The 72,089-nt window shown below is 41.1% G+C and overlaps 1 protein-coding gene and 2 long non-coding RNA genes across 4 annotated transcripts; 1 reads left to right on the top strand and 2 right to left on the bottom strand.

Moving 5' to 3' along the window:
- Positions 1 to 587: 587 nt before the first annotated feature.
- On the bottom strand, positions 588 to 5,779 carry SPRY2 (sprouty RTK signaling antagonist 2). Its single transcript, XM_055542767.1, has 2 exons — positions 5,277 to 5,779; positions 588 to 2,405 (listed from the first exon to the last, which is right to left on the bottom strand). The coding sequence occupies exon 2, from the start codon at positions 2,352 to 2,354 to the stop codon at positions 1,407 to 1,409; it is 948 nt and encodes a 315-aa protein (XP_055398742.1). The 5' UTR covers positions 2,355 to 2,405; positions 5,277 to 5,779; the 3' UTR covers positions 588 to 1,406.
- Positions 5,780 to 7,575: 1,796 nt separating this feature from the next.
- Positions 7,576 to 36,648, top strand: LOC129624602 (uncharacterized). Of its 2 annotated transcripts, none has more exons than XR_008701055.1 (3): positions 7,576 to 7,822; positions 24,415 to 24,498; positions 34,905 to 35,329. It is a non-coding gene; the product is annotated as an uncharacterized LOC129624602 (long non-coding RNA). The 2 variants fall into 2 exon arrangements; XR_008701054.1 differs by lacking the exon at positions 34,905 to 35,329 and adding an exon at positions 36,484 to 36,648 and having other exon boundaries at positions 7,586 to 7,822.
- A 19,777-nt stretch (positions 36,649 to 56,425) lies between these two features.
- LOC129624603 (uncharacterized) lies at positions 56,426 to 59,230 on the bottom strand. The gene is made up of 4 exons (XR_008701056.1): positions 58,844 to 59,230; positions 58,296 to 58,512; positions 57,713 to 57,903; positions 56,426 to 56,823 (listed from the first exon to the last, which is right to left on the bottom strand). It is a non-coding gene; the product is annotated as an uncharacterized LOC129624603 (long non-coding RNA).
- Between the last annotated feature and the right edge of the window lie 12,859 nt (positions 59,231 to 72,089).

Raw genomic sequence — 72,089 nt, forward strand, 5'->3', positions numbered from 1 at the left:
TGAATCAAAACAAGTTATATTTTCCATGTCTTTTTCTTGTATCATGGCGATAAGCCCAATAGTCTAAAACCAGAGACTAGGAAAAACACGGCCAGTTAAGTCAAGAAAACATTTTGCCTCTATTATAAGCATTCATCTGTGTATACTGCATGCCTGACACATAGAGACCAGTCAATAAATGTTGAACCAAATTCATTTCTCTGGTCTTAAATCAGCCTTGACATTCATTCTTAATAACTTTATATAAAAAAAAAGTCTAATGGTTCATCTTTTAGGTAAGTCTCCTGAATGAATTACTTAAGATTTTTTTTTAAACCTGCAAAGCAAAGGCAAGTCTGCAAATCAGCAAAACAACAGGAGCCAAAATGAGCCCTCCTATGATTAATACTGTTAAGTGAGTCAAGTGCTCAATTATTTCTCCTGATTGCTAGAATTATCCCTGAAAATCACCAAATCTCCACTTTAAAGCAGCAAGCATAAGATAAGTGAAACTATATCTGTCACTGAAATGCTATTTCTAAAATGGTTTCTTTTTCACTTCAAAAAAAAAAAAAACCAAAGAAAATGTAAAATAAGACAATACAGCTCAGTTTAATTTCAAACGTTAATATATTTTCTATTTTATATTGAACATATGCATCTGTAACCCCTCATTGGCAGCAACTATCACATCCTCATAAAAGGGGCAAAATCTGTAAGATGCCTCTTAAAATAAATATTCTTCTTTATAAAATAATAAAACTTCAAATAAATATTCTTTACACTAAACAATATGTTGAAAAAAATTAGAAAATAAAGGTTGAATTTTACTGTAACTGTACAATATACATGAAGTCCAAAGGGAAATCAGAGTCTTACAATAAAGGCTTTCTGTAAGGCAAAATACAATCTAAAAACATACTGATTGATTCACATTCTTCCGAATGTACAACATATTAGTATAATATTTTGTGAATGTGCCGTATAGTACGGCACAACTTGTTTTTCACAGTTGCAAATATTATTGTATATACAAAAATATAGCACATTATCTCTGGAGAAAACAACAGGGGTGGGGGAAGGGAGAGGGACAGTCATCTGCTAATTTACAAATTTTGCAAGTACTATTCACAAACAAAAACTTCACCTAGAGTGTCTATTGCTTTAGCTTATGCAACATGTAGGTCACCAACGTCTGTATCCCATACTCTGAGCTCCACTAGCTGAGTTCTAACAAGCATATCAATTAAAATGGCACATGGATGAAAAAAGCATTTCACTGCAAACAGCACAGGATATCCCAACCCTCTATCAACAGTGCCAAGATTCTAGCTGTTTAGTTGGTTGCATATGTGTGTATTTAAAAAAAAAAAAGGAGGGGCAGAGGGAAATAATCCTTAAGACTGCAATCTTCCTGATTCATGATGCTATGTTGGTTTTTCAAAGTTCCTGGGTGGGACAGTGGGAACTTTGCAGCAAACGGTGTTTGAATTTTTACAGCGGCACCCAGGCCTGTTCACCCGGTCATAACACCCCTGGCACAATTTAAGGCAACCCTTGGCTGGCAGGTAACACCATAAGCAAGGCAGAAAGAGGGACATGACGCCCATGGCTGACCAACGTGTACAACAGTGAGACTGGCTACAAGAGCACGGGTTGTCCGCACAGTTGTCCTCGTCGTCATTGGAACAGTGATAGAAGAGACCCTTCACACAGCACACGCAGGTCCCGTAGTCGATCACGTTCTGGGCCGAGCAAAGGCACTGCTTGTCGCAGATCCAGTCTGACGGCAGAGGCCTCGGGTAGGTGCACTCCTTGCACTTGCACTTGCCGCAGTCCTCACACTTGTAGGCGTGCAGCCCTACATCTTCCTTGCTCAGTGGCTTCAGCTCACCTGGCTTGAGCTCCGATTTGGGCTGCACTCGGATGATCCTGTCTGCCAGAGGCCCCGAGGAGAAGGAGGATCCTAGGAGCCTCTGTTCGGAGGAACTGCTGCTAGTACTTGTCCTCGTGCTGCTGCGAGAGCCCGAGCTGACTGTGCTGATGGAGCGGGCCAGAGAGGCCCTGGCCGAAGGGTGGGCCGGCGGGTGCTGGGGCCGGGAGGGCTGGCGGGGCTCGGGCAGCCCGTGGAGTCTTTCGTGTTTGTGCTGGGCCGTGGGGCGAGGAGCAGGCTTGAGCCCAGCTCTGGGGAGCACAGTGGGCCCCTCCGTGTACTCATTCGTGTTCCGGATGGCTCTGATCTGATCCAGAGACAGCACGTGTACCTGCTGGGGGAGGGCGTCCCTGGGGTCGGGCTCCCCACGCTGCCGGCCACTGTCACGGGGTGCCTGCAGCAATGGCTGCGACCCGCTGCCACTCTGAGCTCTGGCCTCCATCAGGTCTGGGAAGTGTAGTCACTCCAGCAGGCTGAGAACACATCTGAATTCCTGCGGAAACCAAGAGGAAGGAGACGGTTTACACTCCAGAATACTACCCACTCTCCACCCACCTGGCTTAACTCTTCACTCCCCACATCCCCTGGAGAAACAGACTGAAAATGGAGTGGCTGTGGAACATATTAGGACAGCCATCTTATCCACGCCTGTACCCAAAAGTAAAAATTACAGCTAGGTATCCACTGTTCTTTAATCCTGTGAAGTGTAGTGACACCAAACTGATCTTTGCTTCAATCACATGAGTAAGGATTCCTTACTCGTATAAGCAAAAAATCTGCAAGGTTCAGGTTCCCTGTAAAAACTGCAGGAAAGTACTCTTGGAACATAACTCATACTGACATTTTCAAAAGCTGAATACCTTTTCAAATTGTGAAATAGGTTTCAACTTATCATGGTCATTTTTGCCTGGAACTTCAATAGATACAGCCTAGAAATTCTTGGTTCCTACTTTACATCTGCTTTTACATTAAACAGCTTGAACTATTCTGTGACTTTACAAAATCCCACAGGATGAAATGACATGCAAAAAAAAGGGTAAATACTTCTCTTCCCCAGGAATATATAGTTTATACAACAATCATGCCTTATCATTAACTATATAATAGCACGAAGTTATAGAATTGAAAACACATCAATTTAAATCCTGTTAGGTGCCAGGAATACAATAGAGCAAACTTACACCTCTAGCAACAAAAGACAGGAACTTATTTTCAACTTCCCAACAACTTGAGAATCACATATTTTACAATCTGAAAGCCTCGGAGAAAATCTTAAATTCTGCAGCTAAAAGACTCGTTTTCCTTGTTTTAGAAATGAATCATGTCAAAATCTTAACTGCTTTTGCCCATTTCCCAAAACCTAATAATTGAAAACATACACTGATTGGTGATAACAGGAAGTGATTTAAAAATTCAAGTGTCACATCGCAAATCTATCAATCCTGACAAGTAACCGCTTAAATTGCCATCCCTCTGTTAAATTTCAAAACGACCATCCTCTTTGTCAACCCAGTCTACAATGACCAAAAACGCGCAAAAGTGGACCTTCATCCAGTCTGACTTTTTAGAAAACAGACACAGGCAGGTGACACACGCCTTCCAATTCGGAAAAAGGCAGAGTTGGAAACCGGATCTCAGCTCCAACAGAAAGGCAGACAAGACAGCGCTGTTCTTAGTTTATCGGCTCTATCTGCGCCCCAACGCCGTCCCCAGCAGGTGGGACTCTGTCGGAGCCCCGAGGGACTTTTCTCCGGGAGGACAGACGCAGCCCAGCGGCCAAGCTGGCCCCCTGCGCACAATCCCAGGACGGACAGACAGGCGGGGGCGGGGGTGGGGGGGAAGGGGCGGGGGCGCCTAGCAAAGGAACATGCCCTGGAACGCTGGAGGAACCCCTCCCTGCCTTCCCAGATAGAAATCTCTCCCACCCCGAAGAACTGGCTCCCAGGTCCAAGAGGGAGCCGCTTCACCCTCAGGCGGAGGTCACACAGCCCATCGCAGGACGTTCCGGCCAAGGCCCTCGAACGCAGGGCACTGGTTTCCAACCCCGACTCCGCGAGGAAAAAAGTCCTGCCTGAGACACAGAGCCGGGTCATCTAACCCTGGCACACTCGGCGACGCCACACTGCGCTGACCTGAGCGTGCAATGTGCACGCGCCTGTATATTAAAAATATACATCTGTATGCAGACATGTATTCAAGTCTCAGAAAAATTGCTTTAAAAATTAAGAACATTTTCCAGCGCCTTACGCCGAGCATGCAAGACCCAGGTCCCTAAGCTGGACACTTGCCGCTATGCTTGCAGTGCAAAGTAGCATCTTTTGGGGGGTAAGGAGGTTTGCTAAAGTTATTTCCGCTGATCCCTCTTCCCCTTCGCAGCACCCCCCACCCCCGCCACCGCTTTTAAACCCCCCATTAAGAACTGTGTGTGATCAGACTAAGGATGAGGGAGAAAGGACTTCAGCACAAGGGTGGGGCAATCCAACACAGAAACCGCATTGTAAAAACGCACAAGGTTCCGAATTAAAAAAACAGCAGCAACCACACACAAAAAGTGGATCAGTCCATCAAAGTAAAGGAAAAAAAAAAACAAAACCCAAACCTAGTCTCTTTTGCCACCTATTTTCAGGTAATGGAAAACGATCGCGACCGCTTGATGACTTTCTTCCTGTGCTGGGTCAGCCCAATCGTCCAAAAAAAAAAAAGCGTGACCCAGGCCGACCGCAGCGAACGGAAAAAAGAGAAAGCTGCACTTCTGAACCGCGGAGACGCGGCGCCAGGCAGGGCGACGCTCCCACCCTCTGCGTGCTCGCCGCAGTCCACGCCGAGCTGAGGCGGGGGCGCCCTCCACTCGCCACCCTGTCCTCTTTTTTTCCACCCGCGAGGCAGCGACCCGCACTCCCTCGGTACCCCGGCGCCCCTGCCTCGGGACTGCCTCTCCCGGGACCTGCCTTCCCCGGAGAGAACAGGTTCGAAGTGCGGGCGCCTTCAGCGGCGCCCTGGAAAACACAAAGTGCTTCCCTGCCTCTCCCGCTCTCAGCGCCCAGTTCGCGGTCAGTGCGCCGCCGTAAGCCGGCCGCCACCCCGAGACCCCCAGCGCGGGTGCGCTGGGTCGTGGGGCCGGGGACACGGCACCCCGCGCGCACTTCAACCGCCTCCCCCCCCCCCCCCCCCCGCGCCGCCGAGGCAGGCCGAGGCCGATCCGCGGGCAGTTCCCGGGCTCCCCACGGAAAACCTGCGGGGTGAGAGAAAGGGAGGCCCGAGGAGAGCCGGACCCCACTGCCGGTCCAGCTGCACCTACTCCATGTTGCCCACAACGCGCCGGCCGCGGCGCCAGGAGGGGAAGAGCCGGCCAAACGCGCCTCACCGTGATCGCGGCTTTGCACCAACCCCTCTCCGTTGGATTCTCTTCTTTCCGAGATGTGCAAATAAATCCAGCCCTGATGCAAACTTTTTGCCTCTCCTTCCTTCCAAACTCTGCTTCAGTCTAACTTCTGAGCGATTGGCTGGACGAGAAAAGGAAAGGAAAAAAATCCGGAGCCAAGTCCTAGCCGAAGAACAGGAGTTCGGGGCTGGAGGCGACCCCCCTTCTAGAAGCGCACGCGGAGTATTTCCTTTTTTTTTTTTTCCCCCTTTTTTCTCAATGAACTGGAGGCCGAAGCGCCAACGGCGAGTCTCCTCTCCCGGCAGATGAGCGAATGAGAAAAGAAAACGGCCTTCGCGAGGACCTAAAAGCCAGATGGCCAAGTCGTGCGGCCGCGGCCGCGTCCGAGTGGAGGCAGCGCGGGGGCGCGCGGGGCGGCGGGACGGGCCGAGCCGGGCCGGGCGGGCGCGGGGGCCTGGGCGCTGCGCGCTCCGCCGGCCCCTCTTCTCCGCTCGCGCTGCGGCGCGCAGCTCTCGGCGGTGCAGACTGGGCGTTGTGGAGGCGCGGCGGCGAGGCCGAGGCGGGGGCGGTGGGTGCGAAAGAGGAGGAGGAGGAGGAGGAGGAGGAGGAGGAGGGTCTGGGGCCCGGCCGGGGGGGGCTCGCCGTTGGCTTGCGCCCTCGCCTTTCCGGAGGAGGCAGGGAGCTCTGCGGCGGCCGCGGCAGCAGTAAATGGCGTCATGTGGATCCCAAGCGGAACAGAGCAGTTGTTGTCCCAGAGGATATATCGCATCCGGTCCCAGCTCATTGGCTCCGCGGGGCTACATTCACTCACACTCCAGCGCCCGCCAGCGCTCCGAGCCGCAGGAGGCATTCAAAAGGGCAACCGCGCCGCCCCGCGCGTACCCGGGCCGGTCCTGCCGCCCGGGCCGCCGTCACGCGCGGTGCCCGCGGGGCCGGGCTGGGCACGGCGGGGTCAGTTGATCTAGTTTCAAGGAAACACTGACCTTAAAGTTTTCCCCAGAGGCCAGGAGGACGAACCTTGAGCTCGGTGGATTTAGGGAACTTTCTCCCCGCCACTAGGAGAAGGGAATGAACGTTTCAGACTAATCCCGGCCAGGCTATGTTAGCACTAAAAACCAGTTGCGGGTTTTGAGACTTTCTTCGGAATCCATTACAAGACAGGCTCTCCCCTTTTCTATTCCCCCTCGAGGGGGCGACGGGGAGAGAAGCAGGGGGAGGGGTAGGGGAGCGGGAAGTGAGGTGGGAGGGCTATTGGTTTATCCTTTGTCTACTGGATTAACCCGATTATACACCAGGCACCGGGACAAACCGCCACCCCCACCTCCGAGCGGGGTACAAGAGGGGCGGAATGCAGATTCGGGTTTCAAGTACCTTCTGCTCTGGCCGGGATTTGCTTTTGATGGTGTCAATTGTAGCTTTTCGGTTTAATATTAGATGCTGTTCTAACAGAGGGAGTGAGGTACAGATGGAAGATTTGTGAAGATCTTTCTTACCGTTTTGTTTCACGCAATTGCTGATGGAAATGCTACAGTCTAGGCCTTTAAAAATTTTAGTTAACTCAATCCTACACACGTAAACGATTACTAAGGGCCACATCACAGGCTTCTGAAATGGGAGGGGGCTCGCTGTTCCACTGCAGATTTCCTCCTCACCTAGAAGAATCATCTTTCATTTCCTACTCTCCTTGTCACGTAGAACATTCCCCAGTAAGATTCTATTGTCCATTTTGAAGGTGATCTATTTTCCCACTTACAAAAAGAAATGTATAGATAGAAAATGCATACATATGCACTGCTCTAACTGCCGATCGTTTACGAAGAAACGTGCAGGGACGTGGGAGCTCCAATGGAAATTAACACCCCCCCCTCCAACACACTCTTAATATTGGATTCTGAATGATTTACAGAATGATTTTACTTTACAGGGAAGTACGGTCAGAACTCCCGAATAGCACCTGCGACCTCGCGGTCCTGGGGTTAGAGTTCTTGAAACTGCTAGGAAAACGTGATGCTCGATTTCCCGGGTCTGGTTCCAGCCCACCTCGGTTCACAACCGCCCTGGCGCTCGCCGCCCTGTCCCGAGCCCTCGTCTGCGGATGTCCCGGGGGTGTTCCCGGCCACGCTTTCTCCCCTGCCTTCTTCATGTTTCTCTAGGGCTCCTCGCCCCGGGTTTGGAACCAGAGGTGGCAGGGGAAGTGGCCTGCGTTATTTCCGGACGCTGGCCTCCTGTCCCCCCCACCCCTCGGGTGCGGGTGGACCGGGCTAAGTCCGCCTGCTCCGCGGCGTCCCCGGGACAACGGGGCCTCCCCTAGCCCCGGCCGCTCCCCCGACGCCCGGGTCCTCAGGTCCTCCGAGCCTCCGAGCGGACGCAGGCGCCGCTGCGCTCCAGGCCCGTCAGGCCACCAGGGGGCGCCCGGCGTGGGGTTGGGGTTGCTTTCTTCAACGCGACTCCACGAGGGCAGCCGGGGTTGCCTTCCAAAATGTACCTTGGTCCGGCCGGTTCACAAAGAATAAAAAGACGTTTTTCATGTAAGTGCAACAGCAGGTGCCTTTCCCTACCCTGTCAGCGGACACATTCCGTTTGAATGAGAATGAGGGGCCCAGGTGCCGAAGAACCCCAGCTTTTCCCGAGGGGGACGGAGTTGGCGGCCAAAGCCAGGGTGTGCGAGGCTGGCGGGAACTCGCTGCCTCAGTCTGGCCAACAAGTCTCAGGCCGAACAGGTGAAAGAAACCCGACGGCTGCTTCTTAGGGGATACTTGTGTCAGGCTGTGTTTCCAGCACTGCAGGAGCTCTGCGAAAACACGCTGTTCGGGCTGAAAGCATAAAGTGGAATTTAAGTTAGAAGCTTCTGGCTGTTTAGAACACCTTCTGTGTTTACAGAGCCAATAGGGAAGAATCTAGGAATTTATCTTTAATGAACTGGAAGGAATTCTGTGTAATCTAGCTCACCCAACATCCGGTTTGCAAGCTGGGAAAACATTTAACCTATACCTTAAGCGCAATCTAAAAATGAGAATCTGTTGGGTTCTTTCTAATTTACTCCTTACTATTTTTTAAATTATTATTCATTGTTGCTACTTTCCGCACGTGGTGTATAAAGCACTATCTTGTGCCTCCAAGATTACTTAGTTGTGATCTCCAAGAGGAAGTATGTTTCTGTGTGTGTGTGCGTGCATGTGGGTGCATGCACGCCTAGTGAAGTGTTTGGTGTAGGTATTATGTGTCCTAAAATTGATTTCATGTTATATGCCAAAATTATAACGGGTTAATTTGGGGAGATACTTTAGAGTTTTGAAAGAATGTTATGTAAAACTTCACAATGGAGTCCATTTTCAAATGTGTTGTGGAGAGTTCGAGAGGTAACCCTAATATGTGAACAGGTGTTCCTGCTTGACTGATGTTGAAAAATGCCCAATCCTTGGAAACACCTGCTACACCAACACTTACCTCTAAGTTCTCTGGAGGCACAAAGTAACAGGTGCTCTTAATCGCAGTCATTGAACAGTGGGATCTTATTTCTGCCTTTTAATTTTCTGTGTTCATTTCTTTGGACTTCCTTTTTTTAACTATCACTTGCTGACTCAATCGCTTCTGTAGTGTCCAACTCTTTTCAACCCTATGGCCTGTAGCCTGACAGGCTCCTATGTCCATGGGGTTCTCCAGACAAGAATACTGGAGTGGGTTGCCATTTCCTTCTCCAGGGGATCTTCCTGCCACAGGGATCAAACCCCAGTCTCCTGCATCTCCTGCATTGCAGGTGGATTCTTTACCCCTGAGCCACCTGGAAAGTCCTTTATTAACTCTAAGTACCTTCAGTTTATTTTTTTTTTAAATGAGGCAGTGTATAAACAGGTGTGAATTTTGCCTCCCCCAGTCTTCCATAGACAGTGTAGACTGCTTATTTACCAGGAGGTCTGTTGGACAAGTTAAGTCAGATATTTCCAAGGTTGCACTCACTCATCTTAAGTTTCTGGTTTATATCGTAGTAACAGAAGAATGTAGTTTTTTTTTTTTTTTTTTTTTTTTTTTTTAAGATTTTAAAACATGTTTAATATGAAAACCTCTAAGTACAGAAGTTCAGAGGATAGTAGAAATCACCCACATCACATTCCAAATGGCTTGTGGCTGTTGGAGAAGCTCCTTCAAATGAGTTAAGACTCCAGGACAGACGGCTGAGAGTTCTCAGGGGCCAAGAGTTGCCTGATGCACATCGTTATTTTTTACAGTTTTAACATTTCAGGACTTCAGGGATGATGAACACTTTCTGAGCTCGGTCACTGAAGGGAATCATGCTAAACCTGACTGTGTGACGGCAGCGGGAGGCCCCCTTAGGCACACACGTGTGTGGCAAGTCTGACCAGAGCTGAAAAGACCCAGCCATGCTCCCTCCCCCCACGGCTGACTGCATCCAGTCTCTTTTCACTGCTGCTGCTGCTAAGTCGCTTCAGTCGTGTCCGACTCTGTGCGACCCCACTGACGGCAGCCCACCAGGCTCCCAACTGGGATTCTCCAGGCAAGAACACTGGAGTGGGTTGCCATTTCCTTCTCCAAGAATGTAGTTTTAAACAACTCTAGTTCCAGTTTTTTTATGAGATTGACTGAACCACTTGGCTTTACTGGTTTAGATCCAGTTTTGATAACCAACTGTATCTTGCAGTGATATGCTGTGTTTTTTGAGACAAAGAAGAACATTGATTTATTTAGTTTTTAGTTTTATAACCAAGGTGAATTATCTATGTATTCCTATTTAAAGATGGCCCAGTTGTGTATACTGCTTCCAAGAGTAAAAATTGAGTATCTCAATTGCCTTAATAAATTTATGCATGGACTCTTTTGGGTGGGACCTTCCTAAGTTAAAGGCTTTGCAATAATGACCTTTTGATTTGACAGCCAGGACTGTAGTCATTTTACTTTTTGAATTGCTTTGAATCTTCAAATTCTGTATCTGTTACCTCTTGGAGAGAATTGGGAGTTGCTACAATAGAAATTCAAAATAGAACACTCAGTTCTTATCTACATCCCTAGGAAGACTGGGAAGAGCTTATCTCTGTATCTGACCTTCTTTGGTGATGTCCTTTTATCCTTAGCTAGACTGGGGGAAAGATCTGGAGTCATCCTTGGGTAAGAGAAATGATGGGTTCATCTTGAACTGGAGGCTCTGGTTGGTCTGGGTTTTTCCAGAAATTTTACAGTCAACCTGAATCTATCTACTTGGCGATTTCTACAGGTTAATCAGTCTTCCTGCCAGCCCTAGGAACTGTATTACTACAATTTATGAAAAGTCAGTTATGGACTGAATTTCTGTAACAATGCAAAATTTCTCTACTGGTCAACATGATTTTTCTCATTATATTACCATTATATTTATGCCATGACCTTACAGTCAGGCTTCTTCCCTTGTAAGACTGATGTCTGGAGAGAAAGTCTAATTGGTGAGACCATCGTATTGTTGCTTTGCCTTTCCCCAGATAGTCCCAGGTTTATATGTTTTATTCTGTTTTTAACATTTGGTCCCTTTATTTTGGGGTTTCCCTGGTAGCTCAGCGGTAAAGAATCTGCCTGCAGCGCAGGAGCTGCAGGAGACGGGTTCAATCCCTGGGTCGGGAAGGTACCCTGAAGGAGGGCATGGCAACCCACTGGAGAATCCCCATTGACAGAGCATGGGGGCTACAGTCCATGGGGTCACAAAGAGTTGGACACGACTGAAGTGACTTAGCACACACACATGCCCTTTATTTTGGAATCTTTTTAACCTAGATGCTAAAGTAAAAACCACAAATTGAAATGAGTATTTGGATATTACTAAGATTTTAGCCTCTGAAAAGAGGAGTTTGGGGCTTCATACTTTCCATTTTGTGGACCTGTGATCAAAAGGGCATAGGAAGTTCAGCTTGTTCTCTAAGGAAGATGTCAAACACATTCCATGATGGTCCTTCTTATAATTCAGATGCCATCACATCCAGGCTGCCAGCCAGCCCTGAATTAATCTCAGTTAATAGGTCAGGTCTAAAAATGTTCAATTTGGTAAATGGAAGATGGGTGCATGCTGACTCAATTTCTTCTTCCTGTCCTGATCCTTTGGACAGGAAGTATTATGAAGTTATGGTGAATTGTGGATCATTTGAGGATATTGTGGGATTGTATAAAACAGCGTTTCTATACAAACTGTGTTGGTTGTGACTGTTCAAAAGGCTAATCTGCCCCAAGAATCTGAGGGAGTATATATTGGGACTGCCTTGGACTTAGTGGGCTGGAACTGAAAATAGATTCTTTACCATATTATTTCAAAAAACCAAAAACACTCACTTTGAAATTCCTAAACGTTCACACTCAGTAAGTGCTTTCCAATGAATGAATGAAATTAAGTAAATTTTTTATTAACCTGAATTTTCTTAAATACAGAGTTTTGAGATTTTTTTAAATGACTAAACTTGAGTCATTCTGTTAACCTAGAAATTACTATTGTGTTTTGTGTAATTATTAGCAAGTGACTGAAGTAAGTCTTTTAAGGCCATGATTTTTAACCCCTGGAATAGTATATATTATAAAGTTTAAATTTTTAACCCCTGGAATAGTAAATATTATAAAGTTTAAAAATAAATCTTTATGGAAATTTTATGTGCTTGAAAGAAAATCTGTAGGGAACATCTATTCTCTAACTGTATAATAAAGAAATTAACAAAAAGACTGATCATGGGGGAGCTCGAGTATAGCTAAAAGAAAACTCATGAGTCTTTTCCTTCAAAAATGCATTTGGCAAAAGTCTAAATATATTAATGCTGCTGCTGCTGCTGCTGCTAAATCGCGTCAGTCGTGTCCAACTCTGTGCGACCCCATAGACGGCCTCCTACCAGGCTCGTCTGTCCCTGGGATTCTCCAGGCAAGAACACTGGAGTGGGTTGCTATTTCCTTCTCTAATGCATGAAAGTGAAAAGTGAAAGTGAAGTCGCTCAGTTGTGTCCCACTCTTAGCGACCTCATGGACTGCAGTCTACCAGGCTCCTCCGTCCATGGGATTTTCCAGGCAAGAGTACTGGAGCGGGGTGCCATTGCCTTTTCCGAAATATATTAATAATTAAAATTAAATCATCTGTAGCTTCAAATTTGGAAGTTAGCACTTTGCTAACTTTCAAGAATGTATTTTTAAAATAGCTTCCAGAAAGCCCCCAAATAGTGGACTATTTTTGCCTTTCAGGTTCTTTGTGAAAATTTCAGCCACTTGGGGCAAATCTCATCAGGATGCCTTGATGCTCAAACTTGGCTTTTCATTTTTCCTGGGATAAAGATCCAAGTCCTTAACCCAACTTCCTGGTCCTACAGTCTGTCCACTTTTCCTTCCCAACCTTTGTCACACCCACCGCACCCCCTGCTTTCTGCTGCTATGACTACTACTTTTGTATATGCAATTTCCCCTTTCACTTTCTGGCCTTTTGCTGTGTTAACTCCTACTTATCTTTCACATCTCTCTTGTCTTTTTAGAAAACCTTTTTTCTGACCTTTTGACTCAGTCAGATCTCCCTTGTTCTTCTGACCGTCTCTGCTGCAAACATTCATGTAACAATTGAGTGATCGTTTATTAACTGTCTCCTTTGCTGTATTTTAAGCTCCGTGAGAAATCCGAGTGGGTGCTGCCTGCCATTTAATCCATTAATTTAAAATTAATTTAAAATATTTGAGATACTTATATGTGCCAGGCCCTTCAGTGCCTCAAATATTTTTGAATAAGATGAGTGAATGAGTGAGTCAGGTAATTAACCTTAGTTCCCACCTGTAAAAGACTTGCTGTTGGGATTGGATGATATACAGTACCTACAAAAGCTAGTGTATGGGAAATTCTCAATAAGTAGCAGTGATAATTTCAGTTCAGTTGGGCTTGGTAGTTTATTTGGTAAAAATAATTGTTTTGCCTCAATATTTTCAAAAAGTTTAAAAAATTATGTAAGTGCTCAGTCTGACTCTGTGCAACCCCATGGACTGTAGCCTGCCAGGCTCCTCTGTCCATAGAATTTTCCAAGGCAAGAATATTGGTGTTTGTTGCTATGTCCTTCTCAAGGGGATCTTCCTGACCCAGGGATCAAACATGTGTCTCTTTGTGTCTCCTGCATTGACAGGTGGATTCTTTACCACATGTGCCTCCTGGGAAGCCCCCAATTTAATTTATGTATTTTACTTATTTGTGTTTATGTAGGAATAAAAATGGGAAAAGGAAATAGCAACCCACTCCAGTGTTCTTGCCTGGAGAATCCCAGGGACTGCGGAGCCTGGTGGGCTGCCATCTATGGGGTCACACAGAGTAGGACACAACTGATGCGGCTTAGCAACAGCAGCAGGAATAAAAAAGAGATTTAAAGCATGTTTCAGTGACTGTTATTAGCTGTATTCAGCTGTTAATGGTATTTCTACAGAAACATTTGATTTTTGTTTTTATGCATTATGAATAAAAGTGACCCCTTGGAATTCTCTAGGCCAGAATACTGGAGTGGGTAGCCTTTCTGTTCTCCAGGGGATCTTCCCAACCCAGGGATTGAACCCAGGTCTCCTGCACTGCAGGCAGATTCTTTACCAGCTGAGCCACAAGGAAAGCCCCTTCTCAAAAAACTAGAGCACTTGAGAGAAGGTGGGACCTATTTAGCTGATGTGGTTGTTTCTGGCTGGAAGTTCTCTTGATTTAATTACTTGTTCAGAAAATATAGATGCTTGAGAAATGTGAATTCCTTCTTGTGTAAGAGTGATATTTAGGCTCTTACCAACAGTGAATTTTTAAGTGTATATCTTGGGGATGGAGCCTTGTGTCTGCAATGGTGCTGGAAGTTCCATCCTCTGTTAGGAAGAAGACCCACATTTGGTTACAGTTAATGTGTGACAGAGGTGTTTGTTGTATTTCAGAAGGCAATGATGTTTCATGGTTTTCACTTCTTCAGGTCATGATGATCCTGTGAAGGTGAAAGTACAACTCAGAATAATATTTAGAGTCTTGAACTACAAGTCCTATTCTCTAGCATTTTGAGGAAACACTTATCAACTACCCTTTCTTATTCAATAACATGGAGTGGCCTTCTGGGGGCAGGGTTCCTGTTTTCATGGCCTGGGAGTTGCTGGCTTGATCACTTTGCTCAGTGGGTTTGAGATGAGAACTTGCCAGTGTCTAGGTCCAAGGAGCTGACAATCTAAATGGGAGATGAGGCAAATAGCCATGAAAACACAGGAAAGCCATTTAAGGGCATCTACTAAGTCAACTGGGCTTCCCAGGTGGTGTTAGTGGTAGGGAACCTGCCTGCCAATGCAGGAGACGTAAGAGATGCAGTTTGATCCCTGGGTCAGGGAAGATCCTCTGGAGGAGGGCGTGGCAACCTGCTGCAGTATTCTTGCCTGGAGAATCTCCAAGGACAGAGGAGCCTGGCGGGCTACAGTCCATAGGGTTGTAAAGAGTTGGACACAACTGAAGCTACTTAGCAGGCACGCACTAAGTCATTTTCAGCTGGGTACTGTTGATGCTTGAGTGTTGGTTCAGCAGGGCTAAGAAGAAGGCTTCCAAAGGAGATACCTCTGAGCAGGGCAGTGGCCCAGGTGTTAGCTCCCTCTGAGCCTCAGTGTCTGTTATTCTCTCATTTTGGCAGTACATATTGAGTGGTTTATTAAAAAGCTAAGACTCTCTGAATGTATGCCTAGGGTGTGGGTGAAAAAGACCCTTAATGTCTCCAGTACTCTAACTTTAGAATGGAGTTCAGATAAGACAGTTTTAGACAGAAGCTGAAATATTTAAATTTCCCCAAAATATTCTGTTAATATATACAAGTCATCCTAGGAACATTTCAACCTCAGGCAGGGCCAGGGTTTGTGGCAACAGACAGATGATTATCTTCCCATTATTTGTCACCCTTTTCTCATGAACTTTGTACAACTGTTAAAATAAGTTTCTTTTTTAAAAATTTATTGTTTGATTGAAGGATAATTGCTTTACAGAATTTTGTTGTTTTCTATCCAACCTCAACATGAATGAGCCATAGGTATACATATATCCCCTCCCTTTTGAACCTCCCTCCCATCTCCCTCCCCATCCCACCTCTCTAGGTTGATGCAGAGCCCCTGTTCGAGTTTCTGGAGCGATATAGCAAATTCCTGTTGTCTATCTATTTTACCTTTTTTTTTTTTCTTTTTAAAAAATACTTCTAAAATTTTTATATTTTGGCTGCACTGTGTGGCATGTGGGATTTTAGCTGTCCAATCAGGGATTGAATTTGGACTCTGCATTGGAAGGCAAAGTCTTAAACACTGAACCACCACAGAAATCCAAAATAAGTTGCTTTTATGCCTTACTTTAAAAAAAAATTTTTTTTTAATTGGCGGATGATTGCTTTGCAATGCTGTGTTGGTTTCTGCCATACAACGATGTGAATCAGCCATAAGAATATATGTGTCACCACCCTTCCACTTTTGCCTTACTTCTTTTTTGTACTTTTTGACTACTTCTTAAGTTATTGGTGGGTTGAAACTTCTGAAATCTAAAATAATACCCAATGTCCTAGGCCCCAGGTGCCTCAGAGGCAAAGGGCACCATCCATGTGGCAGTCATTAGCACTGCAGCTCAGCAGGTGTTATAAATCACATTATCAGGATTGGGAGGGGTTTAGCATGCTTGCAGTGAAACGGTAGAGATTTTACCAAAAATCTGTTATCTTTTGATGATCACTTTCTATCAATTTATACTGAATGCATTATGTTCCAGAATTATCCAAAGATAACTGACCTTGCTCTTCTTTTTTCTGTATCACTGTCTCCCAAATGACAAATGGGTTAATTTTATTTTTTTCTGAATTACATGTTCACTGTAAGAAGAAAATAAAAATCAAGCAATTCAGAAAACTATGAAGAAGTAGAAGTCCCACTCACAGAAAATATTTGATGAATATTTATTTTAAGATACTTTACTGCTAGTCATTTGATTTTCTCTTTTTGAGGGCTTGGAGTTCAGTTGTTTTGCTTGAATAAATAGTGCTGTGGTAAGCATTCTTGTTCCTATATATTCATGCATTTATCTTACCCTGCTAGGGTAGATTCATAGAAGTAGAATTTTAGTCAAATTTATGCATATTAATTTTTCTGATACTATTGCTAACAGCCCCCCAAAAGATTTCTCCGGTTTTCATTTCTTTAAAAAATAATAATTATTATTCATTTAGATATTTTAAAATGATTTTTGGCTGTGTGGGGTCTTCGTTGTTGCATGCACAGGTTTTCTCTCATTCCAGGGGGTGGGTGGGGGGTCGGGGGTTCCTCTCTAGTTAAGTTGCACTGGCTTCCCATTGCAGTGGTTTCTCTGGTTGCAGAGCACAGGGCTCTAGAGTGCATGGGTTTTTGTAGTTGCAGCCCTCGGGCTGAGTTGTTATGTGACATGTGGGATCTTTCCGAACCAGGGATCAAACTAGTGTCCCCTACATTGCAAGGCAGATTCTTAACCACTGTACCAAGTGGTAAGGGAAACCCCGGTTTAAATTTCTAATTCTAGTTAAGAAAGACTGTTTTGCCATAAGTCTTACCAATAGTAAGTTTTGCCACAATTTTTTACCTGTGCTTATCTCATAGGTAAATTTTGATATCTCAGTGTTCCATTTTGTATTTCTTTGTTTAGTTCTGAATTTAAACCTACATTTTAATATTTCTTGGACAGTAGCATTTTTTTCTCTGTGATTTCAATTTCACATCCTTTGTTCATGTTTTAATTGGAGTGTTGTTCCTTTGTTTATTTTTGGTTTCCTCATTTTAAAATGCAGTTATTTCCCCCATTTTCCATTTGTCTTTCAAACTTTGGTGGTGGTGGTGGTGTTTTGTTTTTGCCATATACAGACATTTTCAATTTGTTCATGAGCTCATGCCTATTTTCATTTATGGTTTCTGGCTGTGTTCAGTTGCTTAAGACAGCTTCTTGACTTTCATAGTAGTAAATTATAAATTAACATTAAAGCTCAAAATCATTGGGGATAATGTGGTACAAATAGTTAAGCCATGTATCTTATTGGCATGCTCATTAGGCTAAATTTGAAGGAAGAATAATAATAATATTTGGATGGGGAGAGGTAAGGATGGAAGATGGTTCTATGTAAAAATTTCATTCAAAGCATGAAATTTCTGGCCTTGAATTAAGTTGGGGTTACCAGATTAAGAATCCACCTGCCAAAGCAAGACCCAAGAGATGTAGGTTCGATCCCTGGGCCAGGAAGATTCACTGGAGGAGGAAATGGCAACCTGCTCCAATATTCTTGCCTGGGAAGGCTCTGCCAGGCTCCTATCCATGGGGTCAAAATGAGTAGGACATGACTGAGCACACTAAGGAAGGCCAGATTAACAAATAAAAACACAGAACACTCAGTCATGTTTGCATTTCAGATAAACAACAAATAGTTTTTTTTTTTAATAAGTGTGTTCAGTATTGTATTTTATCTGGTGACCCCAAATTAAGCAAAGTAAGTAAATAACAATATGACAGTATTCAAAGTAAAAGCTAGTCATCTCAAAATGTACTGCTACCTTTATGTATTGAGATAGTTAGGTTATTCAGAATATATTTTTTTGAAAAAACTATCACATCCTAAAGATGATCCACATCCTAACAAAGGTTTTTTTTTTTCTTTTTCTCTTTTTTAATGTATGTTGCATGTCTACAGAGCCAGTAGAAGTATGAATTGAGCTTTATCTGAGACCTAACATACAGTTGGTAGTGGCTTAGTTGCTAAGTCATGTCTGATTCTTGTGACCCCATGGACTGAAGCCCACCAGGCTCCTCTGTCCATGGGATTCTCCAGGCAAGAATACTGGAGTGGGTTGCCATTTCTTTCTCCAGGGAATCTTCCCGACCCAGGGATCAAACCCAGGTCTCCTGCACTATAGGCAGATTCTTTACCAGCTGAGCTACCAGGGAAGCCAGTTAGCCACATTCAGTTGGAAAACTGTACTTTTTTTCCAGTAGCAAGGATTCCTTGTTTTATTTTCTAGATCAGTGATTTTTGACCCTACACATTAGCATTACTTGCAGAGATTTACAAAGGTTATATGACAAGATCCTTCATGTAGAGTCCATTTTAGGTTGGTCTCAGAGGGGCCTTAGTGCTTAGTCATCCACTGCCTTAGTTTCCTCACCCATAAAGTGGGGGTAAAATTATTTCCTATGTCCAAGCTTCATCATGAGAGTTAAATATGTAAAGTAGGTGGAGTTTTAGAAGAAGTCTGACTTGTAATCACTCTTAAATAAATGAAAGTCATTGTATTATTGTAATGAAACCATAATAGAGTTTCCTAGCTCATTGAGAACTAGAAAATGCAGTAGATACCAAGTAAAGCATGGGTAGATGAAAATGCTAGAAAGGCTCACATCTACATGCAAGAGCTGATTATGGATATCTCTGCTCATCCCTACGTTTAGTGACATTAGGTCTAAAAATCAGCCATGGTGAATTTATTGACAGCATAGAAATCATTAAAGGCTGAAATCAAGGATTTTTAGTTCACTTTTGTTTTTTGGTACCCCAGAGATCCAGTTATTGACAATATCACCATGTGAGAGGATGAAGGCAAGTGACAGAGAGGTCTGGGGTGAAAACCATCATACATTTACCTTGTGGTTTGGCCTGAATTTGGACCTAGCCAGTTATGGCATATGAGAGTTGGACCATGGAGAAGGCTGAGCACCAAAGAACTTATGCTTTACAATTGTGATGCTGCAGAAGTCTCCTGAGAGTGCAAGATCAAACCTTGCAATTCCGAAGGAATTCTGAGTCAATTCTGAAGGGAATCAACCCTGAATATTCATTGGAAGGACTGATGCTGAAGTTCCAATACTTTGGCCATGTGATGTAAAGAGCTGTTGCTGCTGCTGCTAAGTCATTTCAGTCGTGTCTGACTCCCATAGATGGCAGCCCACTAGGCTCCCCCCTCCCTGGGATTCTCCAGGCAAGAACACTGGAGTGGGTTGCCATTTCCTTCTTTGGGTGTGAAGAGCTATCTCATTGGAAAATACCCTGATGCTGGGAAAGATTGAAGGCAAAAGGAGAAGAGGGTGGCAGAGGATGAGATGGTTAGATAGCATCATTGAGTCAATGGACATGAATTTGAGCAAACTCCGGGAGATAGTGAAAGACAGGCAAGCCTGGTATGATACAGTTCATAGGGTTGCAAAGATTTGGACACACTTAGCAACTGAACAACAGTCATGGCATCTGTCATTCATGCACCCAGGGCTTAAGTTTTGAGTCCCTGGAGGTGGTAGATTTATGAGTAGTGTGGTCCTCACCTGGTTTTGAATCTAGAATCATCAGAGTATGATTGAGCTATCACTCAAACAATTGTTCCAAGTCTAGGGGCAAATTATTTAATCCTGCCCTCAAAAACTTAATGATCTGCAGAAACAAAGAGTAGAATGGTGGTTGCCAGAGGCTGGTGGAAATGGGGAGAGGTGGGTACGCACCTTCAGTTATAGAGTGAATACAGAGTCTGAGGATTTAATGTCTAGAATGGTGGATAAAGTTAATAATACTTCATCATGTACTTGAAATTTGCTGAGTAGATATAAAGCATTCTCACATGCACAAACACAAAGTAACTATATGAGGTGAAAGATGTGTCAATTAACTTGGTATTGGAATCATTTCATGATATATGCACGCATGCTAAGTTGCTTCAGTTGTTCCTGACTCTTTGCAATCTCATTGACTGTAGCCCATCAGGGTCCTCTATCCATGAGATTCTCCAGATAAGAATACTGGAGTGGGTTGCCATTTTCTCCTCCAGGAGATCTTTTGGACCTGGGGATTGAACCCACCTTTCCTGTGGCTCCTGCATTCCAGGCAGATTCTTTATTGCTGAGTCACCAGTATCAAGTCCTTCGTGATATATATGTGTATCAAATTATTGTGTTGTGTACTTTAAATATATAAAATTTTAATTGTCAATTATACCTCAATAAAGCTGGGAAAAAAAAAAAAAAAAGGAGCAGGGGGCATAGGAAGCCACAAGATGAACATGGTCCATCTAACTTATATTTAGATGGACGTACATTCTCAAAACCCAAGTGCAAAATGATGATGGTGATGATGGTGATGATAATGATGAAATTCCCTTAAGGTCTACTTTAGGTTAGTTTTGGAATGCTCCGAGATGCTCTGTTCATTGTCCTTTGCCTTTATTGGGTACTCAGGTAGAAACCGGAGAAGGCAATGGCACCCCACTCCAGTACTCTGCCTGGAAAATCCCATGGACAGAGGAGACTGGTAGGCTGCGGTCCATGGGGTCGCTAGGAGTCGGACACGACTGAGCGACTTCACTTTCACTTTTCAGTTTCATGCATTGGAGAAGGAAATGGCAACCCACTCCAGTGTTCTTGCCTGGAGAATCCCAGGGACTGGGAAGCCTGGTGGGCTGCCGTCTATGGGGTCACACAGAGTTGGACACGACTGAAGCCACTTAGCAGCAGCAGCAGCAGGTAGAAACAGATGGAGAGTATTAGAGGGTCTTCATGCCTTAGTTTTCTCATTAATCAGAACAGAATGGTTGTCAGAGTGATATGGGTAATGGATTTTAACTGCATAGTGATTACAGTTAGTTCCTCAATTTTCAAGAACATTTGTTGGGTTAGGTTATAACTTAAGAACTTAGGAGGACTTCCCTGGTGGCTCAGATGGTCAAGAATCTGCCTGGAGATGCAGGAGATCTGGCTTCGATCCTGGGTCAGGATGTTCCCCTGGAGAAGGAAATGGCTACCCACTCCAGTGTTCTTGCCTGGAGAATTCCATGGACAGAGGAGCCTTAGAACTACAGTCCCTGAGTGGGACTTGTGGGCAACTAATATTTTGATTACTTAGAGCTAAGTAAGCACCCTGCCTAGATTCTGAACTTTGACCTTGGACCTCAGTAGCCCCAAGAGCTCTCTAGGACCACTAGTCCTAATAGACTCAGTGGAGGTAGAGCTAGAGTCCTACTGCCTGACAGTTTGTTTTTGTTGATCTCTAAGTAAATCAGCATTTGTTATTGTTCATTTTAACCTTTATTTGACTTGGTTTAACAAAAGAGACATAGTAAATCTTTTCTCATAATGATTGAAACATTCTTCACTTAGGGAATTATATTGTTTTGGAAAAAAGCAGCTTGTATCATTCTGCATTAAAATGTGCAACATTGTTATTTTGGATTATTTTCTATAATCCTAAGTATATAATAATGCATTAAAAAGCCAATATGAGACTTTAAATTTCTTAACTTAAAAAAGCCCAACTATAATTGTATTATCTTAGCAAGAAAAAGAAGACTTATAATACTCAGGTATACAATTCAACTAAATTGGAATTTGATATTTGTACAATCGCTCCTCCTTGGAAGCTGCAGGTAGACAAAATTATTATATATATTGTATGTATGCTGCACGTACATAAAATTAATGAGAGACCCTGACAATAAGCAAGCTCCTTGGAACCCAGACTGGATTGCCAAGCCGAGTACCCCTGCAAAACAAATTCTCTTTGTTTGAACATATGAAACCTACCAAAAGAGAGTGAAAACCAGTTTTGTTTTTTTTTCTTTTTAAATTTTTTTTTGTTTGTTTTTGTAGGAGAACCACCAGTGGAAGAAAAGATCACTTCCTCTGTAGACACTTTATGGGTTTCGGATTCCGTAAACTCTGCCATGTAACTTGACCCCAAAGTTAGTGAAATCCTGTTAGACTTTCCCTTCCCTCCTTCCTGCTTCCATCTTTCTGTCTCACCTTTGAAAACCTAGATTTGTATTTGTATACAAGTGTGATCCCTCCTCCCATTGTCTGGTTTTTTATCCAGGCACTTTTCACCTACATCCTCTTTTTCCCTCATTTGGCAGTCAGTTGGGCTTCTTCCTGCCTTGAATACCACATTCCTGAGTTATTCAAGCTCAGTCATTAGCACCCTGTCCCCCTACTAAAATTATGAATGAAAAGCCTTGTTGTTCTTTACAAATAACTCAGGCTTCCTCAGTCAGTCAAATTCAAATGGAAGTGACTGCCGGACAAAGGGGCGGGATGATGGACAGTCCTCACAGCGAGTCATCAATGCCCACAGGAAGTTTGCAAAGGCACAATCTAGGTGGAGAGGATTGGGTGTTCCCAGAGGACAAGGGTTGGGGGGGGAGCTGGGAGGGGAGGGGTGCTCTTTGAATCCTTTTGGATCTTAAAGGAAAAAAAAGAAAGTCCAGGAAGACCAGAGAAAGCAATGTAGAGAGTCAAATTTGCCCTAGCAAGAACTGAAAAATCCTTCCCTGGAGACATCTCTACCTTGCAGTAATGCTGGTTGAAACAGACAAAACTGAAGGCCCTGACCATTTACTGGGTTTTGAAAGCCGAACGGGGCAGTAGTGGGTTACAGACTGGGAGCTGTATGACTCCCCGCTGAGAAGTTGCATTGTCCAGGGGCCCCCTTTTCCACAACAGGGGAAAAGGTAATTGACAGCCTGATTGTTTGGCCGGGCCCCCTGCTGTTTTAAAATCCTGGAAGGCCCCAGTCACACGTTGTCAATAACAGCCGTCGGAGGTGCGGAGTGAAGGACTGTTCAGGAAGCAGTTTGAGCCCTTCAAGTGGACAGGCCTCAGTGACTTTTCTTGCACTCTGGCTGCCACAAGCGACTCATTCAAAAATAACCTTCAAGTAATAAATCAAACTTGTTTCCTGAACTATACAAGGAACAGCTGGTTATTTTTCCTCACTTTTTTTTTTTTCTCAAAGACGAAAAAAAAAAAAAGAGATTTTTTACTACAGGAAATCAAGCATGTCAAAATTTGGCAAAGCAATTTGGATGATTTAACAGCTAAACACTTCTCTTTTTAATGTTATGCTTTCATCGGCCTTTTTTTATTTCGGCTTTCCCTTTTTGCATTCTGTGTGCTGTCGTGGGTCCCTTATCTCTGCTTTCCTCCTTCGTGAAAGGAAAACGAGTTTAGTGTTTTGTCCTTAGAAGATCTTTGGTGTAATTTCTAACATAGTGGTCAAGATGCTCCACTTCTTACACAGCTAAAATTTGTTTTGTTCTGCAGGAAAAGTTTGGCTTTAGACCTATGGTTCCACGTCTCTTTTTCTCCAGAGATCCATTTATTTTGGAGTTCTGATGACAAGGCAGTTTTTCTCCAGTCTGCTGATTTAGGAACCCTGAGCTAGTACATATGTCACAACTGAAGTAGTCTGGTGTCTAAGAAAGTACATTTTGAGCTCTTTGGTCTTTTTGCGTCTCTCTTTGTGCCTATTTTTGTGTTTCCTCTGTGTGTGTCTTTTTCTCCTTGACTATGTTTGCCCTTCAGATTCTAGAAAAATTGGCTAATCTCTGATTGACCTTAGCAGTAATTAAAAATATAAGAAACATGAAGCAATGGCCTTCTGTGATGATTCCTGTTTACCTTTCTTTTACAGATCCTTGGTATTTCCAATAGAAATCCATTTTAAGTGAAAATATTTTAATGATCTTATGAGTGTGTACCTTAGAGGTCAGCTTTTCACGACTTGTGGACTTTGAGAATTAAAAAAGAAGTGTATTTGAGAAACTGTCCGATTTTAGTGTACTAGGTCTATTTCAATCTATTTAACTTAACAGTCAGGATTAGATATTAAGATTATGTAAAACATCTCTTTTATAGGATATTTTGACCACTCTACAATAAATGAAAAAACATTATAATATAGCATTAAGTGAGAAATTATAAATTATACTTAGGGATTTTGACCTTTATGTATAATAAATTTATATTTCTTAATTTTGTTGAAGAGATTATTTATTTGTAATAAAACACTTGTAATGAAAGTTATGTTTACAGGAAGATAATAATGAAATTCAATTTGCAGTAGAATTAGGTCATGGTAGGCTTCTTTTGTATTTCTATTCATTTCTTTTTAAATTTCTTTTCCTTTGTATTTCCTTTATTAATGACAATGCTGTAATAGCACAAATAAATCCATCTTTGTGCTGTATAAGTAAACTTGTACACTTTGTAAATATATAGATATCTTGGCTGATACAAGTGTGAGTTTAGCAGTGGGTGTGGTTTCCATCTAAATGATTCTTCCATATATGGCTGATATTCATACTGAACCTGTTTTGATGTAATATTTCTTTACTTTCAGCATTTAGCTTCGAGCATGTGATACGTGACTGGAAGGAATTCCTGCAGAACTGTATTAACATGTTCCAAAGAGCTGAATCCTGAGGTTAGTACCACATCAGAAAATTTGAGAATTTGCACAGTAATTACAGTATGGTTCATAAATGGTCTTATAATTTGCAAGTGAATTACATTATAGATACGATATTTAAAATGATATAAAACACTCAGTTCTGTAGATGAATCTTTTCTTTTTAAGTCACAGCCTTTTGATTCGTTCAGAGATGCTCAGGAATTGCTGAGTTAAGTAGTCTTTGAACCTTCTGGTGTCCTCCTTCAGCCTCACAGCTCCTCCCCTTGGCCCTGTGGACTCTGGTCACAGTAGGGGCGGGCGAGATAGCGAGTGTAGACTGAAAGTGCTCTGTGCAGACTTGCTTTCTGGCCTCCTGTTCAGCTGCCAGTCTCACAGCTTGCCCTGAGAATGGACTTCCTGTGCTGTCATTTACACTCACTATCACACTAAGCGCTCTTTGTCACTCAGCCTTTGAGACAGAAGGGGGCGAGATAACGCATCTAGACCGCTCCTGTTGACTTTGTAGATAAAGTCAAGGGCTGGAGTCAAGAACCCAGGGTCTTAGCCTCCTCACTTTGCAACTGCCTTGCCTTGTGACATTGAGCCAGGCCTTGGACCTCCCCATTCCTCACTTTTCCTCTTCTATCCAATGAGAATCAGGGTGGGATGTTCTCTTATTTATCAGGAAGGTGTGGTTGTTGAAGGAATTTCTAAATGCTTGAAGCCCCTAGCAAAAGGAAAACGAAATCAGATAAAATGACCTTTTCTTCTGCTTTTTTTTGGGGGGGGCAGGGGAGGGGGGGGATGGAAAGGAAGCTGAGTCTGGTTAATTACTCCCTACTCCCAGAAGTAATTCATTCTATAATCTGGTAGATAGGGGATTTTCCTCCTACCCTTGTCAATTTTTACCTCATCCTTATCTTTTGCTCTTTTCATCTTTCTGTCTCTCTCTTCCTCTCTGTTTCTCCCTTTTCCTCTACCCCTGCAATGTTTCTTTCATAGCAATGTGCTATGAGATCAAGGTGTGTAGAAATCAGCAAAGGTGAAAATCATCTCTAAAAGGCTCTGTTCAATGTGGGTGAGCAGAGACACCGAGAAAATAGGAGGGCATCCTGAGCTGACTGGATGGGGAGGGTCAGTAAGGGGATGCTTTTGCAAATATATTGGACTTAGAAAGGTAAGCCTTTAGAGACAGTTACCAGATGTCAATGGCACCCCACTCCAGTACTCTTGCCTGGAAAATTCCATGGACAGAGGAGCCTGGTGGGCTGCAGTCCATGGGGTTGCTAAGAGTTGGACATGACTGAGCGACTTCACTTTCACTTTTCACTTTCATGCATTGGAGAAGGAAATGGCAACCCACTCCAGTGTTCTTGCCTGGAGAATACCAGGGATGGGAAGCCTGGTGGGCTGCTATCTATGGGGTCTCACAGAGTCGGACACGACTGAAGCGACTTAGCAGCAGCAGCACCAGCTGGCAAAATGGGTCTCTGGGCCCTGGGACCACTTATTTAGAGGTTGTCTCAAAGAGATGGGATTGGAAAGGGTTGGAACCTATAGTGAAATTCAAGGATTCTCTCAATGGGATAAGATGGAGGGCCTGTTCTGACCACAGCCATGGCTTCATCCTTTTCCCTTTTCAGTAAATTGTACAACTGCGTAAAGTGTAGCTTTAAGACAGAAGTGATTTCATCTCCTACTTCAAATTAGAGTGTGTGAAGTATTATGAATTTTAAAGCATGCATTTTAATACATTTTACTTGGTTCAGCGGGTAAAGAATTCGCCTGCAGTGTAAGAGACACAGGAGACACGGGTTTGATCCCTGGGCCAGGAAGATCTCCTGGAGAAGGTAATGGCAACTCACTTCAGGTTTCTTGCCTGGGAAATTCCATGGACAGAGGAGTCTAGAGGGCTATGGGTCCAGTCCAATGGGTCCAGTCAAATAGGTTGCAAAGGATCGGACATGACAGTGTGACTAAGCATGCACTTTTTAAAAACCTTTAGTGGTTGAGTTTTATTGCTATTGTTTTCATTTTATTCTGCGAAGAGCTTGGTTATATAAATTACAAGCCAGACATTAATTCACTTGGCATTCCTCATGGCCTTTTAAGAAGGGTACTGTATAATCTGGCTTGCTTATTGGATTTTCCACATCTACACATCGATTCATATGTATTTTGATTTTTTTCACTCAAAGGGCAGCAATATCATTTTGGTGGTGTATGTTTTTGATCTATGTACATACATGGATTTTATATGGCCTGACATTGTGTTTGTTACTTCTTATTGCATCTATTGTATATTCTAAAATATATTATTCTATTTTGCTACCTATAGCTAGGCTTTTTTAGGGTGACTCCCCTCATTAAAAAAAACAAAGACTACTACATGGGGGACATAAATATATATATATATAATGTAGTATATGTACATAAATATATATTTAAAATATAAAAATATATATTTTACTTATTTTAATAAGAAGGATATGAAAAGATATGTATCAATCTGTCTATAATACACAGGATCTGAAGGGAGTGCAGGATCTTATTAACTTTAAAAAAATACATTTATTTATTTTTAATTGGAGGATGATTGCTTTACAATATTGTGTTGGTTTCTGCCATTTATCAACACAAATCAGCCATAGGTATACATATGTCCCCTCCCTCTTGAACTTCCCTCTCACCTCCCACCCCATCTCAGCTCTCTACTTTGTCACACAGCACCAGATTTGAGGTCCCTGAATCATATATCAAAACCCCACTGGTTATCTCTTTTACACAGGGTAATGATTATGTTTCAATAAGGAACTTATTAACTTGCTAAACTTTTTTTCTGCTGTTTCACTTTGTACAACAAATATGTGTTGCTTTTAAAAAATTATTGTATTACTTTCTTAAAACATTAATGAAAAAAGTTTCACTACTGATTTAATATAAACACTTAAAGACAAAATTTAGTAGTCACTGATAATATTTATGTTTTACAAGATTTTTGCCAATCTTGTTAAAATGTCTAAAAATCTCCAAGAGTCTCTTTTGTTTTTAGAGCACACACATACACAAGGCAATGGTTGGTGCTCCCTCTGCTGGTTTCCCTGTAAGAATTAGCGAGCCAACTTGGGAGAGTTAAAAAGATAACAATGAAAACTATGTTGATTCTTTGATCTTTAAGCACCCTTTCCACATATGAGCTTTATCCTAGATTGGCAGCAAGTGTTAAAGCAGTTTGTGAAAATGGGTTCTTTCCTGATATTTAACAGTGATACTGAAGTTGGGCTAGATAATTCAATTTCTCCTTTTTCATATCATATAGTAAGATCTAAAACACAATTATTCCTAATTTATTGGGACTTTTTGAGTGGGGATTAATTTTATACAACTAACTCTAGTAGTCAGTTGATGGAACATCTTTACATTAGTAAGCAAAAGTGATGGGAGAATCGCCGTCCCTGGGATTCTCCAGGCAAGAACACTGGAGTGGGTTGCCATTTCCTTCTCCAATGCATGAAAGTGAGAAGTGAAAGTGAAGTCGCTTAGTCCCTCAGTGACCCCATGGATGGCAGCCTTCCAGGCTCCTCCATCCATGGGATTTTCCAGGCAAGAATACTGGAGTGGGATGCCATTGCCTTCTCCGTTGCTGTGTGCAGGCTTACTCTATTTGTGGCAAGCGGGGTTTCCTCTCAAGCTGGGGTGTGTAGGCCTTTCACTGTGGCAGTTTCTCTTGTTGTGGAGCACAGGCTCAACCTAGATGCATGGGCTTCAGTGGTTGCGGCTCACTGGCTCTAGAGAGTGGGCTCAGTAGCTGTGGCACACCAGCTTACCCGTGGCATGTGAGATCTTCCTGGACCAGGGATCGAACCCAACTCTCCTGCATTAGCAGGTAGATTCTTATCCGCTGTACCACCAGGGAAGTCCATGAGCCATTTTAAAAATTAAATACCTTGTTACATCATTACTGTAATTATAAATTCTTATATAAAAGATATTTGAAATTTTCTTGGTTTAGTTAATATCGATATCTAAACTATAAGATTCTTAGAATTCATTGAATTCATCAGTTTTTTTTCCGGGGCGGGGGGCGGGGGGGAATCCTGACTTTCATGAATCAGAATATGTTGAATTATATATACTATTCATTTATCAAATATAAGGCAATGGCAACCCACTCCAGTACTCTTGCCTGGAAAATCCAATGGATGGAGAAGCCTGGTAGGCTGCAGTCCATGAAGTCGCTAAGAGTCAGACATGACTGAGCGACTTCACTTTCACTTTTCACTTTCATGCATTGGAGGAGGAAATGGCAACCCACGCCAGTGTTCTTGCCTGGAGAATCCCAGGGACGGCGGGGCCTGGTGGGCTGCCGTCTATGGGGTCGCATAGAGCTGGACATGACTGAAGCAACTTAGCAGCAGCAGCAGCAGTATTAAATCATTCCTAAATCTTTTATTGTATTCTGTATTATATATATAATATGGTATTCTGTGTCTTAAAGGGGTTTAATGTGAAGATTCTGTCGGTACATATTCAACTCTTTTTACTAGCTTTTGCCTTTAGGTAGATGTTGGCATAGTATTAACTGATAGAATATATGAAACTGTTTCCCTTAGGGACATAGGCATTTAATAGGGAGCTCTGGTGAATCTATGAACTTTCAAAGGAAACATTTTTAATGGAAGGTTTCAGGGAGAGGGCTTTTGTAGGAGAATAAAGTAGACTGGAGAAGGGTCACCTCTGGACAGGCCCATGGGAAAGAAATGGAGAATTTAGAGAACTCCAAGCAATAGACAGAAGAGCCTGGCAGTCTGTAGTTCATGGAGTCCCAAAGATTTGGACACTACTGAGTGACTTTCACTTTTTCAAGCAATAGGCAATAAAGAATGTGGGAGGTGCTATTTATCGGGGAAGAACAGGAGTTGCATTTCCTTATAAGAGAACTGTTTTCCTTAAAAAAAAAAAACAAAAACTTTTTATATTATATTGGAGTGTAGCCATTTAACAATGCTGTGATATTTTCAGGTGGACAGCAAAGGGGACCTGCCGTACATATATATGTACCCATTCTCCCCCAAACTCCCCTCCCATCCTTGCTGCCACATAGCTTTGAAAAGAGTTCCCTGTGCTATACAGTAGGACTTTGTTGGTTATCCATTTTAAATATAGCAGTGTGTATTGCTCTCCTTTTAAAAAAGTCATTCCCTTTGCGAAGGGTGCTCAGGGAATGGTAAAGGAGAAAGGAAATAATAGGGTAGAAAACCAGGTCTCATAAATCAACTTTACCCATCACTGGATGAGCCATATACCACAGTCAGATCATTCCAACAGCATGGAGAACACAAGGTAGAGATTTAGGCAAGTGACAATGTTGGCAACAGGAAGTTTCATGTAGCTGAGATCAGCCACAGCTACTGGAGTTTAGGCCTGGGAATTCTGGGCTCTGAAAAGAGTGGGGAGGTTGATGAGTATTGGGGGTCTGGTCATACTGATGGCATCCGCATACATACTGTAGGACCCCAGTGCTGGAGAACCTGGAGTACCGGGCAGTGCATCATAGCAAAGACGAGACTCAGTTCCTGCTGCTGGACTCGGAGTTCAGGAGGATTCTTGGCAGGATCCCTGTTCTGGATCATGGGCTGTGAGCAGTTAGGGTCAAGGCTGATTTGATACTGACCCCAGTGTACTAGCAACTTCCTACATCCTGAGTCTGGAGAGGGTTTGTATATGAGTGCATGTTCAGTTAAGACCTACAAGCCACACAGATGATGGCCCAAATCTGGAATTTTAGGAGATGTTATTGGATGGGAGGTTATGTCCCTTGCATCTCAAACCATGATATGTGGGCTAATGCACACTTAGCCTACTTAAAAAGTCACTGTGCATTAGAGGTTAGAGATTAAAGAAAGAACACCCCTGCTTTGAATTTTTTAAACAGCTTTATCGAGGTATAAGGGGCTTCCCTGGTGGCTCAGTGGGAAAGAATCCACCTGCAATGCAGGAAACATAGGAGACTCGGGTTTGATCCAGACCTGGGTTTGATCCCTGGGTAGGGAAGATCCCCTGGAAGAGAGCATGGCAATCCACTGCAGTGTTCTAGCCTGGAGAATTCCATGGACAGAGGAGCTTGGCGGGCTATAGTCCATGGGGTCACAAAGAGTTGGACACAACTGAAGCGACTTAACATGCATTTATGTATTGAGGTATAAATTCAGATACTATACAATCCACCCTTTTAAAGTGTACAGTTAAATGAGTTTGAGTATATTACATAACTTCTTTGAATTGTGGAATAATACATACAATATAAAATTTGTGATTTTCACCATTTCTTTCTTATCACAATAGTAAAAGATGTTTATCAGTTTTCACAGTAAATAGACAAAAAAGAAAAGATAATTACAGTTGCAAGCTATAATGGAAACATGATTAACCTAACAGTATAAAATAATTACACACAATTTGGGGGATTAAGTAGAGTGATGTGGTAAGTGGAAGTGCATACATGCATATGTTTTCATCCACTCAGCCAGTCTATGTCTTATGGTTGATGCATTTAATCTATTTACATTTAAGATAATTATCCATATGTATGATCCTGTTGTGGAGAAGGGAATGTCAACACATTCCAGTATTCTTGCCTAGAGAATTCCATGGACAGAGGATCCTGGCTGGCTACAGTGCATGGGGTCACGAAGAGTCAAACACCATTAAACAACTAACACTCTGTCTCTCTCTCTCCCCCTGCCACCCCCATTGGGACTTCCTAGAAGGCACTAGTGGTAAAGAGCCTGGCTGCCAATGCAGGAGACTTAAGAGATGCAGGTTCGATCTCTGGGTAGGGCAGATCCCCTGGAGGAGGGCATGGCAACCCATTCCAGTATTCTTGTCAGGAGAATCCCATGGACAGAGGAGTTTGGTGGACTACAGTCTATAAGGTCGCACAGGGTTGGACATGACTGAAGTGACTTAGCATGTATGCACGCATGATCCTATTGCCAGTTTCTAATTATTTTGGCTTTATTTTGTGTAGGTCTTTTCCTTCTCTTGTGTTTCCTGTCTAGAGAAGTTCCTTTAGCATTTGTTGTAAAGCTGTTTTGGTGGTTTTGAATTCTTTTTACTTTTGCTTGTCTGAAAAGCTTTTGATTTCTCCATCAAATATATTAATCATTAGTCCCACATAATTGTTCTCTAATTTTTTATGTATTTATTTTTAGTTTTGTCTCTTCAGGTGATATATTTTAAATTTCTTATATGCAGGACTGTTTTTTCAGATCTTTTGCATTACCCTAAGAACTTTAACTTGATTTTACCCAGATTATTCTAAATGACAGAGATGTTAGGGCTTTGTTTGTTTGTTTTTTCCAATATGCTCTATAGAGCAAATCCCCTGAATTTCTACATGAGAGTGTGGGAGGGAAAGGTGCTTTGATTTTACATACTTGGGTTTTGTATGGTATTTCCCTTGAAGAATGAATTGCCCTGAAAAATTTCAAAAACTATGAGTGTGTTTTGCTGATGATAATAAACTCAGTATTTAGAAGCAACTGAATGTAGAAAACTTTTCATTGAAAGTCTGCTGCTGCTGCTGCTGCTAAGTTGCTTCAGTCGTGTCTGACTCTGTGTGACCCCATAGACGGCAGCCCGCCAGGCTCCTCCGTCCATGGGATTCTCCAGGCAAGGACACTGGAGTGGGTTGCCATTTCCTTCTCCACATTGAAAGTCTAAATTAGATTATTTATGAATTGATTTCTTTATGAATATATACTTTATGTATTACTAGTCCTATATGAATTCCTATATGAATCAACTTAAAATTATATGTGTTTCTTTTTCTTTTGTTCATGATAGTGGTTTTAAAAGCCATGGTTTTTACTGTTAGAAGAACTTTTAGTCCAAGAGTACTCATGTGTTCATAAACCTTATAGTCCAGGAAAAGCAGTCTGGAAAGAGAAAACTCTCTTTATACCCCAGGAGTTCCCCAGCAAATAGATATGTACTTAAATGGAAGTGCATTTTTTCCACCCTTGGACTGACCACATAAAATTTGGCACAGCCAAGGCATTGATCTAAACGAAGCTAGGATGCATATAAGAGCTGGTAGATTTATTTCAGGTCCTTTTTAGCCAAAGCTACTTTGTTGCTTTATTTATCTTATCAGAATCTTCTTTGCCTTTCATTCTCTTCTGATCAGAGAGGTAGACTTCTTTAGACCTACCTTCTCTGTTAACAGTAGCCATTAGTCACATGTGGCTGAAATGTCCTGAATACTTGCTAGATTTCAATGACTTAGTATGGAAAAAAAAAAAAAGATGGTGAACTAGCTCATTTGCATATTTTTGTATTATACATTGAAATGACAACAGTGGTTAAATAAACATTATTGAAATTAATTTCATTAATTTCTGTTTCTTTTTAACCACTGAAAAATGTTAATTTACATATATGGCTCACATTCTTTTGAAGGAAACTCCTGTAGACCAATAGTTCTTAAACTTTTTTGAATAATGATGCATTTCTTTGACACTCTGATAAAAGCTCAATAGATCATAGAGAGATAGATACTGTCAATTCTGTTACAGCCAACAGATGTGTTCCTAAGACCCGCCTTACTGTGCAAAATCATGCAAAAGAAGCTATAGGGCTGGCACTGGAGTAGACTTTCAACAATTTCCTGAGTGACATGTGAAGAAACACAATAAACATGGTAGCCTGGTTCTGTCCATGGCAAATGGGTAAGAAATACGCCAGTATTATGATAAATATGGTGCTTGACCCTGAAAATGTCTCAGTTGTCTGTGGGGGTGGAGCTCTACAACTGCCCGCCTCCAATGCCTGCCTTGTTCCCCTGGCCGCCACTCTGTGTGTCAGAGGAAGAGAACTTGTTAGAAAAGTAGAAAAAGACCGAGAGAAAGAGAAAGAGAAAAATAACAGAGGACAGACAGGAAAAACACAAAATAGGCTGAGAGGAAAGAAGGGGGGAAAATGAAAGAGAAGGGAGGGCATGAGGCTGATTGCCAGTCAGCGGGGTTGCGGCTTGTGATTGGGAGGTTACCTGAACTCACATGGAATGTTGGAAGAGCACAAGGAGAAAGTTGGGAAGTGAAAGTGAAAGTCGCTCAGTCGTGTCGGACTCTTTACGACCCCATACAGTCCATGGAATTCTCCAGGCCAGAATATTGGAGTGGGTAGCCGTTCCCTTCTCCAGGGGATCTTCTCAACCCAGGGGTGGAACCCAGGTCTCCCGCATTGCAGGCGAATTCTTTACCAGCTGATATATCAGGGAAGCCGGGAAAGAGTTGGAACAGTAAATTAAACAGCAAAGGTAGAGCTCATTGTTCTTAAGAGGTGTGCGCATGTGTGCATTTTGTTGACTTGTGCAAAGCTCAGTTCAGCTAGGTGCAGTTTTCTGTGTTGGCCTGGAGATGAAATTGGCACAAATACAAAATTAGCGTTGTGCTACAGCCTTCGCTAATTTGTCAGTCACGTCGGAACAAATTCACGTTTTCAAAATAAGCGTTCTAGCAGAACTGATTGTAGAAACATACACCAGGATAGATTGTGACACACAGCTCATGTTTGCAACCTGCAGACTGGAGGAGTGTCAGGGCATGTCAGGCATGAGGAAGCAAAGGTGAAATGCCCGCAATAGGTTTTTTCAAGGTGTTATAGTACCTTACATAGTTATAAGGGATTATAAGAAGGGGAGAGTATTGAGCAATTTGTGGAGACCCCAGTGGAATGTAGAGAGTGAATGCATTTATGGGGTTGGATTCCTGAGGGTAGAAGACGTTGAATTTGAGGAGCAGAGAAGGTAGATTCCCATTGGATACCAACTGAGAATGATGTATTTACACAGCCTTTCTAATCTATGACAGAATTGTCCAGGAAAATCTATTTGCAAATAGAACTCTCAGGGACAAGAAATGAATGCTTGGTGAGAGGAAAATTCTAAGAGTTAGTAGGAAAAGAGAGCAGATATTGTCTTAATAGTCTGCTTCTATTTATCCTGGGCTTTAGTTACAATCCACAGAACTTGGTTCCTGTGACTTTACAGAAATAGGTCTAAGAATCTGTCAAGGGAAAGTGAACTGAGATCTTCAAGTCACTAGGAGTAGTGAAGTAACTTTGAAAATTAAATCAAACCATTGAAGTAGTTGCCCATTAAACATGATAATACTAATGATGGTGATGATGATGATGACAATAAGCTAGTATTCATTGGGCTTTAAGTGTAGCTGGGGACCTACTATATGTTTCATGTGGATGATTTTATTTACTGCTCATATTTAAAAAAATCTTTTTTAAAAATTTATTTTTTAATTGAAGTATAATTGCTTTACAGAATTTTGTTTTTTTCTGCCAAACATCAATGAATTGATGAATTACTCATAACATTTTGAGAAAGGATTTTTAACTTTCTTATCTCTCTCTTTTTACAGATAGAAGTAATTATGCCAACATCACACTGGTAGCAAGTAGCTGAGTTGGAGGAGCTTGAAGGCAGGCAGTCTAAACCCAGTGTTTGCATGGAAGACTCTGGTTTTATTAGTGATCTTGCTGGGGACTTTCCTTTTCTACTGTTGTATATTCTTGTTGTTCAGTTGCTAAGTCGTGTCTGACTCTGCGACCCCATGAACTGCGGTATACCAGGTCTCCTCGTCCTTCACTATCTCCAGAGTTTGCTCAAACTCATGTTCATTCGGTCAGTGATGCCATCCAACCAGTTCATTCTCTGTTGCCCTCTTCCTTTTTCCAGCATCAGGGTCTTTTCCAAAGAGTCAGCTCTTTGCATCATGTGGTCAAAGTATGGGAGCTCAACTTAAGCATCAATTCTTCCAATGATGTTTGGGGTTGATTTCCTTTAGGATTGTCTGGTTTGATCTCCTTACTGTCTGAGGGACTCTGGTACTGTTTAAATTTGTGTAATGAAATGCTATTACTTAGATTATTTTTAAAATGGAAGGAAAATACACATATATGGGTTTAAAAAAGGAAGCATAGAAAAAAGAAATAAAAACAATTTAAAAAACTGAAATCAAGTTTAAAATTCACATCCAACATACTATAATACATATATTTGGGTAGCATGACTTGAAAATATTACTTGATACACATGTGCAGGGGGTTTTCCATCCATGTATAGGCTTCTTGGGGAGTTTCCATTGCTACTGGATGTATATAGGATTGCCAACTGTAAATCATAGTAACGATGGGTGATAGAATCAATTTTAAATTGCTGTTCAGTTTTATCCAAGGCATATTTAACATTTGGCTTTAAATGTTAACAAATGTCATTCATTATTTTTCAGAAATAGGTAGAATTAATCATTTTTCGCAGGTTCAGTTAAATTTTCTTGTGTGATGATGCAGGGATAGTATGCTATACAGAAAGCAACATATTATTGTAAAAGCCTAAGCTGCACATTCATTAAAATTATTTTCCATTTGCTTATTTTTGCTCTAGATTCTAATTTATAAGAAGGGTATAGTAAGGCATTTTATATTTAAGCTAAATCTATTTTTAAATGAAAATTTTTTTTCTGTAAGTAACAATGGGTACCACCAGATTTTATTCTCTCTGCTTTTGATGAGAATACGATCTGTTTTCTCTATTGTCTTTTCAGATACTTGGTTCTTATTAGTGGATTAGAAATGACACATTTTAGAAAGGAAAATAGGGACTTCCTTAGTGGTCTTGGACTGCAGGGACATGGGTTTGATCCCTGGTCAAGGGAACTCACATCCCACGTGCCACCAGGCTCCTCTGCCCATGGGACTTCCCCAGACAAGAATACTGGAGAGGGTTGCCATTCCCTTCTCCAGGGGATCTTCCCGACCCAGGGATCAAACCTAGGTCTCCTGCACTGCAGGCAGATTCTTTACCCTTACGTGTATTTGTGTGTTAGTCGCTCAGTTGTGTCTGACTCTGTGACCCCATGGACACAAAATACCTTTAAATTTGTGCAATGAAATGCTATTACTTAGGTTATTTAACCTAACTAAATGCTATTTACTTAGGTTATAGCCTGCCAGGATCCTCTGTCAATGGAATTTTCCAGGCGAAGATACTGGAATGGGTTGCCATTTCCTTCTCCAGGGGATCTTCCTGACCTAGGGATTGAACTCAAGTCTCCTGCATTGCAGAGCCCTTGACGAGTAATTAAAGATCTTTGACTTTGTTTAATGGCTAAAGTATTATTATTTTTGTCTTATTTGTTTTCTTTTCTTTCTGCATGTTTCCCCCCCTTCTCGGATTAAATTTAATATACGGGACTCAGGGAAGTCCTAGGAGGCTAAAGTTTCTCTACGGACAATGGGCAGGTGGAGTACATGGTGGGGAGTGGGGAGTTGGTTCTGGGAAGGCCCCATAGGGTCCTGCTCAGTTACAGTAGAAGACCATCCCCTACCCCTTTTAATCCCTACTTTCAGATGTTCCATGATTTGGGAGATGTCATTTTGTCCATTCACATTTTTTTTTTTTTTCTGTTTTCTGTTGTGTGGAAGGAAATAAGCATACACATTTGAGGATGAGATTTTTCTAAAGAACTCTTTTTTTTTTTTAGAATTGCAGTAGGAGCATATTTTCTCCTATTATTGGATAAATACCTAGTGAGCTGAGCTTTCCTGGTAGCTCAGCTGGTAAAGAATCCACCTGCAATGCAGGAAACCCTGGTTCAATTCCTGGGTGGGGAAGATTCCCTGAAGAAGGGATAGGCTACCCACTCCAGGATTCTTGGGCTTTCCTAGTGGCTCAGATGGTAAAGTATTTACCTGCAATGTGGGAGACCTGGGTTTGATCCCTGGATTGGGAAGATCCCTTGGAGAGGGCATGTCAACCCACTCCAGTATTCTTGCCTGGAAAATCCACATGGACAGAGGAGCCTTGTGAGTTCAGTCCATGGGATCTTGAAGAGTCGGACTTGACTGAGTGACTAAGCACAACACACATCTGCTGAGGTGCTCTCTCTCTCTCTCTCTCCCTCCAATTCCTCTTCTGACTTCCCTGGAGAAGAACCATGTACTTAAGACTAACTTTGCTCTCTTGCATCACCTTACCTGGCTCACCCAAACATCTTGGCTGCACTTCCCAGAGAGATGGAATGTCTGGGACTGCTGGTGGGGGTCTGGGGGCTGCTGTCAGGGGTAGCTGCTCTGCTCTCTAGCACTGGTCACCACATAGCTCTCCTATGACTTCTCAAGTGATGTAACTGAGCAGATCCTGCCAGCAGTCCTGGCCAGGGGCCAAAGGGGAGAGACGAGGGTGGGGAGAGTCTCCTTCACCAGCTAGAGATACCTTCATGTACTGTGGGCCTGAAGAGAATTTAGTTCATTCCCTAGTAAGGTGGAGGAAAAACAAGAATGGTGGGTGGGGCTGATTTTTTAATAAAGGAATATGCTTTTTTAATAAAGTCATATCTTACGGTAGCTCACTTGGTGAAGAATCTGCCTGTAGTACAGAAGACCCAGGTTTGATCCCTGGGTCCAGAAGATCCCCCAGAGAAAGGAATGGCTACCCATTCTAGTATTCTTGTCTGGAGAATTCCATGGACAGAGGAGCCTGGCAGTCCAGGAGGTTGCGAGAACCAGACACGACTTAGCAACTAACCACCATCATGCTTTTCTTAAAACTATGATACTGATAATTAATAAAGGTTTCAGTCCTAGTGCAACAAAGTTGATGCCCATGCATTTGTGGTATCAGGAAAGTAGACCCAGGCCAGCAGTTTCCCTTTGAGTCTGGGAAAAAGCATTTCTCTCGGGCTGAGCCCTCTTTCCAGGCTTGATTATGAATGGAAGCATTTCTTGGCTACCCTGGCAATATCCACTGAGCTTGTCCAGGGGACCAGGAACATGGTGCACGATGGAACGCTTCCCTTGACTAGGGAGAGCAAGCTGCTGATGGCATTGAGGGCTGATTTTCCTCTCTGACCTCTGTTCCTCATCTCCCTCCTGCCCTCTCTGCCTCTCCCACAGGCTCCAGTACAAGCTTACACTTAGTAGAAGTGCCCCAGGTCAGGGGCAGGCAGAGAGCAACACACTTGTGCTTGGCAAAGTGAAGGCCTACAAATTCCAGCAAGTGTGCTTACAAGTCAACTCTCGTCCCTGTAACAGTTGGCTGGGGAGGAGACTGAGATTTCTACCTTCTTCATTATCTAAGTAATTTGCCCTATCTATCTTTTGGAAACAGACTTTAAGCATGTAGTAACGACTCTAGATCATTCTTACACCACCCCAGAGAATTGGAACAGAAGGATGAGGGGGAAATGATTTTCCAGTTCAACTTCTGTGTTCTTTGCTGCTGCTGCTGCTGCTGCTGCTAAGTCGCTTCAGTTGTGTCTGATTCTGTGCGACCCCATAGATGGCAGGCCACCAGGCTCCCCTGTCCCTGGGATTCTCCAGTCAAGAACACTGGAGTGCGTTGCCATTTCCTTCTCCAATTCATGAAAGGGAAAAGTGAAAGTGAAGTCACTCAGTCATGTCCAACTCTTAGTGACCCCACGGACTGCAGCCTACTAGGCTCCTCTGCCCATGGGATTTTCCAGGCAAGAGTACTGGAGTGGGTTGCCATTGCCTTCTCCTTCTATGTACTTTAGAGAACATCAAAAGCCAATGTGCTAATTTAAAGGCATCAGTCATATCAAGATAGGTAATATAGAAGAAGAGGGCTTCCCCAGTGGCTCAGCGATAGTCTGCTAGCAGTGCAGGAGCCACAGGAAATGTGGATTCAGTCCCTTGGTGGGGAAGATCTCCTGGAGAAGGAAATGACAATCCACTCCAATATTCCTGCCTGGAGAATGCTGTGGACAGAGGAGGCTGGAGGGCTACAGTCCATAGAATAGCAAAGAGTTTGCCATGACTGAAGCAACTTAGCAAACACACATGCAATGTAGAAGAAGTCAGTGAGTCTTGGGGTACTTATTAAATATTTCATCCTACATCTTAACTGTTAAATAAAGCACACAGATGAAGCAGAAGAATGAGTTTCTGAGTCTCAGTGTTGTGGAAGATGCAGTTGGTAGCAGACCCTCTGGTATGTGGGTTTTTTTAGGGTAGTGTAAGATAAAACTTAATTTTTCTGCTCTACTCTCAATACTTCTGACACCACCAGTGATATGGATTTTTCCCACCCCAAGTAATTCTCCAATTCTCAGTGCACACTGACTTAGTGGCCTGTAATCTCAGTGGACACTGACTGAATGTCTTATAAATTTAACTTTTGATTCTGACACTATCTACCTGTCAGATCATGCAGGTCAAGGGCTCAATTCCACAGAACTACCTCCACCCCAGATGTCAACCGCCAAGCCCAGATTACCACCTATACTTCTGACCAAATGCCACCTATACTTCTGATGATTTGCTAGAATAGTTCACAGAGCCCAGGGAAGTTTTCCCTTACATTTGATGGTTTACTTTAAAAGGATGCAACTCAGAAAGCAACTGTATGGGAGAAGTGCATAGGACTAGGTGTGAGGCAAAGGGGTGTGGAGCTTCCATGCCCACTTAGGGTGTGCCACCTTTCCAGCACCTTCATCTACTCACTCATCTAGAAGCTATTAAATCTTGCTATTCCTGAGGTTTTATAGAGCTTAGTCTCCAGCCTGCCACACCCCCAGCTTTGGGGTAGAAAGCTGAGTTTTCCCAGACTGGGAGGGTGCCGATCATATCAGCTTATTGTCCACATCTCTGTCGTGTGTACTTTATATCCCTATCTTCAGTCCCACACATTGAAGTGTTTTTCTGTACCTAAATTATTTGAAGACCTAATAGAAAGGAGACTGATTTGGTCATTTAGAAAGCTCTGTAGAAATCACATCTCAAGCCTAGAAAAGGTGAATTGCATTGTTCAACCACGACCTCAAAAAAAACCCATCCTACATGAGTGGCTAGGAGGTCCAACACTCCCCTAACGTGGGAAATGAATTAGTTTGCTAGTTCTGCTATTGCAAAATACCATGGAATAGGTGGCTTACGGGAGACGGTGAAGGGCAGGGAAGCCTGGCATGCTGCAGTCCATGGGGTTGTGAAGAGTCAGACACTATTAGCGACTGAACAACCACGAGGCAGCTTACACAGTTTTTTCTCACATTTCCAGAGGCTGGAAGTCCAAGATCAAAGTGTTAACAAGGTTAATCTCCCCTGAGGCCTCTCTCTTTGCTTTGAGGACAGCCACCTTCTTGCTGTGGTTTCAAGTGATGTTTCTTCCCTGTGTAATACACTCTTACACGTACATGTCCCTGGTGTCTCTCAGTGTGTCCTAATCTCTTCTGATAAGGACTCAAATCATACTGGATTATAGCCCCCACCCCTCCCCTCCTGCCCCCCCCCCCCCCCAAACACACACACCCTGCCATGGGAAATTAACTCATTTCAACTTAATTGCCTCTCTAAAGGCCTTGTCTCCAAATACAGTCATGTTCTGAGGTACTGGGTCCAGGACTTCATGTGAATTTGAGGAAACACAGTTTAGCCCATAGCAGGAATAATTTCTCTTTGTTCTTCCTTTAGAAGCCCAAGTAATAGTTGACCTGGACCTGGGCTTCTCTTTTGAAAGGCAGAATAGTGCTCATGGAAGGAGCATGGGCTGTGAAGTTAGGCTGTTAACAGTGTGACTCCTGATTTAATCACTTACTCCTTTTTCAGTTTGGACTCTGAGTCAAGTTCAGTTTTCCCATTTGTAAGATCTGTGTTATATCTGCTTGGGGATTAAATGGGATAACCTGTGTGAAGTGCCCAGGGCAACGATATAGGCAGTAAGCTTAGTTCTATTTCTTCCCCTTTAAAAATAGGTAAAGGTTTCTTTTATTTTCAGTGGAAGACATTCTTTTCTGGCTCCTCTGTTGGGATTCAGTACCTTCAGAATACTATTTTCATATGTGCCATGTGAACCCACTGAGGCTTCTGTGGGTTGGGCTGGGGATTGATAAGCATTGAGAGCCCTTTATTTTAGGGAATAGTATTCAGTTTGGGAATAGAAAATAAGGTAACAAGGGCTAGTGTTTGCTGACAGTGGACACAAGAGTTTGGTATGGAATTAGGACCCAATTAAATGATTATTGAATAAATAGCAAAGCTAGTCACTAGGCTGGAGCAAGCATTGCTGGGGTTTGAGGAACAGCAACAGCTCACTGGGTTTCAAATAAAACTATATTTGCGGCCACAAGACAACTCTCAACTTGAACCTATTGGTGGAGCTAGGACTTAGGCCATATTGCTAAGTAGAACTGCAAGATTTTCACTTGTAACTATAAGCCTTTAGACTTTGTTATTAGGCTTCTCCCAGGTGGCACTAGTGGTAAAGAACCTGCCTGCCAATGCAGGAGACATAAAAGATGAGAATTTGATCCCTGAGTTGGGAAGATCCCCTAGAGGAGACCTTCTAGAGGAGATCCCCTAGAGTAGATCACTGGAGTAGCAACCCACTCCAGTATTCTTGCCTGCAGAATCCCATGGACAGAGGAGCCTGGTGGGCTACAGTCCATGGAGTTGCAAAGTACTGGATATGACTGAAGCAACTTAGCATACATGCACAGAATTTGTCATCAGAGTAAGGCTGGGAGAGGTAGGAGCTGAATAGGGATCTTCTACTTCAGGGCAACTAGTAAGGCATTTTCTGAGCATAATTATTGCTCACAAATTTTGCTCATTTATCTCATCATAGAAATAATAGACTAGACAGTTTATAAGTTATAGTTCATCACCATTTTTTTTTTTTTAATTCAGATCACTTCTCAAAAAGATTTCTGGTGATACTTTTTTTTTTTCCTATCATAATACTCAACAGTGGGGCTGCTTGAATAAAGAATAAAGAAGTAGAATTAAAAGAGAAAAACAAAATGAAACAACACAAAAAAGAAGTAGAGAAGTCAAACACACTGTCTGCTGGTAATTTTCCACTACTTAAGAGAAAATGTCACTATTCTCCCAAACAACCCAATCCTTACTCTTATCGCCAATGTACATAATGTGATTGATATTGCATATCTGCTACATAAACATTGCTTTAATATTTTTCATTACTTTTGCCCAAATGACCCTGAGTAAATGTAGCATCTGGCACAAGGTGCTGGAATTGTGGCACTCTTTCAAAGCCAGTGGCTTTGTTGCACAACATGGAACTCTCAGAACCTTGGCATCAGCTGGATTTTTTTTTTTTCTCTTAAATTTCATTGGCGATTTCACCTTTATTATCCATGAAGCTCTATGGCCTAGTAATCAGACACTAAAGGCTAAAGGGAAGCAAACAAACGATATTCTTTTAACTCCTTAATGGGGCAATGATATAAAAAATGTATATGTCACTAGTGTCCAGTAGTTGGTGAAGTATTTTCACACACACATACACACACCATTTTGGGGAGAAATAGGAATTCATTTTGGCAGGAATGAAGCTTACCTTTTAACAAAAGAGGGAAATGTTATACCCTCATTATCTTTATGTAAATGTCCTCATATTCACTGATATTAATGTTTGGAGAGAATTTTAGCACATTTTTAAAACCCTCAGAGTCATAGTCATATTTTTATTCAACAAATCTGCACACTTGTTACTAAGTCAAGCAAATTTCAAAGATGTTTATATTTCTATGGAGCTGAAATACACAGTTTTTTTGTTTTAGTGGAAAATTAAATGGGAGGAAGTGTTTTGATCTCATCCTTTACAGTTTTATTTGAAAATAACTGTTATGTGCAAAAATAAGCAAATGGGACATAATCAAAAGTAGAAATTTTGAACAGCAAAGGAAACCATGAACAGAATGAAAAGACAACCTATGGACTGGGAAACAATTGCAAACAATGGGACCAACAAGGGCTTAATTTCCAAAATATACAAATGGCTTATACAACTCAATAGCAGCAAAAAAAGACAACCCAATAAAAAAAAATGAGCAGAAGACTTAAATAGACATTTCTTCAGAGAAGACATACAGATGACCAATAGGCACATGGAAAGATGCTCAACATTACTAATTATTAGAGAAATGCAAATCAAAACTACACCGAGGTATCATTTCACACTAGTTGGTGGCGTGTGCATGCTCAGTCGTGTCTGACTCTCTTTGACTCTTTGGACTGTAGCCCAAAAGGCTCCTCTGTCCAGGGGATTTTTCAAGCAAGAATATTGGAATGGGTTGCTATTTCATCCTCCAGGAGATCTTTCCCACCCTGGGACTGAACCTGTGTCTCCTGTGTCTACTGCAGGCTGATTCTTTACCTGCTGAGTCATCAGGGAAGTCTCCACACTAGTCAGAATTGAAAAACCTTTGAATACTAAATGCTTGGAGAAGGCATGGAGAAAAGGGAACCCTCCTACACCCTTGGTGGGAATGTAAGCTGGTGCAGCCACTACAATGAAAATAGGATGGAGAGTTCTTCAGAAAATATGAAAATGCTAAATTGAAAAGAAAATCCCAAAGTTCATCGCAGCACTATTTACAACAGCCAAGATAAAGAAGCAACCCAGGTGTCCACCAACATACAAATGAATAAAGAAGATGTGGTATGTGTGTGTGTTTGTGTTTATAATGGAATATCAGTCAGCCATAAAAAGCCATATAATGCCATTTGCAGCAACATGGATAGACCCAGAGATTATCATACTAAGTGAAGTAAGTAAGACAGACAAATATCATATGATGTCACTTATATATGGAATCTAAAATATAATACAAATGAAATTATTTTCAAAACGGAAACAGACTCAGGCATAGAAAACAGACTTATGGTTACCAAACAGAAAAGAAAGTATTGGGGGAGGGCAGTGTGTAAATTAGGAGCTTGGGATTAGCAGATACAAACTACTTTATGCAAAACAGACAACAAGGTTCTATTGTATAGCACAGGAAACTATATTCGATATCCTGTAATCAACTGTAATGGAAAAGAATTTGAAGAATAATATATATAAATAATATATATATGTATAAACTGAATCACTTTGCTATATACTAGAAACTAACATATTATAAATCAACTATGAAGTGAAGTGAAGTAGCTCAGTCGTGTCTTGACTCTTTGTGACCCCATGGACTGTAGCCTACCAGGATTCTCCATCCATAGGATTTTCCAGGCAAGAGTACTGGAGTGGGTTGCCGTTTCCTTCTCCAGGGGATCTTCCCAACCCAGGATTGAACCTGGGTCTCCCGCATTGTAGGCAGACACTTTACTGTCTGAGCCACCAAATAAAATAACTGTTATATCACCTCTCTATGTCAAAAAGACATGAGTTATATATTGAATGATCCTAGCTCATTTTCTTTTCTTGGCCATGTTGTGAGGCTTGCAGGACTTTAGTTCCCCAATCAGAGATTGAACCCAGGCTCCAGCAATGAAATTGTAGAGCCCTAACCACTGGACCACCAAGGAATTCCCAATCCTAGATCATTTAAACCAGTTGACAGAATTTTCTATGTCTGTAAAGTGTTTTATGACAATTATGTCAAGTAATGAAGTTTTAAAATAAAAGTTTGAATTATTTGAAGATATCTCTTTAATATTAATCTATAATGCTCATGATGCAATCATCAATTTTGTGAAACAAAGCAAAACCTCACACTAACCGTATTTTAAACAGATCGCATATACATTTCCATAATTGAAAAGCTAAACAGAAGCACACAACACATTGGAAGTAAGTGACAGTTATTTTTATCTCAGTCATCCTCATCACCATCATCATTATTCATCATTTTTTAAAAAGTCCTATTGAACAGAACTCTTCCAAGTTAGTTTTCTCCTTATAAAAATATCCCCAATCCAGTTTTCTTCATGCACAGAGGCAAAACTGTTTGCCACTAATTTAATTAGATTGACTGAGAAGAGTTTGAATAAGAGACAATGCACAAGCTAATCCAGGGGGACCCGACTATGACTGACTAAGGAGTTTCAATGCCTGGCTTCTATCTCTGAGTTTCCACTTGAAAGTTGAGCTCTTATACAAATGAACTGACTTGCACCAACAGAAAGAGACTCACAGACTTAGACAACGAACTTACGGTTGCTGGGTGCTTGGGTTGGGTGGGAGAAGGATGGAGGGAAGGTATTGTTAAGGGAGTTTGGGATGCGTATGCACACACTGCTGTATTTAAAATGGATAACCAACAAGAAGCTTCTGTACAGCACACAGAACTCTGTTCAATGTTGTGTGGCAACCTGGATTGGAGAGGAGTTTGGGGGGAGAATGGATACATGTATATGTAGGGGTGAATTCTTTCACTGTTCACCTGAAACTATCACAATATGTTTGTTAATTGGCTGTACCCCAGTACAAAATAAAAATTAAAAAAAAGAAAAAACCCATAATAGACACTCCAAAAAAAAAACAAAAACCCAAAAACCCATAAATTACGGTGGCTGACTCCCTTTCTATAGTAAGCTCTGAATAAATATGATCTCATAAAAAAAGTAAGTTGTCTGATCCTAGAGAAGTCATTTTACCCCCCTACATCTACCTTTAGGGCCTTGGTTTTTACATCTATAAAGTGGATATAATGTTTTGTTCTATATACTTCATAGCATCTTTCTAGGATCAAATGACACCATGCCTGCGAACTGTTTTCAGTATTTTCAAGTGTTATGAAAATGTAAGTGGTTATGTTATTTTTTGAGTAGAGGTGCAAAGCTTGGTGGACTTGCTCAGAAAACCCAAGTCCAAGTTTTTCTTCTTCCAATTACTAGCTAGGAGTTCTTTGCACATATAAATGGACCTTTTTTCTTAATCTCTAAAAAAGGGGTAAAAATATTTACTTCACATATATTATGTATACAATATATAAAGTTGCTTTCAAATCCAAAGTAGTCAATTATCTTTTTATTCATTTATTTTTAAATAAATTTTTATTGGAGTAGAGTTGCTTTATAGTGTTATTCCAGTTTCTGCTGTACAGCAAAGCAAATCAGCTGCATGTATATACATGTCCCTTCCCTTTTGGATTTCCTTCTCATTTAGGTCACCACAGAGCACTGAGTAGAGTTCCCTGTGCTATACAGTAGGTTGTCATAGTCATCTATTTTATACATAGTATGGATACTGTATATACATCTACCCCGATCTGCCAATCCATCTTACTTCCCCCTTTTTCCCCTTGGTATGCATAGGTTTGTTCTCTACATCTGTGTTTCTATTTATGCTTTGCAAATAAGATCATCTATATTATTTTTCTAGACTTCATATATATGTGTTAATGTACCATATTTGTTTTTCTGTTTCTGACTGATTTCACTCTGTATGACAGCCTCTAGGTCCATCCGCATCTCTACCGATTTCATTCCTTTTTATGGTCGAGTAATATTCCATTGTATATATGCACATCTTTATCTATTCCTCAAAATTGTCATCTTCATGTATGGAAGATTGTTACAAGCATCCTCATGAATGCAGTTAGATATAGCAAGAAACAATTTGTGTAAGAAGTAATATACAAATTGTTACAGTGTTTTTTAAGCTGTAACAACAGCGAAAAAAGAAAAAAATAACTTTGTGAAACGCCAGATCTTTTCGAATATGTTAAATCCACTTGCTGACAATGGCTGAATTTCTCTATAAAATCAGACAGCAGTGAGGTTGGTCTTGAAATGTCATCAGCGTAGGGCTTGGCCTGATAGTGAGCAAATGCCCATAGTCCTTATCTAGGGGCTGGAGGGAGAGACTTTCTGATTGGGAGGTCACCAACTGCCTTTGCTGCTGCTAATAGAACCTCTGTTGAAAGCCAGGCAGAAGGGTCTAGGATTTCTCTGTATGAAAGAGACAAATCTGGCTCATCAAGAGATGATATAGAAAACAATAAGTAGATAAGTGAAAATCCTTAACATTTTTTAAAAGCAGGCTAAAACAGACTTTAAAAACATGAATGAAAGTGACTTATAGGAAATAGAATATGCAGTTGTTGATGATAAAAGTCCACACAGTGGTTTCTAAATCTAATTCTTAGTGTATCATTGCACACATCTCTTATCGATGTTTGATATTGGTAAATCATTGCTAATATTGCTTTTGATATGGTAACATGTGAAGGGAATACAGGCCAGACATGCTGGAGCAGCTCCCCACACTTGCACTGATTTCAGACAGGGTTACAAAAGCTTCAGTGCTTTCCTGACTGTTTAGCTTTCCTCAGAAAGTAATTCTCATAGCTCTCAAGTTCTGTTATCTTCCTACTTCAATTCTTTAAATGAATTTTGTGGCCAGCAACCAGCCTACTTGGCTTTTAGTATGTTTTAATAAACGTTTGTGCTGTTTGGCAACAGAAAGCAGGCGAAAAGTCAGAAGATCCTCAATTAGATAGCCTTTTATGGTTGTGAAAATAACACTGCTATTGCCTTTTTTTCCCATTTTCTGTGCTGTTTCTGATAAGAATAACTAAAGTAAGAGCAGAATTACCAAGAACCTAAAGGATTCAGAGTTCTGTAGAGAACAAACTAGTGATTACCAGTGGAGAAAAGGAAGGGGCAAGATAAGGGTAGGGGCTTAAGGGGCACAAACTACTATGTATAAAAGAAATAAGCTACAGTGATATATGGTACAGCACAGGGAAGAGATCTTATATTTTGTAATAACTATAAATGGAATATAACCTTCAAAAATTGTGAATCACTACATTGTACACTTGAAACTTATATAATATTGTGGTGGTTCAGTTGCTCAGTCCTGTCCGACTCCTTGCCTCCTTGCGACCCCATGAGCTATAGCTTGCCAGGCTTCTCTGTTCATGGGATTTTGCAGGCAAGAACACTGGAGTGGGTTGCCATTTCCTTCTCCAGGGGAACTTCCCAACCCAGGTATCAAAACCGGGTCTCCTGCATTGCAGGTGGATTCTTCACAGATTGAACCACCTTGTACATCCACTATATCTTGATGAAAAAAATTTTAATTCAGAGGAATTCTATCTGGGCAGAAGAGTTAAATGCAGATGAGGTGTCTGGGGAGCCAGTCATAGCAATATCCCCACTTTCTTGCCACAATTCAGCCAATGCAATATGTCTCAGTGCACCCCGAGGGTACCACATCTGAGGTTCTGTGTTACCTCTTCTACAGGATTAACTTCAGGACAGATCAACAGATGTGATGGCTGAAGAAGAACAAATACTTTATTTTCTGGTGTTTTGAACTCCCCCAAGAAGAGTGACATAGTTGAATGAATAAATAACAATAAATGCCAGACAGTATTGATACTTGTGACTGGGAATAATACTTCCAAATCAGTACTAGCTAAGGACATTTTCTTTAAGGTTCCTCAACAATCATTGTCCTGTCTTGTGATAATAACACTTTAGCTTTTATAATTTAAGTACACTATCCATTTTGAGTAAATTTTTGTGTAAAGAGTGAAGTTAAGGTCAGGTTTTATTTTTTTAATCCATTGATATCCAATTGCTCCAGTGTTAAGAATGTATATGTACACTCACAGACATATCTATGTATGTCCTTCATTCAATTTCTTCATGGTGGAAGTGGGATTCATAGTGCTTAATTTAATATACATATTTTCCTTTTCCTTTAATGTAGGAAATTTTTCCTATTACATCTTTGTATTTTTTAAATTCAATTTGTTGACCTGAGGGAGAAATATGTACTTCCCATTTCTGATATATCTTTCAGTGTAGAGGTAACTTGATTAGTGTAATTTCAGCCCCTAACTTAATCTGTCCCAGAGAGCAATCGGTGATGCATCTGAGCTCTACAGTTTGGATGAAATAAATTAAACCTGCTTGGCTTGGTTTCCACTCTTTTTCTTGTGGGGAATAAAAGCCTGAGGGAAGCAAGAATCAGGAAGCAGGATAACTTCTGCTTTACATGCAGTAATTCTCCCTGGATCAGACCACCCAGCCTCCATCAGAAGGAATGGAGTTCTCATCAGTACTGTGTATGTCTAAATAAAGGAGTCTGCCTAATTCTAGGGTTCAGTTAGCAGGCACATTTGGCTGTCACACTAACTTTTGTCCTCTAGCTTTGCCTCTATCAATCATAAAGGCAATATTTTGGTTGCTGAAGCGCTGATATGTCTTCTTTTTAAATTGTGTAATAACTTCAGCAGGAGAGAGGGGTGCTATTTCTTAAGACCTTCTGAAATTCTTAGCATTTGGTATAGAGGTCAAAAATATTGCTAGATATAACAGAGAATAAAACTTGCCAATAAAAATTGCACCCAAAGAAGCTTTTGGTATAGCTTTGGACATTTGATTTTAATGTGTATGTAGATTGTTTTGATCTTGGCACTTGGTAGAAGTTTATATTGTACAAACTTTCTATTTCTACTGTTTTTAGGCTTGTGGTATTTGACTTTGGTCTGTGTATCAGTCAGCTCAGGTTGCTATAACAGAATACCATAGACTGATGGACTTAAACAACAGATATTTATTTCTCATGGTTCTGGAGGGTGGGAAGGCCAAGATCAAGGTGCTAGCAGATTCAGTGTTTGATGAAGACCTTATTCTTGGCCTGTAGATGTCTGCCTTCTTGCTGTATCTTCACATGCAGAGAGGTGTCTGGTGTCTCTTCCTTATAAGGACAGTAATCCCATCACGAGCACTCCCCCTTCATTGTTGTTCAGGTCCTAAGTCATGTCCAACTCTTTGTGACCCCATGCCAGGCTTCCCTGTCCTTCACTATCTCCCTGAGTTTGCTCAAACTCATGTCCATTGAGTCGATGATGCCATCCTCTACCCTCATGACCACATCTAAACCTAATTATACCCAAAGACCCCTCCTTCTAATATGATCACACTGAGTGGTAGGGATTCAACAGATGAATATTGGAGGGATGTAAGCATTCAATCTCTGACAGTCTTCAGCTGTTAACTCATGGAGATTTGATGCATATATAAGTAACAGTTTCTAAGAGTCATGGAAGATTTCAAGATTAGAAACAAAGATAAAAACTGCCCATGGGCCATTTTGCTTTCTTATCAAGAGTGTACAGAGACACCTTAGGTGTCAGGTGTGTGCAGGGTTATGAGACCATTGACTTATGGGAGACAGTTTCTTGGCAAGAGCACACAGAAGCCAAGTGGGCCTGGACAAAGGGGAATAGATCCTAGTAAGTGAGTTGTCGTTAGCCACTTAGAACCACACAGAACAATCACAGAACCACATCTGTGAGCTGGTTTCAGGAATGGTCTTAGAGTGCTGACTGGTACAGATTTTTATGTAAACTTAGCCTTTCCTACGGAGAAGGCAATGGCACCCCACTCCAGTACTCTTGCCTGGAAAATCCCATGGACGGAGGAGCCTGGTAGGCTGTAGTCCGTGGGGTCGTTAAGAGTTGGACACGACTGAGCGACTTTCTTTTCACTTTTCACGTTCATGCATTGGAGAAGGAAATGGCAACCCACTCCAGTGTTCTTGCCTGGAGAATCCCAGGGGTGGGGGAGCCTGGTGGGCTTCTGTCTATGGGGTTGCACAGAGTCGGACACAACTGAAGCAGCTTAGCAGCAGCAGCAGCCTTTCCTAAGCATATTAACCGAGGTGTGCTAATGGTCCCTATTTTTCATGCTGTCTCTATCTATGTCCTTTGATAGTGCTTTCCCTATCTGATTCTGCTCTTGTTCACATGACTTTCTTCCGCCAATGGGATAGTAGCAAATATAATAGAGGCAGAGGTTTGGAAACGTATTGGAGCTATCCTACTTCTTCTCTTGAAATTCTGCCATTGTTGTGAAAACAAGTCTGTGAACAGGTTTGCTAAAGGATAAGACACCACATGAGGCAGAAATGAGACAGCCCAGAAATGCTAGCTTAGACCACCTAGCCCCTGGTCTCTCAGCTAACCACAAACATATGGAGAATCCAAATGAGAACATCTATACCGCGGGCAACAAAACAGTTAAGGTGATACATAGTTTCATAATAAATAATAGTTCCTTAAGCCTCTATATTTTAGGATGATTTGTTACACAGTGATAAGTGACTGATAGAAGAAACAAAGTTTCAAAGATTAAGAAAACAGGTTCTTTAGAGGCCTGATGTTGGCAATTTGATCTCTGGTTCCTCTGCCTTTTCTAAAACCAGCTTGAACATCAGGAAGTTCAACGTTCAGGTATTGCTGAAGCCTGGCTTGGAGAATTTTGAGCATTACTTTACTAGCATGTGAGATGAGTGCAATTGTGCAGTAGTTTGAGCATTCTTTGGCATTGCCTTTCTTTGGGATTGGAATGAACACTGACCTTTTCCAGTCCTGTGGCCACTGCTGAGTTTTCCACATTTGCTGGCATATTGAGTGCAGCACTTTCACAGCATCATCTTTCAGGATTTGAAATAGCTCAACTGAAATTCCATCACCTCCACTAGCTTTTTTAGTAGAGATGCTTTCTAAGGCACACTTGACTTCACATTCCAGGATGTCTGGCTCTAGATGAGTGATCACACCATCGTGATTATCTGGGTTGTGAAGATCTTTTTTGTACAGTTCTTCTGTGTATTCTTGCTACCTCTTCTTAATATCTTCTGCTTCTGTTAGGTCTGTCCTTTATTGAGCCCATCTTAAAGCTCAACATTCAGAAAATGAAGATCATGGCATCTGGTCCCATCACTTCATGGGAAATAGATGGAGAAACAGTGGAAACAGTGTCAGACTTTATTTTTGGGGGCTCCAAAATCACTGCAGATGGTGACTGCAGCCATGAAATTAAAAGACACTTACTTCTTGGAAGGAAAGTTATGACCAACCTAGATAGCATATTCAAAAGCAGAGACATTACTTTGCCAACAAAGGTCCGTCTAGTCAAGGCCATGGTTTTTCCTGTGGTCATGTATGGATGTGAGAGTTGGACTGTGAAGAAGGCTGAGCGCCGAAGAATTGATGCTTTTGAACTGTGGTGTTGGAGAAGACTCTTGAGAGTCCCTTGGACTTCAAGGAGATCCAACCAGTCCCTTCTGAAGGAGATCATCCCTGGGATTTCTTTGGAAGGAATGATGCTAAAGCTGAAACTCCAGTACTTTGGCCACCTCATGTGAAGAGTTGACTCATTGGAAAAGACTCTGATGCTGGGAGGGATTGAGGGCAGGAGGAGAAGGGGACGACAGAGGATGAGATGGCTGGATGGCATCGCTGACTCGATGGACGTGAGTCTGAGTGACCTCCGGGAGTTGGTGCTGGACAGGGAGGCCTGGCGTGCTATGATTCATGGGGTCGCAGAGTCGGACATGACTGAGTGACTGAACTGAACTGAACTGAAATATACTTTTGGCCATACCTTTGCCCTCGGAATTGCTTCTCTTGAATTGCAAGACAGCTGAGATTTGGGGTTTATAAGTTTCAGACCCAAGTAGTCAGTGCTAGATAGACCTTTACAAATTCAGCTTAATCTTCCTGAGAGGAATAGAGGGGGATAAAAACATAATTGACAAAAAGACATTGGAGAAAGAAACACATTCTCGAGGTCTGGAACATTTCATGGCACTGTTCTTTATTAGGACCCTGAGGGCTCAGTCTTAAGAAATATAAATAGTTGCTTCAGATTAGGAATCTGGTAAGGATGATTCTTCCAGCTAAATGTGGAGACAAGATGAAAACTTAATTAGGAGGCTTTAAAAAATGCCCAAGCCATTTCATAACAAAAAACAATACCCACTGAGATACAAGGCTGAAAATGCCTGTTCACACGAATTTGTGGGTGCTCTCTCACCAGATAAAATTGATACTAAGTTCAACACAGGCATGAATAAAAATCAAGAGATTTTGAGTATTACTTGAAAGGATAAAAAGGTGTCCTGAATAAGACCAGGTAATGCAAATTCCTAATCTCTGCAAGAAAGCAATATACACATGAGAATGCACTCATTGTGCACTAATGCACTATGCTGCAGTAACAATCCCCAGATCTCTGTGGTTGTTCACACAACATAACGCAACTTTTCAGTATTATTTTCACTTGCTACATGTTATACCTGAGTTAGAGGGCCTCTGCTTATTGCATCTTTCAGGGATGTAGGCTGATAGACACTCCATGTCAACGCATCCATAATCGCCCAGGTAAAAATGCAAAAGGGAATGTGGTAAATTACATACTGCTCAGAGCTACCACATGGAAGGAATATGTAGCACTTCTGTGCACCTTTTACTGGCTTAAACAAGTGCCACTGGACAAGGAAATAGCATCGTCTGTTTTTCCTGGGAGGGGAGAAGAAGTAGAACACACCCTAACATCTTCCATAGTCATTCTATGAAACACAGGATTTGACTCTTATTTTTATGCACAAAGTATACTTATTTATCCCAAGGAAAACAACCAAAAAGTCCCACAGAGTAAGGACACCAAATCAATGTCTAGGGTATCTAGTGATGTGCTGGGGGCTCAATAGCTGGTCTAGAAATGTGCTTCTTGAACTAGAGATTTTAAGACTAAAGTGGTAAATTTTCTCTTCTCTACACATCCAATACTAGTGATGGTTTGGGGATAGAGTAACTGCTATAAACATTCCCACTCAGAAAGGGGACCATTGGGAGATGCACAAGAGAGTAATTCTGAGAATCCCACCAGAAAGACATTTTGATAGACCTTCCACTGAGAGTGAGCATTGGCCCTCTTAAAATGTGCGCTCAATTAGTGTAACTCATAGTCTCTGTTCACCTCTTTATCCTCTCTCTCTCCTGAGAAGTTAAGAGTGACATATCACTGATAATTTTGGAAAAATAAGTTGGGGATAAATTAAGTCAGCTCTACGCCTCTTCCTTATGGGAGTGAGCAGTCCTTTGGGAAGCAGATATTCACCTTTGTGTTGTCAGGCTATCCCTGATTAAGCATCCTGTCCTCCTACCTCTCAGGTGGGATGTCTGCCCCAAATCAGCATTGCCTAATGGGAAAGGCCAACATGCCAACTAATGCGATTCTGATGGCAGATCTATTTAGCTGCACAACTAAGCCACACATTTAGCCTTTATCAGAATAGCGGTGATATTTTGATCCTTACCATCCCCGACAGACTTTTATTTCTCATTCTTTTCAGATGGGAATGATTAAAGAGGTTTGTCTCAGACAATTTAATAATTGGGTTTTCTATTTCAGAAACCTCTGTTAGTCTTATGTTGGAATGTCTTTATCATCAGTGTTTATTTTCTTTTTCTTAATTCCTTTGATCTGTTTGTCTTATTGTAATTATTCATGATTATTTTTCAGGACTTGATGTTGGAAATTATATTTTACCATGTACATTTTATTTCTGTTTCTAATTATTTTTAGTTTTAGAATAGGGTTATTTTCATACGAAATTTAATTTTTCTACAGACTTCCCTTTTATGTTTTTTTGCTGATATATGAAAATAGTCTAGATAGAGAAGAGAGATTAGTTCATTTCTGCAGATCTTGATCAATTGAATAAGGGAGATGAGGGAGGTAGAAGAGTGAAGATAACTCCTACAAGTTTGGTTTGAATAGTTAAGTGGTACTAGTGGTTGATATAGAGATTTCAGCAGAAGGAAAATATTTTGATTCCAGAAATAAATTTCTTTTGCACATTGGACCTGATTGCTTTTCCAGTAACACCTCTGGCCTGAAGAAATAGGAATTTTCTCAGGGCAGACCTGAGTAGTTGCTTCAGTGGGAGAGAGGGGAATTTATAAACACTGAGTTTCAAAAGAGATGGTTTCCAAAATGTTAGGAAGCAGTCCTTAAAAATGATTAGGAGAATGACAAAGACTGGCTTAATAAGTTGCATACTTATCTTTTAAAATGACTTTTAAGTATTCTTTTGAGGAGCTATAGGGTTGGACACTAAGTGAGTTTTAATATTTTACCATTTTAAACAATACTGTTTTGAGTATATAAATATATAGATAAGTCCCTTTTTTCCTCTGGATTTTTATATAGAATAAAATTACCACAAGAAGGGTTTAGTAGAATATGAATGCAGTTCCTTTTCCTGTGTAATGCCAAATTGTTTTTCTAAAGATTGCATAGTTTATATTGCCAGCAACACTCCGTGGGTATATATTGTCAACTTTGCATTACCTGATTTTAAAAGCAATAATTAATAATTATGATTATGTAAAACCTTGGTAGATAATTTTAAAGGCAATGATTGTTATTAGGCTTAAAATGATATCTTATGGTTTAAAATATTGCATATTTTTGTTACCAGTGAGACCTTTGTTATTTTTATTTAATATTTTAAATATTTTATTTATTTACTCATCAAATTTCCTTTCATCCATATTTGAGGCCAAATAACTGTCTGCCTTATCATTTTAGATTTGGTTGTTCCCTAAAAAGTTTTAGTCTTTGTGTGGTTAAATTTGTTAATTATTTTCTTTTGTTGTTTCTATTGTATTTTAACCTTAAAAAGTTATCATCTCTCCAAAGATAACTATAAATTTCTCTTTTAGTTTTCTATGACTTAATGGATTTATAAAAGACAAAGTACTCATTGATCCAATAGAAAATATTGTTGTGTGTAATATGAGGTATATCTCTACCTTTTGTTTTTTTGTGAAATTTTTAACCATTAATGCTAGGAGAGATTTTTGTAACAGTAAGAAATCAGGTGGTTTGCTGTTTTCAAGGGAGAATCATATACTGGGCACTCACCTTCTGTGGGTGTCAAGTTTCAAGTGGATTGAATTGGAGGAATTTTTAAGAGTTTTTGTTATTGTTGTTTGGCCTTGCCAAACAGCATCAAGGATCTTAGTTCCCTGAACAGGGTTTGAACCTGGCCCCCTACACTGGAAGTTCAGAGTCTTAACCACTGGACCACCAGGGAAGTCCTTGGAAGATGTTTTAAGAACTCTTTCAAACTTGAAAGTGAAAGTGAAAGTGAAGTCGCTCAGTGGTGCCTGACCCTCAGCGACCCCATGGACTGCAGCCTTCCAGGCTCCTCCATCCATGGGATTTTCCAGGAAAGAGTACTGGAGTGGGGTGCCATTGCCTTCAAACTTGAGGTCCAGGGAAAAGATGAGTTTAAAAGGGAAATTAAATGTCTCTGATTTATGGGAGATTTCCCAAGAAGAATAAACTCTTCATTGTTGTCCAAATGATTAATGACAGAGGATTGTGATGAAAGGTAATTCAAGAGAACTAATGATTTCTTTTATTAAAAAGTAATTTTCCTTTAAAAAGAAGTAATCTGCCTAAAGTCACAAATGAAACTCCTTACACTTGATCTGATGTAGTCTTTATAAGAGACTCTTTCAGATACTCATCATTATCCCCAGCTGCTTGATTTGCCAGAGAGAAGTGGTTCATGATGTATCTTCTGGGGATTTAGAGGGAAAACTTTGGTCCTCTAATGAGTTCTTCCTCTTAGTCAGGTACAAACCTCTCCTCAGTGGAAAATAGTGCTCAATTTTCCACAGTCTGAAGCAGTTCCTGTTAGAATTTTCTTACAACCACTTTAATGCTGTTGCTCCATGTCTATATTTCCTGTATCTGGAAGCAGGATGGAGTGAAAGATAAGATAATCTACTTGTTGGAGACTACAATGATGTAAGAAACACTAGTTCTTATCTCCATTTGCCAACAAAAAACCCAAGTTTTGAAAGGCTAAGATCTGATCTTTACTGTCAGTAGCAGAATAATTAATTTTATTGAACAGACCCTTATATAGTGGTTATTATGTGCCAGATAAATTACAACTGTGTGAAATGAGTATTGTTTTTATTCTGCCGACTCATTGGAAAAGGCCCTGATGCTGGGAAAGATTGAGGGCAGGAGAGAAGGGGGTGATAGAGGCTGAGATGGTTGGATGTCATCATGAACTCAATGGACATGAGTTTGAGCAAACTCCAGGATATAGTGAGGGCAGAGAAGTCTGGAGTGCTGCAGCCCATGGAGTCACAGAGTTGGACATGACTGAGCGACTGAACAACAACTAAAGACGAGGATGCCGAGGCTCAGAGAGGTCACAGTGACCAGCACAAGTGACACAGATGATGGGTGACTGGGCCAGGATTCAAAGTCCCACTCTGCAGAGTGTTATTGCTTACCACACAGTAAGGCCAGAGCTGGGAACAAAACCTCCTGCCTTGCAATGTAGTCCTCTTTCCAGTAAACTAGGTAAGTGCACATTCATTCAGTCATCTACTGAGTAACAGAAGCCAGATCCACATTTCTGTCCAATGAAATGCCTCTGCCAAGTTTTCGTCAAGCATTCTTACCAATCATACCCCTTGCACTTAATCTGTTGCTAGTTTTTATAAGAGACTCCAGTACAAAAGAAAGCAAAACTCATTCCCTTCGGTAAGGAGCCATATCATTGGTACATGAGGCCCTAAAATACTGAAAATTTGCACCCAGAGTCATATTCTTTGAAGGATACAAGTGTTAAAGTAGGAATTCTTGCTTGGCTTCTTCAATAAGATAAAAAAGGAAATGAAACACAAAGTTGATCAATCTAAAAAGGATCAGATGATCCCAATGCTTTCTCTCTTACAGGCAGTTGAAGGACCACACCAGCTCCATTCTTGTTAGTGTACTCATTCACAGATGATTCAAGGGCAAGGTCAACCCCTAAAAAACCAAGAGAAATGAAGAGTTCCTAACACTGCACTATGTCACAGACTATGCAAAAAAGCTCATATAATCAGTACAGCGATTTTTTCCCCCACTTCTACTTTAATCTGGATTTGATTGCTGCAACTGTAAAGAATCTGCTAGCTTTGAGAGGCAGCCATGAGCTTATGAATATCGTTCTCCAGACAGATTCCACTGGATTCCTCACTTCTTTCTTAAATGAAGTGCAAATCTGGAAGCATTACGCTAAAATGTACCATTACTTCAGGTTTCTTTGAAATATATAATTTCTAGGTTTTTCTGATATAAACAATAGGAGAAAATGGAATACCAGTTAACATGTCAATGGTTGTAACATCCCAGAAGTATCAATATCATTATTAGCATACCCTCTTCTGGTAGTAAAAGATTTATTTTACTGTGTCATGAACTCAAACATTTCTTTAACCAGAACTCTGAGCTGCTTCCTTTGGAGAACTGCAGCATATGGTTTTCCTCTTCCACTTTTTAATATTTTGGTCTCCGGTGAATCCGCATACAAAGGCTTCCTTCCTTTAGCTGGAGTCCACAAATGAAAGCCTTTTCTTTTTCTGATTGTAGATTAGCCTGCCAAGAAACAAACACGAGCTGGAGAACATCACTTTAATTTATTGATGGGATACAGATGACAAGGAAGTCTGTCCTATTCCAGGTTTTTGGGAATGCTGCAGGCTGACCCAGCACAGCCGAGTTCCTTACTGCGAAGACAGATTTTGCCAAAAACTGAAGCCAATAGTCATTGCAAACCTCTGAACCAAAACATTCCTTTAGTGCTTGAATTTCCCTATAATTTGTGTCGATTCCCTTTTTGTCAATGAAGCTAGCAGTGGATAACTAGCTTAGTGCAATCAGACAAAACAACTGTGCCATTCATTCAGTAATTAGATGATAGCCTTACCGCATGCTTTATGGTTTCCGTTCTTCATTCTTTCCTTTCTTTTCAAGTCCTTAGAGACAAACTCTGGGATGTTTGGCAAAGCAGAGACCCTTGTTGAAAAATATCCTGTCTTCTTTTTTCATTTTGAGGTTGCTAATAAGTTCTATTCTCAGAGGCAAAACATTAGATGCACATAGCAGGAAAGATCGGCCAAGTTTAAAAAAAAAAAAAAGTTTGGTTCTCTGTATATTGCTTTTTGCCTCACTTTCTAGTTTGGCCTTCCTTGAGGCAGAAGATGGTTTTCCTTTTCTTTTATCCATCACTAGGCAAATGAATTTGATACTTGAACTAAATGCTTATAGCAGATCTTGCATAAATCACTTTTTAAGCTTTCAGACATGAAGCATTTATGAGATGTGAAGCAGAGACAGAAAGATAGGAGAAAGAAAGGGAGAGGCGGGCTGCGTGATTAGAATTAAGCCACTCTGAAGAGAACACAGCAGGTTACATTTCTGTCTGGTCAATGGGGTGAAGTGTTGTTGTACTAATAGTTTGCTGCCTTTTTTTTTTTTTCCTTCAAGCTTTTGTTTGTTTCCTAAACTATAAGAAGAAAAGGGAGGAAAAGCTTTTACAAGAAAATAGGGATGCTATTTTAGGTTCTGTTGTCCTTGGCTTGAAGATATAGTGGGATCAACATCCATGAAATAGGTGGCCTTCCCCAGTGATTATCTGGTCCTATTGGCCAAGTGTCTTGGTTGCAAGTGATATTACTTGAGCTACTGGAAGAAAAAAGAGGAGCATCTTGTTGGCTGCTCTACCTAAACTACAGAAGGACAGGAAGGGGGTTCTTGAGAAGTGACTGAAATCAGGGACCTAACATCTTATCAGGAATTCTGTTTCTTCTCATCTCTGCTTCTCATTTGGCTTGATCTGTCTCTTTTTTCTGGGCCACCTGGAACCACAGCTCAAAATACGTTAAAAGATAACAATTAAAGAAATAATACAAATGCATCTATATACAAAACAGACTCAGAGACATAGAAAACAAACTTATGGTTACCAAAGAGGAAAGGGAAGTGGGGGCAATAAATTAGAGTATGAGATTAACATATAGAAACTACAATATACAAAATGGATAACCAACAAGGACCTACTGTGTAGCACAGGGATCTATATTCAATATCTTGTAATAACCTGTAATGGAATATAATATGAAAAAAATATGTAACTGAATCACTTAGCTGTACACTTGAAACTAACACAGTACTATAAATTAACTATGTGTCTTGTTGTTTAGTTGCTAAGTCCTGTCTGACTCTTTGTGACCCCAAGGACTGCAGCCTGCCAGGCTCCCCGTCCATGGGATTTCCCAGGCAAGAATATTGGAATGGTTGCCATTTCCTTCTCCAAGTCATCTTCCAGAGATTGAACCTGTGTCTCCTGCATTGGCAGGCAGATTCTTTACCACTGTGCCAACTGGGAAGCCCTAAATCAACTCTACGTCAATAAAAAAAAGTCTATTAAACATCTTAAGAGTTTATGTCAGCAAAAATCAGTTGGAACAGGGCAGCACCAAGTCAGAAGTGGTTAGAAGTGCTCCTTCAACAACAACTCAAGAAAAGACTTTTATAGAGAAAAGGCAGAAGCAAAGTAAGCAAATTATTGGTTGGCTGAAGCTTGTGAAGAAAGCTGAGTGCCGAAGAATTGATGCTTTTGAACTGTGGTGTTGGAGAAGACTCTTGAGAGTCCCTTGGACTGCAAGGAGATCCAACCAGTCTATTCTAAAGGAGATCAGTCCTGGGTATTCTTTGGAAGGACTGATGCTAAAGCTGAAACTTCAGTACTTTGGCCACCTCATGCGAAGAGTTGACTCATTGGAAAAGACTCTGATGCTGGGAGGGATTGGGGGCAGGAGGAGAAGGGGACGACAGAGGATGAGATGGCTGGATGGCATCACCGACTCGATGGACGTAAGTTTGAGTGAACTCCGGGAGTTGGTGATGGACAGGGAGGCCTGGCGTGCTGCAATTCATGGGGTTGCAAAGAGTCAGACACGACTGAGCGACTGAACTGAACTGAAAGCTTAAAAAGCCTAGTTGGCTGTTTGTGATTGGTCGTCTTTAGGTTTCAATTTCATAATCTGTGGCATTAGAGGCTTAGGTTTTGGTTTATTTATGAGGGCCTCCTCAATCTAATGACTTTCTTGTGTAAGAATGGATAATGGAAGTTTGGGTCTCAATTACAGTTCTCAGATCAAACTGTTGGAAAAACTACTCTCCTCAAACTTCAGATTACTTTTGAAAGTACTTTGATTTGCCAGGTTTGAGTATTTTCCCTCCTGTTGGATCAATCATTCTGGACACTGGGATGAAGCTTTATAATTGGTCTAGAATCCCAGGGACAGGGGAGCCTGGTGGGCTGCCGTCTCTGGGGTCACACAGAGTCTGACACAACTGAAGCGACTTAGCAGCAGCAGCAGCAGGTCACAGGCTGATTCTTGATCCTGAGGCTATGGGCATCGGCCATGTATCCAGAAGGTAAGGAGGGCTGAGCAGACAAAGACAGGAGCCACTGGAAATTTTGTCTATGTTCTTCAGTTTGTCCACTTGAAAAGCATATTTGACATTTGAGAATGCCATAAGTTGAGATTCTTTCCTGACAGTATAGTAGATGTGACTATACCAAGATCTTAGTTGTTATACTTTGAGTATGGGTCAGGTACTGGTGGTGGTAAATTGAATTGCAAAGGAAATGGTGTTTATAGTTCTTCATCTGACATGTGATCACAAAGAAATTTTACAATTGCCTTGCAGTTAAGCTCCCTTTCTACTTCAAGGAGTATTTGAAGATTTTCTTAAGTATTACCCTATGGAAAAACAATACATTACAATTAAATGAAAGACTAATTTTCTCATGGTTAAAATGGAAAATAAGTCAGCTTAAAGGTGATATGTAGTGTGAAGGGTGTGAAGGGGAGCTATAAGCTATCACCTTGCTCCACAACAGGGAGCAGCAAATCTTTTCTGGAAGTGGCTACATAATAAATATTTTTGGCTTTACATGGTAGCTAGTCTTTACTTCAACTCAACAACTTAGCTCTGGCAGCCAGAGACATGCCCATAAATGAACAGGCATGGCTGTGTTCCAATAAAATTTATTTACAAGTTCAGCATGTGGGCAGTAGTAATTTATTAACCCTGATATATGCAGTATTACATAGGAGATGTGTAAAGTGAAATATTAAGTAAATCCTATACATTACTAGTATTTTGATTGTTCTTGAGTAACCTAAGAGTTGCTGTTGTTGTTCAGCCCCCATGTCATGTCTGATTCTTTGCGACCCCATGGTCTATAGCACGCCAGGCTTCCCTGTCCTTCACTATTTCCCAGAGTTTGCTCAAACTCATGTCCATTGAGTCAATGATGCCATCCAACCATCTCATCCTGTGTTGCCCATTGTCCTCTTGACCTCAATATTTCCCAGCATTAGAGTCTTTTCTAATGAGTTGGCTCTTTGCATCAGGTGGCCAAATATTGGAGCTTCAGCATCAGTCCTTCCAGTGAATATTCACCGTTGATTTCCTTTAGAATTGACTGGTTTGATCTCCTTGCTGTCCAAGGGACTCTCAAGAGTTTCTCCAGCACCATAGTTTGAAGGCATCAATTCTTCGGTGCTCAGCTTTTTTATTTTCTAGCTCTCACATCTGTATACGACTACTGGAAAAACCATATCTTTGACTATACAGATCTTTGTAGGCAAAGTAATGTCTCTGTTTTTCAACGCACTGTCTAGGTTTGCCATAGCTTTTCTTCCAAGGAGCAACTGTCTTTTAGTTTCATGGCTGCAGTCACCATCCACAGTGATTTTCAAGTCCCCCCAAATAAAGTCTGTCACTATTTCCATTGTTTCCTTATGGGTTTGCCATGAAATGATGGGACCAGAGGCCATGATCTTAGTTTTTCGAATGTTGAGTTTTAAGCCAGTTTTTTCATTCTCCTCTTTCACATTCATCATGAGGCTCTTTAATTCCTTTTTGCTTTCTGCTGTAAGGGAATTATATTCATCAGCAACAAATATTCAGGGTTGGTTTCCTTTAGGATTGACTGGTTTGATCTCCTTGCTGTCCAAGTGACTCTCAAGAATTTTCTCCAGCAGCATAGTTTGAAAGCATCAATTCTTTGGCACTCAGCCTCTTTATGGTCCAATTCTTACGTCTGTACATGACTACTGGAAATACCATAGCTTTGACTATATGGACCTTTGCTGGAAAAGTGATGTCTCTGGTCTTAATATGCTGTCTAGGTTTGTCATAGCTTTTCTTCCAAGGAGCAAACATCAAATTTATAGAAATACTATGGTCAGAAGATTGGTATTAAATTTTGTAGTAGTTTAGTCACTAAGTCATATCTGACTCTGTGACCCCATGGACTGAAGCCCACTAGGGTCCTCTGTCCATGGGATTTTCCAGGCAAGAATACTGGAGTGGGTTGCCATTTCCTTCTCCAGGGGATAGTCCCAGCCCAAGGGTGTCTCCTGCATTGCAGTCAGATTCTTTACCACTGAGCCACCAGGGAAGCCCTTTTGGTATTAAATAAATATGTTTAAAATGTATTTCTTAAGTAAAACATAACCCTAATTAAACTACTTATAGTATTGAAAAGTGCTTGCAGATTCACTGCTTATTTAATGACATTAAATTTTTTTTCAAGAAAGAGTATAGCATTTATTAAAATTCAAATCTAATATAAATTCTTGGAATCAAATGTGTTGTTAACAGGATATGGGCATACATGAATTTTTACCTGTTTTACTTTCGGGACAAAATGGTTACTGACTATATGTTATAAATAAATTTGTTGCTTTCTTTGTAATGCCTGTAGTCATGTGAGCATGCAATTATTACTTGACATTTGAAATACATCTCAAATGAAATATGAAACATTTTATGAATTGAAAAACTTGGAAATCCTTCAGGTTGGGGATTATATTTATAACTCTCAATATGTCCATTGTTACTTTTTATTTTTAAGCATTTATTAGTTCAGTTCAGTTCAGTCACTCAGTCGTGTCCGACTCTTTGCAACCCCATGAATTGCAGCACGCCAGGCCTCCCTGTCCATCACCAACTCCCGGAGTTTACCCAAACTCATGTCCATTGAGTTGGTGATGCCATCCAACCATCTCATCCTCTGTTGTCCCCTTCTCCTCCTGCCCCCAATCCCTCCCAGCATCAGGGTCTTTTCCAATGAGTCAACTCTTTGCATGAGGTGGCCAAAGTATTGGAGTTTCAGCTTCAAAATCAGTCCTTCCAATGAACAACCAGGACTGATCTCCTTTAGGATGGACTGGTTGGACCTCCTTGCAGTCCAAGGGACTCTCAAGAGTCTTCTCCAACACCACAGTTCAAAAGCATCAATTCTTTGACGCTCAGCTTTCTTCACAGTCCAACTCTCACATCCATGCATGACCACAGGAAAAACCATAGCCTTGACTAGACAGACCTTTGTTAGCAAAATAATGTCTCTGCTTTTGAGTATGCTATCTAGGTTGGTCATAACTTTCCTTCCAAGGAGTAAGCATGTTTTAATTTCATGGCTGCAATCACCATCTGCTGTGAGTTTTGGAGCCCCCCCAAAAATAAAGTCAGACACTGTTTCCCCAACTATTTCCCATGAAGTGATGGGACCAGATGCCATGATCTTAGTTTTTTGAATGTTAAGCTTTAAGTCAACTTTTTCACTCTCCTCTTTCACTTTCATCAAGAGGCTTTTTAGTTCCTCTTCATTTATTAGATAGCCGTAAAAAGTCACTTCGGGACCAATCTTGATAAATTTTTAAAATGTGATGATTACCAAATAAAGAAACACATTTTCCATGTTTCATCAATTCTAAGAAACTGTTTTTTAACATTTCTTAAATGAATTGTTTGGGCTTCTCATTGTGATGGCTTCTTTTGTTATAGAACAAGGCAACTGGGCTCAGAAGTGGTGGCCCATGGGCTTAGTTGATTTGAGGCATGTGGGATCTTTCTGGATCAGGGATGGAACCCTTGTCCCCTGCATTGGCAGGCAGATTTTCAACCACTGGATGACCAGGGAAGTCTTTTACTATTTTTTTACATTTTAGTATCTCTGAAGTTTGGATTCTTCTAATTATGGAAGACACCTTAACAAATGGATACAGTCATGAAACAGTTGTAATTACCTGCATGTAACTGGTCTGAACCCCTTCCTTGGAACCTTAATGTTTAAGATCCAGAGAATCAGCATGAAAATCTACAGTATGAGGGGCAGTATCATGGAAGAAAAGTCTTGAGACACTGATAGAGTGCTTTTTTAAGGAATGTGCATGATAGCCTTGATATCATCAAGGAATCTTGTGTGAAAGTCACAGTGCCAATGAGGCTGAATCAAAATGTGATTGAGAAGAGCAGCCTCTGAATGCAAAGCTTGGAAATACCTTTATAAAATGTATTTTGCTAATATCTATTTTTTTCACATATGCACAAGAGTAACATACAGTAAATTCTGATCTAAATAAGTCTAAAAGAGTTCTTTCAGTAAGTATAAACACTCTAAGGGATAAAAAAGAATTGTGTCATAGTTTAATTGGAACCATTTTTTTCCTTAGTGGCATATAACATAATAATATACAATGATTTATTGTGTTAGATGCAATGATATAGTTTTTTATATATATATATATATATATATGTATGTATGTATATGTATGTATGTATGTATGTATACAGGGCTTCCCTGGTAGCTAAGTCAGTAAAGAATCTGCTTGCAATGCAGGAGACCTGGGTTTGGTCCCTGGGTCAGGAAGATCCTCTGGAGAAGGAAATGGCAACCCACTTTAGTATTCTTGCCTGAAGAATCCCATGAACAGTGGAGCCTGGCAGGCTACAGTCCATGGGGTTGCCAGAGTTGGACATGACTTAGCATCTAAACCACCACCAAGGCCTGTTCTATTGAATATGGACAAATCTGATCTCTGATATGCATAATTTGGATTGGATATGTGTATACATATTTATGTTTAAATTAGAAAATGACAACTCTTTTTTTCCTCACCTTATATTGAGGTGATAAAAGACTTTATTATTCTTATTAAAGAAAACCTGACTTGTTAACTGAAAAGGCATGGTAACTTCAGCATCAGCTTACTCATTGAACTCTTAAGTCCTCTAAAATACAACCTGAAAAGATCTAGCATGAGGGCTTAATTTCAGCACCTTGCATACAAGACCAAAGACACATTTTACAAAGATCAGATAGAATTTGATTATCATCATCCCTGTCAGCCTCAGTGTCACATCCATATTTTCTTTTTAAAAAATTTGATGATTTGTTAGAAATATCTTATGATGATTCTGTTTCAGTGGTAATAAGGATAGTTTTGGACCCAATGAATGATGAATTAATCAGAACATGTCGAATGGCAAGTGGGACGACACTGAGGATTTTGTAGTTATAAGCTACTATTTTAATTGTACTCGGAAGGTCAACCGACTTTAATGTTGCATCCATTTATATGAGGTGAAGTAGAGTATTAAATGTAATATGTGTGGCTTGTGTGGATGTTCCTCTGGAAAGACTTTGTCACTGGGGCCCCTCCACCACGTTGTGTCCTTGGCCCTGTTTCTGCTCTTCCTTAGCCCAAGTCCCCCTTGGGTCACCAAGTCCGTCGCAAAGTGTACAATGCTGATGTGATATTGTATAAACCTGTGTCTCCTTGGGCTAAATTTATGATGTTTTTCCTCATTGGCCCTGATCAAAGTTATTTTTTAAATACGCTTACACTTTTCAACTCCATTCCTTCCTCCCCTTTGAGAAGGGTTGCTAACAAGATCTATTACCAAATAGCACTTGAGGTGATATGAACCTAACCTGGGTTGAAGCAATGTCTGCAAGTGGATTGCTTCATGCTTTCTCTTCTCCTACTGCCCCTCTCCTCACCCCTGTCATTTTGGAAATCAACATGCCCTGAAACAGAAGGAGGCTGGTTGCTAGGTACAAGTGCATCTAGCCCACCACTAGGTATAGATCTCATTGGAAGCCTCCTCCTTGGGTCTGTGGGAGATTCTATACTGTCCCTTGTAACAAATCCCTTCCATTTAGAAAAATAAGCAGTTCCATGCCAGGAATCTTGCATTCTTCTCTAAACTGTGAAGAAAGTTCCCTCAGATCCAGCCTCAAAATTGAGCCTGTGCTTGCCTCCAGCACTAAATAGTTAGTCTTTGCCAAGAACCAGGTTTTATTTATTTTTTTTCTTCAAGTATTTCTCCACATAATTAAAATGTTAGCACAGAAGACAGTCACTAGGAAAAGTTTGACCACTCATATGATACAGGGAGAGGGAGGCCAGAGCTGCTAAAACTGGGCTACGCAGTTACAGTTTTCCTAGAGACGTGGCTGTAGAGAGCCAGTTACTTCAGGGCCTCACACCTTTTAAAAAGTTTATCCAATTTTCAGAACTTTCCTGGTAGTTCAGTGGCTGACTCTATGCTCCCAATGCAGAGGGCCTAGGTTCAATCCTTGGTCAGGGAACTAGATTCTGCATCCTGCAACTAAGACCCCGTACAGCTAAATAAATATAAAAAAAATTTATTTACTTTTCAAAAATTACCTGAAATTATCTTCTGGTTATGAAAGTTCTATATGCACATTGAAGAAAATTGGGAAGAAAGTAAACTAATGAAAGCAAAGCATTCATAATCTTACCACTTGCTATTTTACATGTTAATACATTTAGTTCAATGATTGTCTTTAGCCTTTTTATTTTTTAAAGATACTTAAAATCAGACTTCTTTTGGCCATGCCATGTGTCATGTGGGATCTTAGTTCCTCTATCAGGGACCAAACCTGCGAGCCCTGCAGTTTGAACCACTGGCTGTTGTTGTTTAGTTGCTAAGTAGTGTCTGAGTCTTTTGTGACCCCATGGAATGTAGCCTGCCAGACTCCTGTGTCCATGGGATTTCCCAGGCAAGAATACTGGAGTCAGTTGCCATTTCCTTCTCCAGGGCACCTTCTCAACCCAGGCATGGAACCTGCATCGTCTGCATTGGGGGGTAGATGGATTCTTTACCACTGAACCATCAGGGAAGCCCTTGAGCCACTGGACCACCAGGAAAATCCCCAGATCAAAGAACTTTATAGTATATGCAACTTCATTCACCTAACATTCTATCACGAGGTTTTCCAATGTCTTTCCAATGTCATACACACGTTTGTATGAATATCACTATCATGGCTCATCATCCTGAAAAAATATGAATTCTTCCTTAATACACTGTTAATTTCAGTTGAAGAGTTTGTTGTGGCCAAGTTTGTAATGACAAAGTCCTAATGAGGGCTCATGAGACTCCAGCTGATGTGGTGTCCAGGGACCTCTCTGAGTTCATCTCCTAGAATGTGGTCTCTCCAGATTCTGGCCTTTCTGATCTCTTCTCTGGTTGTTGAACCTGGCAGTCTCACTGTACCTTCCCAGCTCACCTTCTGCCAGGAGTGCTTTGACTTGAACTCTACTTTCTCATGCTTTTTCTCTGTCAACACTAACATGTCAACCCACTCACAGAAGCTCTCCAGTTTTATTTATTGATGTCATTTTTCTCTTCTCCTTAATATCTGTCACCATCTAACATATTATATGTACTTATGTTTGTATGCATGTATTTATGTCTATTGCGCCTACCCCCAACTAGCAGGAATTCCACAAGGACAAACTTTGGGGTTTTATTTACCTCTGTATTCCTGATGCATAGACCAGCAGTGCCAGATTTTTAGTCTTCAATTTAATGTGTTTAATAAATGAAAAAAAAGAAACCACTGCAGTAAATGTATCTGCAAATGGAATTGCCAGCATTATAGGATATTCCCTTAAGACACATCTCTAGGAGTAGAAGTTTTAGATTGATGAATATTATTTATAATCATTAATAAATTATTAAGAACACTGTTTAAAACTACTTAAAGTTGAGATATTCCCATGCAGTGCTTTTACTTTTCAACTGAATTAAGGAAAATAATTGTCTTTGTTTTGCTTTTGAAAGACCTAGATCATTTCCGTAATAATCCAAATTAGCCTTTTCCTTTACCTGATAGAGTAGGTTCAACAAAACCAGTTAATTCCTTCCATGGCTATTTTTTCCCCTCAAATTCTGCTTTGAGTGATGAATCTCCAAAGTGTTCATGTGAAATTACATTGTTCCTATGTTCTGACCCACCATTATATGCATGTCTTTATTAAAAAGAGTTTTAGTATTATGGAAGTACCCATTTTCAAGATCATGTCTAGAGCTTTTGAAATATTGGAATCTGAGAAAAATTGGAACAGTTGCTCCTATGAAAATATATTGTTTAGAGGGGTAGGAATATTATTGATGTTCTTTCAAAAGCAGAAATTAACATCAGAAATTTTGCATTAAAATTTTTTTGTGTATGATGAAGACTTTTTTTTTTGGCTGCATCACGGGGCCTGTGAGTCCTTAGTTCTACAACCAGGCATAGAACCCTTACCACTTGTAGTTGAAGTGAACAGTCTTAACCACTGTAACACAATTTATCTCTACTTTGGTTAATTTTGTTTTGGCACCTAGATTAAATCTGTGAAACAGGGACAACTTTCAAACTTCATGGTAGTAAATTATTAAAATACTTACTAATATATGTCTGACTCTCCATGTCCATCAGTCTTTTGCTGCACTTACCTGAAATTTTCTGGAAAAAAATGATTAGAACCTGTGCTTTTTAAAAAAAAAACAACTTAATGAAGTTACTTAACCAACAAATGTGTGACCAAGTTTGCTGTAGGTCGGAGTTAATGTGATTATTTATGTAAAACCATAATACATTAATTCTTTTGTGTTCTCCAGATTAGCTTGTATGGAATACAGCCCAGTTCCATGCTCTTATTTCCTAACACTTGGGAGTATTTGAAATGCAATTCCAGCTTGTCTTGTTGCTGAGTAAAGTGCAAGGGTTTTTTACCTCCATGGGATGACTTCCCGCCCTTCTTCCTTCTGTACATACACACACACACACACACACACACACACACAATACGCACATACATATATTTTAATTACTGGGAAGATATACCATATCAACATCGGGAACTTATCAAGTCACTTCAGCAGGAATACCTTTCACCTCATTTGATATCACTGTATGTTAAAATAATTGTTCCTGAGTAGACATGGGAATCCCTGAGATAAATGTGCCTTTCAGATGAGCATCTGACCACTTCACTGTGCAAATTTTTCCTTGGCTTTTGGAGTAGTGAGGGATTCTTACTCATTTCCACTCCACTTGTGCAAATAGATTAACTCTGTCAACACCCATTCCGAACTCCTTCTCCCTTGACTTTTCCTATAAAATTGAGAGAAAAAAAGAACACTCAAGATCCCATCTCCTAGCACTTCCCTGGTGGTCCAGTGGCTAAAACTCCATGCTCCCAATGCAGGGGACCCAGGTTCAATCCCTGGTCAGGGAATTAGATCCCACATGCTGCCACTAAAGATCCTAAGTGCTGCAACTAAGACCCGGTGCAGCCAAATAAATAAATTAATTAATTAAAAAAGATCCCATCTCCTATAAGCCAGAGTACTGATATAATGTAGTTCTAGGCAAGTAGGTGGGGAAGGAAGTTGTGAGGGAGACCTTTCCTCCTCTTCTTGCCAAATTAAAAGGCAAACCTAGAAGAAAGGTATTTTTATCCTTCCTTCTGCACCCTTCTTTTTTCTTGTCTGCAATGCCAAAGGTTTAGCAGTGGTTTTAGGACCACAAGGGTGAGAGTGATAGGCTAAAGAATGGCAGAACAGAAAAGTAAAAGCATCTGGATTCCTAGGGCAGTGAGATTCTTGTTATCTGAGAGACGTTCACCCTTCCTTTGGTCATTGTTTGGTTCTTTGTTATTTGCAACCAAGTGTGACTCTTAACTCATCCACATGACTTACCGTCAGCCCCCTCTGCCCTAAACTTGCTTTCTTCTGAAGTAGTGTTGGGTTGTCATATCTTCACACCTTATACTCTGAGGGATGTCACCCAGAGTGAGTGAGGCTTTTCTCTTCTTTTCACTTGATGCACAGAGTATCCAAAAACAAAACAAAACTGTGGAGTGGCAGGGCTAACGATGAGGACAAATTTTAACTTATTGTACTGCTACCTGATGTGTTTTGAGTGCTTATTTTTAACTCTCTTGTGCACAGAGTAACTTCTGCTGTCCTCTGCTCTGCTCTCAGTCACTGAATGCCTCTCTATGGTCATATGACATGCATTTTTCACGTTTTACCTAGAAGTCTACCGAAGTAACTCTTTCTTTACAAAGTACAAGTCTACAATGAAAATATCTCATAGTGTAATAACAGAAGGGAAGATTTGCTATTGAGAACCATAGTCACATTCCAGAGGAGCAGGATGATACAAAATTTGATAAGTTTGGATTATGCAAAGGTAGGTCTACCACTAAATTTGGACAAGAGGCTGAAGAGAGTGAGGAACATCAAGGGTTACACAGAAAGAATGGCTAAAGGGGAGAAAGGACCACATAAGGAAGGAAAAACCAGAGAGATGGTTTAGGTTGAAGTCCTAAATTGGATAAAATGGTCTTGGGGAAAAAAAAGTTACAGCCATTACAGTAGCCAGAGGACTTCTGAGTAATGTGCATGCAGCATTTAGTTTGAATGGATGCCCTGCTTGAATGTAAAACCTCTTATATATCTCCCGCCATCTTCAGTTAAATCTGCTACATTCCTAAATGCTTTAGGGAGGGGAACTACTGTTGCTCTTGGTTCAATACAATGACAGACAGATGTTGGGAAAGTAATTCAGCTGAAACAGCTGCTTAGGGCCAACATTGTAAGGCTTCCTGAAAACCACTGAAACCATGTGGAGTCAGGTTGGAGGCAATGCCTGCCTTAAAGAGCCACACAAACCCAGGTGGTATGTGAATATTCCTAAGAATAATTAAATGATATTAACAGTTAGAAGAGTCTATCCTAATAGGAAGATGTAGAGTTTTGCTCAAATAGTCTTTCATATTTGAAAAAGTTTTGGGAAAAAATTTTTGTTTCTCCCTAAAACTTTCTACCCTACCCCCTTGCATTTATGTAAGCTGAAGAGTGGAGGAACTATGTCTGTTTTGCTCCCCAGTAGACCCCAGGATCTAGGAGACTGCCAAACATATAATAATCTCAATAAACACTTAGGATAAGTAAAATTAATCTAGAAATACATTTTAAAGATATGAAATTGGGAGAATACA

This window comes from Bubalus kerabau, chromosome 12 (assembly GCF_029407905.1).
Source record: "Bubalus kerabau isolate K-KA32 ecotype Philippines breed swamp buffalo chromosome 12, PCC_UOA_SB_1v2, whole genome shotgun sequence".
Classification (NCBI taxonomy): Eukaryota; Metazoa; Chordata; class Mammalia; order Artiodactyla; family Bovidae; genus Bubalus; species Bubalus kerabau.

Bases quoted from the DNA above. Each gene is read 5' to 3' on its own strand.
- SPRY2 (XM_055542767.1), bottom strand. From the start codon at position 2,354: ATGGAGGCCAGAGCTCAGAGTGGCAGCGGGTCGCAGCCATTGCTGCAG.